Genomic DNA, 72,089 nt, shown 5'->3' on the forward strand with positions numbered 1-72,089 from the left:
TGCTTTACAAACAAAAAGATTTAAAGTTATTGTTGGTCATTTTGAATATAAAATGTCTATAAATATAAGTAATATGAATTGGAACGACGACTAAAAAAAATCGAATATCAGGATTATATACTTCTTGTACAAATTTTTAGGGTTTGCAATGAAGAAGCTACTAATAACTTCGTTAATCTACCAGTAAAGCGCAAACTTGAAAGAGTATCTCAATATACTGGCGTAAGCATTTCAATGGTGAAAAAAATTCACAAAGAAGATGAAGAAAGAATGCGGACGGACCCCAACAAAATGCTTTCTAGTCCCGGCAAAAGACCGCGAATGACGAAGGTGGAACAAGACGACAACTTTCATTTTCAAATAGTTAAACACCTAATAAATCGAATTTATATGGGTTTAAAGTTGTGCCTACTAGCAGAAAGCTGTTGTAAAAATTGCCAGAAGAAGACAATTTTACAAAAATAACATTTTTAACTTCCCTAATCTTGTCGGTCATTTTTTTATTACCTATTTACAAATAAAATATTTTAGAAGACCTTAATTTCCAAATTAATATCTTACCTACAAATACCTATTTTAAAATTAAAACCAAACCATATTTTTTAATATTTAATACATTCAAATCTGTGTAATCGGTTTATAAAATTTCGCACGTCACTGGCCATTTCATGAATGGAATGAGGCGGGTCTAGTCTACAACCACGTTCCCCGCACCGATACCGCTTAGCTACAGATTGGTTGGGCAGACTTTACAGGTTTCCTTAGGTGCCTGAGGATTTCCTTGATCACGACATCATTAGGCAAATCGAAAGGATATATTAAGCGTTGTTTAATAAACCACGCTTTATCATCAGAATTGCGACGTTTCCACATATATCAAAACGTTAGCAACTTTGATTTTTAAATAGAATACCCTGTTGTTAAATAACACTTATATATATTTTTGACATTTATTTTTTGTGCGAGACCACTGTAGTCCGAACGAACATTTAGTGTATACCGCCAGGCGACGCAGCCGCAAAAAAGAAGATTACTAGTAGATTGTGTAGCGAGAGCAGTGTTCTTAATTTCTTTCTATTTTTCTCTTGTCTACTAGTTACAATAAATTCAGTCTATTATAAAAAAGCCGAAATTACTTTTGCTATTAATCCTAACATAAGTTAATATACACCTGAATCTCACTTTTTTTTAAGAAAAATTTTAAATCATGGCCTGTAGCCGTTTTCAAGAAAAAATAATTTGTGACTTTTTTAGATAGTGCAAAATACTTAAAACTTTATAGCGCAAAAGAAAATGTAGCACTTGACTCCAGCTGTGGCGATCAATGTGAAAACCCTGAAAACCCCTCACCAGGTGAGCTTAGAAGAGTGTTTAATAACACTTATATATATTTTTGACATTTATTTTTTGTGTGAGACCACTGTAGTCCGAACGAACATTTCGTGTATACCGCCAGGCGACGCTGCCGAAGAAAAGCAGATTACTAGTAGACTGTGTAACGAAAGCAGAAATTTCTGATTTTTTTGTATTTTTCTCTTGTCTACAAGTTAAAATAAATTCAGTCTATTATAAAAAAGCCGAAATTACTTTTACTATTAATCCTAACATAAGTTAATATACATAAAGTGGTCCTTCAAGCAGCCGGATATGCAAAATAATTGAAGTCAAGTCCATAAGAAGTACTTTGTGTGCCGCCATTAAACCTGCGCCGTTCCTCGGTTCCGTTCGTCAGTCGATGAGATGGATGGTTGCTAGCACCGGTATGAAGGTTGAATGTGGCGCATTCCGCCGCGCCACCGAAGATGGCCGATTGATTCTGATTGTCTACTTTTTGACGTACATCAAATATGACAATAGTGACATTTTAACTGTCGTATTTGACGATTGTCTTTTTTAAGTTTTCTTTGGGTGGAAAACAAGCCAAGCCTCATGATTTTCTTCCAATTTAAAGTTTTTAAGTAATTTTATAGCTTTTTGTAGTTTTTTTGAGTTCTGGGTTGATACATTATTTTACAAACGTGCCAACATCGAATCATCATGCAACTACATAGAGCAGGAGACAGGTAAATTTCAATTATGACATACCTAAGTGTTTTCTAATAATGTTTAGGTGGATCTTGGATGTATTATCATTTTTCAGGATATAATTATAGATTTAATCCTATTTTGGACATATCTATGTCACTGTTCTCAATTTAACTTTTTTTTACAATTCAGTTTTAATTCTTGAACCTTCACTGGGAAAATATGAAGTATTTCCTTTTCCTTGTCTTCATCTAGATTAAGGAATTCATACAAATATTCTTTATTCACTAGTTTATATATTAGGAATTGCCCAGACACTCACAGAAATCATAATTTTTTTTAATTGCCATTGAATCCATCCTTACAAAAATCTTGTCTGTCATGTAAGTCCGACTAAAAATGTTTGCTCCAAACACTTCTCTGGTTCTTAAGTAGAAATGATATTCACATGGAGTATAAATGCAATACCTATTTGTTTAATTTAACGAAAACAAATTGACATATACTTCTCAAAAACTGATTTCCCTAATCGACTTAATCCACCTTAAGTTATACACATTTATGGATGAATAGCCATGGTCATTTAGTCAATTTAGAGAAAAAGTTTTGGTTGGTTTATAAATATTTAAAGTATAAAATCAAAAGCCAACTTCAAAACCACAACAACAATCTTTAAGTGTTGGTCATTCTAAAAAACAGAAAAATATTTGACAATCTAAAATGCCTTTAAAAAAACAAAAATCCTGAATATCCTCATTTAATACTCATGATCCTACACCTACACAATCAGAATAATTTTGTTTTTTAACTTTTTAGCTAAGATTTTAGTATGTAATATCTTATTTTTTAAAATACCTAAATTACCTGAGACATTTTGATAGTAAATGCTATGCTTTTTACAGTCCTATTTTATTTTTACTGACCCATAATAAAATTCATATTATTAGCTTAAAGTAAAATTATGGACTTGAAAATTAAGGATTTGATATTAAATCCTTTATGGTATTATTTATAAGAACTAATATTTATAAGAAGAGTTTTATAGAACCTTAATTATTGTAATCATAACTAATGTGATAATCAATACTTACTAATAATGAAAACTTATGTATTTTGGATCATTGGGATGAAATACTTTTAGGAGATTTAATTTTAACCCGATAGAATATATAATATAGTATACACAATACACTGTCTTAATCTGTTTTCTTATGTTTCATGTTGCATACTTACTGGAGACAACCCCACTGACTTGTGACATCTTTACCCGATTGTGACTAATCAAAAGTCATATTTTGTTTTTATTTGCTTATACTAAAAAAATAAAATGGAAAAAAACATGCATATTAACTCGTACATATGTATTTGTGTTATATCTAGTCATTATTAATTAACTTATTTACAATGAAAAGCCAGATTTATTTCAAGAGATAGGTTCAGTTTCTGTCTTTATAAGAGCTTATATTTTGTTTTCCATAATTTCTGGATATATATTATTTTATTGCAATTGTATAGATGGTTAATAAATATATATATGTTTTATTTTTTATTTAGGTATGTTTGTTACATATTTCTTATCATGTTTTTTACTTATGAAAACGAAAAAAGGAAGGTAATTTCTTTCTGAAACTCCAGAAGTTAGGATTTTCAGTTAAAATATGCTTTATACCTGCAACAATTCTATTTTTTACATAAAATGTGTTATTAATACCATACTTACAGTTTGCAGTATTTCATTTAGAATATATTGTAACTTTTTTATGCCCTTTTTAAAACCCTTTGTTAAATTTATTTTAATTTATCTTAAAATAAAACATTTAAAAGACAATTTAGTTTTGTTTTTTTTAATTTAAAATGTAGTCCCATATCTATCGGGCCAATTTATAATTCTTGGTAAGTATCTATAGCTAAATATCTTAAATAAGCAATGTCTTGAGAACCAAATTTAAATTAAATAATATTTTAGTTGATGTGTTAATTCTTGATTAAAGTGATGAGGGATGTCTGAGATGCAATATTTTTATTTTTTCTCAACATTTAAAATTAACGATTTAAATTAAATGTGGGTATGTCTAAAATGAAAGTATATTGTTTTTTTTTTTTAATTAAAATAAAATTCTATTTAAATATATCTCATCACTCGTCAGTTAACGCATCAACTTGCAATGCAACCATAGAGTAATTAAAAGTATGAGAGGGTTCAATCCCATAGTGACAAGTAGGCATCATCTTTACCCTAAACTCGATTGCAGCGTACGGTTGCGGTCTAACCGAACTAAAATAATTGACATTTGTCACAGTCGGTAAAATAGTCTACTGTAATACCGATCCGTCATAGAAATCTGCCTTTCATTTCTATGACGGATCGGTATTACAGTAGACTATTTTACCGACTGTGACAAATGTCAATTATTTTAGTTCGGCTATTCAAAATTTTAGAATGGCGCGAAATTTAAAATTATTGACCCATTAAATCAATTTTTAACAGCGTAAAGGCTGTGAATCTCGATCACAAACTCTAAAAAATTATGAAATAGTGCAAGTGTATTAATTTAATTTTTGAAGAGGCTAAGAGTGATAATGTTTGTAATTTAAGTTTATTTTATACATTTTTTAATTGAATACGTTAATGTTTTGACATTAAATTCATCAAATTTACTTTTAAGCTGTTAAGTTTCTAGGCCCTTCAAAAAAATAAATTGTTAATTGCACATTTTCACTGATTTTTAGAGAATATGAAAGAGATTTTACAGCCCAATACGCTATCAAAAAAAGATTTAATGGGTCAATTATGTAAGACAATATTTTAGAGATTAAGTATAATATATTTAGTCCTATTTTGAGAATTAAATGCTCGATACTAACAATGTTAATTTCACTGTTATCAACAAATTAACAAGGGTAGGGGTAGAATTTAAGTCAATTGTAAAGTAAGTTATAAATAAATATAATTTATTGTCTTAAAAGGGATCCTGATACAATTTGTTTTTGTGCTGCTTTAGCACAACACTGTCCATGGTATGTATTTTGCTTTTTACATTTTGAGGATATGATACAAAAATTACAATTTATCAAATTTATAAATTAACTATTTTTAGACATAAGAACTATAATTCTCAAAAATATGCCCTAAAAATTTTACGTTTACTACCTACTTTTTTGTACAGAGGGTACCCGAAAATGTTAGGGGCGTGGTAATATATAAAAACTAACCCTGTAATTAAAATATTCTTTATGGAGAGTATGATATTAAAAATTAGTTGACACTGATGTATACCCTTAATTCTAGATGTCATCGGTCCTTTTTCTTAAATATTCAATGAGCATCCCTGGATCTTACTCCCATCTTATCGAGGTGAGGTACCTCCTTGAGTAGTGACCTGGTGGAATGGAAGTTGTTTCACTTATTGTGCTTTTGTACTTGTACTGTGTATTTGTACTTCCTAGCAGCAAAGCACTGATGATACCTTTCGTCAGACCTAGTAAAAAAAGTTTAAAAAAACTATGTTAAAAAAACTACTATATACAATATATATAAAATGTTTTGAATTGATCAGGGAGTTTTAAAAGAATTTTGTATTCATATTGTTATCTAAAAAAGTTTTGATTAAAAAAAAATATATTTGAATATGATGAAGTATATATTATGTAATTGCCAGACTAAATATTATTTTAATTTATAGCTAAAAGATAGAGCAGTTAATAAAGCATCAAAAAGAGTAAAAACCCTATGGTTGTTTATATAAAAGTATGGACCCGGTCGAGTATTTTCTTTTGAAAGTTGTTTTATGGTAGAGAGATTATTAGATGCCTGGTCACATACTGTACATAAAACTGTAAGTCCAGTTTCCTCAATTTTGGCAATCAACTGTTTTATTAAAACTTTCAATTCTATTGCAAGTAAGTCCCTAGTAAAAAAATATGCAATTGGTTGCTTCCAAGTTTTGTGGAGGCCATTGACCATAAAAACTAAAGCATGATTTGCAAACTGATTTCTTCTACCCATGGGCCCTAGGTCTACATAGCCATCAACCATATCATATAACCGATTGTACATTAATTGTTCGGACAGTGAAATTTCATCAAAAATTAATAAGCAATACCTGTCAATTGCTTTCATTTTATTCACTCTTAATTTTAATTTACCAAAAAGCTTATCATTAATGCCCGCTTCAAAGGGTGCACTTTTTAAAAGTTTTTGTAGGGTGGATTTACGTGGTAAAGCTAGACTGCTTTTTAAAAACCTGTATGATTTTGGACCTCTTTTGTAGAGTGCTAGGGCATATACCTTATCTTTGGTTGTCCATGTTGGTCTTTTTGTTTTTAAATTTGTAAAGCAATTTTGAAAAAAAGAGGCTACTGAACAATCCATATTTTGCTCTAATTCTTTAAAAACTTGGGTTTTTGACAACTGATATGCTGCTTTCAATTTTTGTTTGCTCGAAAACGGTTTGCTTTTTAATTTGCAGATTCTGTTGCTTTGGGTTTTGTTTAGATAATAATTTTTTTTTTCTAGGAGTAAGATTTTTAACCCTTGTTTCAGAAATTTGACTCAATATACTAAATTTTGATAATAATTCTGTGGTCAGAGGGTAAAACTGCTAAGTCAGTTTTTTGAGAAAATGGGATTATGTCATGGTTATATACCAATTTTTTTTTTTTTCAAAGGGTTAAAGTTCCTAAGTCGTTTATTTACAAACACATGATTTATTTAACTTGAACATAACATATTAACTCCTATTGGTTTTGAGTAAAATGTCATAAAAATACTTAAGAACAAAAATACACAGGAAAAATATGCGTGTAAATACTCCTAAGTATTCTTATAATGCATTTCGCACTAAAAAGTACGTTTTATGTGGGGAAATAACAACCTATTTTGACTTAAGCAGTTTTACTCCAGATAAACACATGGATATTTGAGCCTTTGTCGATTTAAGCAGTTATAGCCATTTATAAAGTGCACCGCGTGTAAGTGCGTATGCAGAATTAAGCTGTTTTGAGAGATAAAAAAACGCGATTTTAGTTGAGCAGAGTGAAACGTTGTGTTTCAAGCAATTTGTTTATTGGCTGTTTATACGTATTGTTAGCTTTTTTTGTGTTAATTATGTGTACGAGAGGCAAGAAAATAGTTGCCATGACTTTAAACGTCGAGAAGAGAGACAAGGATCACGGAAAAGGTAAGGAATAATATTAAGATAATAATTACCGTAAAATTTTTAGGTTAAGTTTGCATAGTTTTATTTTTTTATTGAAACATTTTTACTGTAGTTGGCGCAATTTAAATTAAAGATTCGTGAAAATATTTTTATTTTAAATGCGGATTAGGTCGTGTTCTAATATTTAAACAAAAACAATGTTTCTATTGTTTTTTCTATAACTGCGGTTTATCTGACTGAATTTACTTTACATGAAAATATCTTACACACATTAAAAAACAAGAAACTGCAATAAAATTGTATTATTTTAAATAGATATGACTATGCTTGAAGCTGCAGAGACCACAATACCTAAGGTAATAGCTGTTGAAAAGTTGTTTGACATTCCAAATGGATCAGGCAACGATTATATTGAATTTGAGTCTTTAAGAAGCGATGGTATGTCCAATTATTATTTTTAATGGTTAAAATAAGCAGATTATTCTAATTTTAGAACCAGTAACAGAAGAGACTGTTTTAGAAGAAATTACCCTTGATATGCCAATTATCATTACTGAAGTAAAAACTATGAACAAAAATAAATCTGATCTGACTTATGGGGTATCAGAATTTCAAGATTATTATGGTGAGAGTATTTTAGATTTTGTTAGTAAAATACTGACATGTATATAGCTGGCGTCGTTGGTTTTTTATTTTGTACCACCTGGAAAAGATCTATTTTACCAATAGTAATGGAGTCACGTGCTTCTTGGATTAATTGTATTGCAGGCTATTGCACAAGTGGCATAAAATAAAATACCCATGGCTTTTTGACCTTAACTTTGTTGCCTTTTTTTACCTACATCAATATAATTTTTTCCAGAAAACAGAATCTTTGTTGAACAGCCTGAAGCAGAAAGAGTCGCAACAGTAGACAACAATATACATATTGAAAGTCTGCCAATTACTATTATTGATGCAACAATGGTGACCAGTAACAAAACTGACCTTCCCTATGGGGCCACAGATTTTCAAAATACATATGGTAAGTGTATATTTTATATTCCCTTTTACTTACCTTAGAATTTTTAAGCGTGCATTAAAATTGTTTGTAGAAAGTTGTGAATTGGTTATACAGCCCGAGACCGAACCAATATCATCAAGAGAACAGAACGATCCGCAACTTCATTTAAATCTACTCCACCGTAATTCTCGTAAGAAACTTTTCTTTTAACAGAGTTTTACAACAATTTAAATTTTTTTTTAGAAATGACTCCAGTCTGTCGATTTCTTGATCATTCTGACGCTGAAGAAGACCCTTTTATCGGTGATGATCAACTCAATGATCCTGATTTTATACCTCCAATAGAAACGGATTCAGATCGCGATTCAGAAGAGCATATCATACCTCCGAAAAAAACTAAAATAAATAATCAGAACTCCGCAGGCGATAATCATCCGCAGCCTTTTGCTGTATTAAGTAAACGATGCCGAAAGATTAGAAAAGAGAGAAAGGATAAAAGAAACTCAGGTCAGTCGTACGTAACTGAAACTGGGAAAATGATATCTGAGAAAAGATTCCGGATTGTCGGCGAAAGTGTAAGAATCGGTTTGATTACAATTTAAGAAAAGGATTGTTTGACTCATTTTGGTCAATGAATAGTAGAAACAGAAGATCTGATTATCTCAGCGGCTTGATAACATCTGGCCCTAAAGCAACTCAGAGATTGCGACATCAGAACGGACCTCTAAGAAATCGTACTCTAAGTAACGTGTATAATTTAAAAGTCAACGGCGATTTGCAACCCATTTGCAAAACTTGTTTTCAAAAGACATTTGATGTCACCGACGGATTTATAAAGTATATGTTAGCTTCAAGATCAGTACATTTACTGATCTTGAAGCTAACATTATATCTTGAAGCTAACATTATATCTGCTATTCCTGCATCATTATGCAGGAATAGCAGAAATGGACCGAAGGGGTATTAATCCGCCAATTTCAAAAACAACAGATGAACGAAGAAGTCTAGTCATTGATCATATAAATTCTTTTAAATCAATATCTGGCAGCAAATTTAAATGTTCGTTTGATGTATTCTTTATACAAAGAGCAAACTACTACTCCTGTATCGTATGATATCTACAGACAGATTTTTAACGATATGAATTTGTCTTTTAAGTTGCCACACAATGATACGTGCAATACATGTGACACTTATTGTTTAAAACTAAAAATAGCTACCAGTAATGAAGATCGGGAGGTCATTCAAACTGAATGGAATAAACATAAGGATATAGCTGATAAGCATTATCTAGCTAAATCCCAAGACAAAGGGGAAGCGAAAATAAACAAATCCACAAAGATGATATCGTTTGATCTTCAGCAAGTTCTAGCAACTCCCCACATTCAAACAAGTATTATGTTCTACAAACGTCAGTTATCCGTTTATAATTTGACAATTTACGAAGGGACAGAAAGTATTGCACACAATTTTTTGTGAGACGAAACCATAGCTGGCCGAGGGGCAAATCAGATAGGTTCCTGTTTATATAAATATTTTATGGCTTTGCCTGAACATATTTCCCATGTTGTCATGTATTCAGATACATGTACAGGGCAAAACCGAAATTCGCACATAGCTGCTATGTGTTTCTCAGTTCTGCAGCAGCACCCCTTTCTTAAAGTAATTGACCATAAATTTATGCTAAGTGGACACTCCCATATGGAATGTGACACCGCACATGCTATGATTGAAAAGAAAAAAAAAGGACGGATATGAGAATTCACCATCCACGTGATTGGGCTCAGCTAATCCGTTCTGTCGGGAAGAAGGGAACATTTTTAGTCACTGAGATGCTGCAAGCAGATTTTTATGATTTTAAGGCCCTTTACAATCAAAAGCTTCAAGTTAAAACCCGAAATTCTGAAAACGAAAAGTTTATATGGCACGATGTTCAGTGGTTGAGATTGACAAAAGATCAGATTGGCGTAATGCAATATAAAACCTCTGTTGACATAGATGAACCTTTTAAAAGTATTTCTTATCTACGAAGGCGGCAAAATAACCCGGATTTAGTACCTCAACCCCAATACACAGCATTTTTACCAATATCTGAAGAGAAAAAGAAAAATTTGTTAAGTGTCTTACATTTGATAGATCCTGTATTTCATGATTATTACAAAAACCCACCCACCTCTTCAGCACAAAAAAATGGGTCTGATGGTTCTGAAGAAGATGAGTAGTGTATTGGTCAATTTTCATATATTTCATCTTAATATTGCGTCGCAGAATATATTATTAGGAGGTTTTAGGATGTTAGGAGAACTCTTTACGATATTTTGATATGTTTAAAAAAAAAAAACTTTAAATAAAGTTTAAAAGTTGATATAAGTCTTTTAATTTAGTTTATGAGCAAAAGTGCTTAAGTTTAAAAAATACTCCGGACATTAGCGCTTAAGTCAGTCAAAAACCACTTTTAACATAACTTTTACAGAATTTTTATTATTAAGTATGTAGAGAGTAATATTTTAAGTTATCTGAGAAAATTATGTGCTTATTCTTACACAAATGAAAAAAAAAAATGATGATAAAAATGTTGCCAAATTCAAAATTGCAAATATCTCAGTTAAGTGAATTAAGACTTAAGCTCTTTTACCCTATGAGCACAGAATTAATATTGGGACCTCCTAATAATGTCACTTTCAGGAAATTTAAAGAAAATGTTATTTTTGTATGAATCTTCAATAGGACAATAGTATGTATTAGAACAAGTGGGTGCCTTGCATTTAAAAATTAATTTTCCTTGTGATGACATTATTAGGGCAGTTTTAAAATGGTAAACAACAATTTTAGGTGACCTACAACATGGTGAAAACTATTTGATAAAAAAATTGCACTTACCCCATCCTAGGGATCTGAAACCACACAATAAAACAACAAAAAAGCTTCTGCCTATATGATGAAATTACACTTTAATGACTTTAAGCTACATTTTTAATAATTTTTTGTTGAGAAAAAAACAAAAGAACACACCCAATGGACGCCCAAATAAAAAGGATTACATTATTTTAAAGCAAAAAAAAGAAGTTGATGATGGTATATCTCAAAATTGAAACGTCGAAATTAAAATTTTAATACAGGGATGCATTGCCCTTAAAAAGTTGCCCTAATAAAGTTTTTACAGATTTTACAAATATTTCGAAATAAAAAAAATACAGCATACTTTTTTGAAAATGCAACTTTTTGTTTTTTTTTAAATAACTCAAAAAAGAAAAAAGATAAAATTGTTCTTAAAGCGGCATTGGATTGGCAATTTAATACCCTCCAATTTTCCTTATTTAACCAATTTTCTATCTCTTAAAGTTTCAAAAATACCCACATCGAGACCCACATATGTACATATATACCTACATTTGGGACACACTGTATATGCATACTTTTTACTAAAATATGGAAACAATTCCCACCAAAATCTGCCGGAGAAGTTTCTGAAGTTTCCAAATGCTCTATTAATTCATTCTTTGATAGTCTGGTCAGCAGTAATTTTTTTTAAAAATGTTGAGGTGTCAAAATACTTTGGCTAATACTGTAAAAGTAGTTTTTCTGTAACACCTTGTATCATTAACTAATTTTTTTTTGAGAGAGCCTCTGATGAATAAATGACATTTCTTTCTTTATTAAAGGTGAACCGGAGATATTAAGGATGGATTATTTAAATGTGCCTTCAAAGAAAAAATGTTCTGTGCCCAGTTGTCCTGGTTCACGTGTTATGCACCGATTTCCTCAGGACCCAGCTCGGTTACAAGTTTGGCTCAGTCGTATTAATAATCCAGAACTTACAATATTAAATCCTGATACTTTGTACAGTAATCGAAGAGTCTGTAGTTTGCACTTTGAACAAAATTGTTATGTTCCGAACTGTGGGAGGAAACTGTTAAAGCAAGAAGCTTGGCCTTCTTTACAGTTAAATGCAGTTGATGTAAGTAACTCTGCAGAAGCCGGTATGTTTTTTTTAATATATAAATTTCACCATGATTTAAAATAAGAATTATTGTCAATTTATGTCTTTATTTAAATGTAATGTTCCGTTCATCTATAATTCGTTTTGGTCACCTACCAAAAACTGGCTTTCAACCTGTCAAATAATGTAAATATAGCAGCTAGAATGTAATTCTATGTACATATAAGATGCATCAAATAAATTTAACGTTAATTAATTTTATGTGTTTTTTTACAACGATTTAGGTGAATTGATATCATTGGAACAAGTAAACACCCCTAAAACGCAGCATATGATTGAAAACTATGAACCATCAAAAGAGTCACGTGAATCCCAACCAAAATCTATTGCTACAGCTTCTGGAGCTGTTTATAAAACTCCTTTGAGTAAGTATAAAATCACCTTACACAGTGCATGTGTAACAGCCTAATAGAATATTATTCGATAATAATTAAATTAGAGTATCTTTGGGAAATCGTTTGGACACGTCAAATATTATTTTAGATTGCGAACTTTTTCCAATATTTTTTTTTATACAGGGTGTATCACATAGATGCCATTAACTGTTTTTAAGATACACCAGGGTCGAAAAAATCACAATTTTTATGACTTTCAGAGACTCTAGTTCTATTTCTCTTAAAGATAGGAAAATTGGAGTTTATTTTCCTATCATAGCTCTTTATTATCGATCTTTTGACGTGCAGGATTTGACCTATCAAAATTTTTTACAGATTTTTTTGACATGCATCCCAAAAGATAGGGTATTAAAAAGCTAAGCGGACAGTAAACTCCTCTTTTTTCCATCTTTAATAAATATACAGGGTGTTTCACAACTTATCTACGAAATTTTAACCACATATGCACTTTTAAAAAGCTACATGATAGAGTTTTTAAAATTTTTGTCCGACGGTTCGTCTTTTGCCAACCATCATCAACTTTAATTTTTTAATAATGTTATTTTATTTCAGGATCAAGAATTTTACAAGAAGTTAATGTTACTCGGCAAGTCATGTTAACACCAAAAGCAAGACATTTGTATAAAAGGGTGATTAAAACGTCAAATAAAATGATACAGTTGAGGAGTAGAATGAAAAGTTTCCAGGAGAGGTTAAATGAAGCCAAAAGAGTCGCCTCTCAATTTGACGGTCTATTGGAAAAGGTTAATAAACCTACCTATAATTTCATAATGTCACAAATAAGAACCCAGAAACAAAAACCAAAAGCCCGAAGATCTACTTTGGATGAAAAGATTTTATGCCTCAGTATCTTAAAGGCAAGTGGAAAGGGCTATAGGCTCCTGGCAAAGGTGTTTACTTTACCTTCAAAGATAACTTTAACGAATCTGTTGAGTAAAATTCGTTTATCAGCAGGTATAAATAGCCACCTAATAAAATCTTTAAAAGAAAAAGTAAAGAAGCTCAAAGAAGTCGATCGGACGGCAATTATAATATTTGATGAAATGTCTATTAATATGGGGTTGACTTATAACCAAAAGGATGATTGCATATATGGCTTCCATGACTTAGGAGACAATAACAGAAAAGCATTACTGTCTAACTATGCCAATGTTGTCATGGTCAAAGGAGTATACAAACATTGGAAACAACCATTATGTTTTACTTTTAGTAATGGGCCAATACCTACATTTGAATTGAAAAGTATCATCAAAAAGGTAGGTAATATATATCTTTGTATTTATTGTATTATCTATATATTTTTATTTTTTAGGTAATTGGAACATGTCAAGAAGCAGGTCTTGATGTTGTGGCAACAGTCTGCGAGGGGTCAGCCAATCAAGCTGCGATCAAAAATCTTATTGATGAGTCTAAGGTAGATTTTTTGAGGAGAAATGAAGAATATCGACATTTTGGCTTTTTTGTTAATGGGAAGGAAATAGTTCCACTTTTTGACCCACCACATTTAATGAAAGGCATAAGGAACAATCTATTAACTAAAGATCTACACTTCATTAAGGATGGCGTTAAAAGAGTGGCTAAGTGGGAGCATTTAGAACAGTTTTATATGTTGGATGCAGAAGATGAAGATCAAATTTGCAGTAATTTGACTGATAGCCATATAATTAGGTACCTATTTATTATTCTATAACTTTACGAAGCTGTATATAAAGTTTAAAACATCTACATTTGGTGGAATTTTACTTAGAATATATTTTATGTCATTTTCAGGGACAAAATCAACAAAATGAAGGTGAAATGTTGTACCCAAGTTTTTAGCAATCGTGTTGGAAGTCTAATGAAACGGATCCTAAAGTGGAGTAAGTTTTAATTCTATATAAATTTTACACCCTTTAACGTAGAAAAAAAACAAAATGTTATATGATTTTTTTTTCAATTTTGTTTCAGAAAAACCGGAAATCAAACTTGACGAAAAAGCGATTGACACTGCGGAAATTCTTCTTTTCTTTGACAAGCTGTTCGATAGCATGAACTCCAGCCAAAGAATTTCGCCTCCTGGAAAACCGCTAAAGGCTGCAGTAAAGCTATATTCCGAACATATCCAGTTTTGGAGAAACAGCATAACAGTCTTAGGTACAATGAGATATTTTTGCCCAAAAAAAAATGGTTTTGTTTCAGTCCCTACTATAAAAAACTTTATTTTTACTGTCAAGGGCCTTATTTATTTATTTCCGATATTATTGGATAATAAGAAAAACAGATTTATTATGACGAGGCCGTTTCAACAAGATGCCTTAGAAAATTTTTTTGGAAACATAAGAAGTCATGGTGTACGAGAGATATCACCAACTTCTCATCATTTTATCTCCTCATTTAAAGGTTTGCTAATTAATAATTTCATGTCGAACCATTCCCTAGGAGCAAATTGCCAGGAAGATCATAATGAGGGAGCTTTGGACAATCTTAAAAGTTTTTTAATAGGTGATGTAAGTTCTGACATTGCTGCTGTGGACAATGACAGTGTCCCAATCACACATTGGGAAGATATACCATTTAATAAAAAATCAAAAATTGCTGTCAATGTCAGAACTTATATAACTGGTTTCATTGCTAAAAAAGTCCTCAAGCAAATTAAATGTGAGAATTGTAAGACTAAACTTCAATTTAGAGAACATAATGCGGATGTGGAGTTTATTGAAGCAAGACAATACAAAAATTGCAAATTAACTCTTCCTGGTACTTTTTTTAATTTTGTTATCAGTGAGGCAATCTCGAGGCTTTTCTTCCTCATCCCGAGATTGTGCACAAAATCGCAAATCCTAAAAACTCTGGATGATATAATAAAAATTAAAATGGAATCGTTTAGAATGTTAAATTGTCCTAATCATCCCAATACAGGTAATATTTTAAGAAAAATAACTATCAAATGTTGTATATTTTGGTGGTGTAAAAAGGTAAACAAAATTATTAATGGCAAAGATGAAAAATTTATTTATCTTATTAAAAAAAAATCTGCTGCTAATATTGATCCTATTAAAGTTCATGCTTATCATATGTATGAGAAACTTAAAAAGAAAAAAACGCTAAATTTTAAAAATTTCTAATTTAAATAACATGTTTCTTTAAGGTTCTATGACAAATCATTTTCTTATTTTATTTATTAGGAGTTTTTTTATAATATAAATAGTTTTTCAATTATTTGTGAAAAACTTGTTTTTTTTTTTTTTGGAAAAAAATAACTTTTTCGATCACATAGGTATCTCAAAAAATTATTCTTCTATTAAATAACAAAAAATTATTCAAAGTATTATTTCTATTACTTCTATTGATTCCTGTTTTTTTTTTCTTTTTATTTAGTACCAACCCCTAATATAGTTAGGGTTGTATACATTATCCCTATCGAAAAAGCATATACATTGCCATAGGGTAGATTTTACTTCTTAAGGTATTCCATACTTACTGTAAAAATTTCAGCAAAATCCATCTTGAAAGAATTCGGACCCAAAAACGTTCATACACAGGACATAATTATTATTATAATTAACAAAATAAGGTTGACAAATTAAAAAAAGTTCCTTTATAGTTGATACCATACCGGTCTCTTTATTCAACGTAAATTTAATTAAAAAAGTTAGTATAATTATATTATATTGTATTATTTTATATTTGTGAATAAATTATTTCAAAAAAAGATTTACAGTTTATACCTACAGTTTTAGTCCAAATTCCTATAATACTTACAAATAAATTAATCATTGGGATTTTGGGATCAACAAAAATTCAAACTAATTTGGATCTAATAAAATATGAAAAATACTCACTACTTAAAAAATGATTAATTAGTTATTTAGTCAAAAATTATTTTCATTATTTTCTAATGTAAAAAAAACAGGTGAAACTATTTTATTATCTCCATTCTGGTTCAAATTCTTACAATCACCAATCTCCTAATAAACAATATAGCCACAGAAAACAAATAAAAATATAAATCTTTAGTTTATTCTATTTAGTGTTCTCTGCAATATAGCGAATAAACAAATAACTTTGTTCGTGGTGCAATCCCAGACTACACGGACCTTTTTCCTGAACCTCAATTGGCTGTTAATACGCTATTATTAATTTAAAACAGCCAATAGACATTCAGGAATACAATCCCAAGTCCGGGATTGCATTGCGAACAAAACTTATATTTTTCTATCGATCGAAGCGATTGTTGCGTTGCCAAAAGCGCCGCGGTTCGGCCGGGAACTAAGAACTTACAATCGGACGTTAACATTGCAGTTCTCTTTCTAAGTCCGTAGGTTTATATTTTATGGATGGATGCCCCCATCTTTGTCAACAACGTCAATAAAGCTGTCAACAGAATTTCTGTCTGTTCATTAGGCAACACACATTTCTCTATATTTGTGTTCAGTGGTTGCTAGAGGCAACGGAGACTAAAAATACGCCTATATCCCACTGGCCTACTGTTGCTAGTGGGATAACAGTGTAAATCGAGTGAGAGAATTCCTTATAATAATTTTCCATTTGCTATTCCCTTGTTTAAAATTTTTCTTAAAGGTAGAGCGGAATTGCTTGTCTTTAGAGCAAAATCTTTATGAAAAACATACAGATAAATAGACCGACAAATAGAAAAGCGTAAAACAAATACGACTCGTGGTTTTCTTGCGATCGAAAGCGATGGAAAAAAGAATTTAAATACTCCGGTCTGTCAAGTTTGCAAAGGTTCTCATTATATTCAAAGTTGTTCTGAAATCTATTGATGATAGGTCTAAAAAAGCTATGGCATTAAAACTTTGCGTAAACTGTTTGCGTTTTGGATACTATTCAAAGGTGTGCCGTAATTCTGTATGCAGAAAATGTCATAGGAAACACCATACGTTACTGCATGCAGAAAATGCAACTAATAGCAATAATTCCCCCTCGAATTACCCTAACTTGCAAAATATTACCCCATCTGACAATGTTGAGACTGTACCGATAGACACAGCACTTAATTCTTCCGTGGGTACTAACACAAACGTTTTTTCTGCGGGTCTTATAAATCATAGTGTCTTGTACAGTGGACAGCTTTTGTTAGCGTTTTTGATGTCAATAAAAAACAGTACACTATAGAATAATACTTGATCTGGGGCTCAATCTAGTTTTATTTCTAAGTCACTCTGTGATAAGTTGTATTTGCCTATTGAACAAACTTGCATAAAGGTTAAAAGATTAAATCAAATGATTTGTATGGTTGACTTTAAGTGTAAAATTATGATAAAATTGCTACATTACAATTTCTCAGAAAATATTACTTGTTTTGTATTGCCTGAAATTACTGAAAATTTAGCAAACGTTAAGATAGATGTTAGTACTTTAGATATACCGATAAAATTAAAACTTGCTGATCCTACCTTTTACTCTCCAGGAAAAATAGACATGGTTAGTGGAGCTAACTTATTTTGGCATCTCATTTGTAACGGGCAACTTGAACTTGGGAACAATAAACCAGTTACGCAAAAAACTAGGTTAGAATGGATTGTTTCTGGGCCGGTTGAAAATTCTAAATAAAAATCAGTCTTCTTTACTAGAAATTTTGAAATTGATATTCAGTTGCAATTATCTCGATTTTAGAAAGTTGAAGTGTGTAATATTACTAAAGCATTATCCCAGGAAGAAGTCACCAGGTAAAAAGCACTTTTCTGAAAATGTTAAATGATTACCAAATGGTAGGTATGTAGTTGCTCTTCCTCTAAAAGATTCGGCAAATAAGTAGGACGAGTCTTATACTCAGGCTTCAAAAAGATAGTAAGTTTAAAGAGTTTAACTGTAACTTAGTACTAGGATGGTTAAAAACTGAACTAGGAAGATTGCAGTCTTGTAAGTAATAGTGTTTCTCAAATTCAGCAGCTTACATCGACATTCAGTTGGAACGTACCTACTAACTGTAATCCTGCGGACATTTTATTGCGTGGTTCGGTCCTAATAAATGCGATATATCTAAATGGCCTATAGGCTCTAGCATCCTTGTGAAAGGATGTTTTCATACATATGAAAAAATTATTGTACTATTCTTTTTCATCTTTTCATCAGACTATTGACTTTATTTAAAGATTTTCATCATTAAAAGAGACTTAAAAGAGTGGTTGCTTATATATTGAGATGGAAAAATAACGCAAAAAAGTTAAAAAATGAGCGTGAGACTGGTATACTTACATTAGCTGAGCTTAATTATGCGTTACAGGTTCTTGTTACAATACGCGTAGCATATTGTAAGAATGCACCAAGAAAAATTGGTGAGGGTTCCGATTTTCGACACATAAACGCTAATAACTTTTGTTCTGTGGTGAATTTTTTTTTCTGGTTTTCACTGTTTTATGCAAGAAGGTTGAGGCTACGTGACTGTGAAATTTTTTTTTGCCCACCCTGGCAAAAAACCGCTTTTTCCGCAAAACGCTGTTATTAACGCCAAACCCCGTCAATGCACCGGTAGGAGCCCTTATGGTGCAATAATTGATCCATCACTCAATGTAAAAGCATACGGACGACGTCACATTGAGTCGCACATGGCCAGATGACGCAACGGCGGGGTTTTCGGTGTCATGCGGCGAATTCTACGTTGGGGCGGATCCGACTTTTTCAATTGGAGAATTAGCAGGTTAAAATGGACGGAAATGATCAGGAACTGGTAGTGACGCTTTCAGGATACTTCCGAATATACAGGAATTTTCCGAATATAAGCTTATAAGCTTCCGAATGTCTTTTATCAAATGGTTTTTATTGCGGCGGGAAAATTCGCCGCGTATCTGACGTCTCATCTTATTTAAATTTTTTAGGGGCCAATTTGCGTTCCGAGTTGGAGTAGGAAAGCGGTTTGCGAGAAGGATAGTGTGTCTGGCAATAATAATTATTATAAACGCGTCGTGTTCGTCTCGTGACGCCATGAGTTATTTAATTCATTAATTATTAATATTATGGGGACAATTTTTAACGGTTTTCTGATAAATTACTAGGATAATTAAACTAAATATAAATATTAATAAATATATATTTTGTAATATACAGAAGGTATTGATATTACGGAACATTTATGAGGATAATAATAGTATAGAATTATATAGGGGGTTTTCAGGTTGAGGGCATATATATAAGGAAAATATTATTTATAAAAATAGCAACAGTAATAATAGTTTTATTTTAGTTAGGGTCTTTTAGTGGAAGTTGCTAAATTTGTAATAAATGTATATTAATAGTTTACCAATTTAGAAAAAAAAGCATTGATGCGGTGTCAAAAAAAGGTGTATTTTTTATATTTTTTACTATATTACTGATATCACGGCTTTTATAGCTTCTATTCAATACGTTGATAAATTCTTTTATTCTTTTTTTTCCTTTAAATTGTTTTAAATTTTTTGTAATTGCCTTCAAAATAAAAACACAAAAAAAATCAAAAAACAAACCCATTTGTCCTATTGTAAACCCACTGTACTCTGACCTTTGAACTAGTTTTACATAAAGGAAATTTTAATAACGGTACTGCTAGGCCTTAATTGCGCCATAATAAAGCAACCTCTATAATATTATCTCTGTCTATGAGAAGCTTATCCAATATAACAAATTTAATATCCTCATCATTACCTCCTGCCAAAATAGCAAGTTCTAATGCGTCCTCCATTAGAAAATTTAAGTAAGTTTAAATAAATCGAATAGTAAAGTAGGAACACTAAAAAACAACTAACAAAATAAACAGCTGCAAATAAATAGTAGTTTGAGTTTGAGGCTAAGTATAACCTCAAACCTAACGAGCCAGTACACACGTTTAGGTTTATCAGTAATAAAATACGGTATTTTCCTTAAATACTGCTAGCACTATTTGACCGATCCAATAATTCCCTTATTTCACTGTCTCGACCATATTCTTATCAATGTTCACTTGTAAATCTAAAATAACAAACAAATGATAAGACTAAACAATACAGTATTAATTATATTACTTACCCCACTTGACTAATCTTTTCATAAGATTTCCAACTTGGGCACTAAATACTTGAGTACAACGTTTAACTTTTATCTTATTGATTTTATTACGAACTACATGCTGATCCGTTAGATTATTTAAAGGCCTATGTTCATCCTCAATATCGGCATAATAGATTTCCTCTATATTTCCAAGATGCAGTAAATTGTTTTCCACTAATTTCAAAGTAAAAAAATCTTTTGTAAGAAGATTATTTCTCATACCTTTGAAAAGCCACACACAGTGGCTATAACAGTAAGTCCCATTCTGTGACTCTCTCGTGTAACTTTTTGTTGTAATATTTATTAAAAGTCAAAGTATGCTTTATTATCTAAAGAACCAAAAATTCTTATGGACAAAGCCTTCATAATAATAAACTAACAAATAATAAAATTAACTAAAATATTACACATAGTGTCTTCATAAATCACATTATTTAAAAATTTTAGATTTTAAGAACCATTAACACATTATCAATTCCTACTCTTTTTGATAATATTGGCAAAGTTCAAGTCTTTGGACAGGATATGAACTAAGAGCTAGATAATGGTTTGATCTTGTGTTCAATTTCCGTCTGCGTATTATTATCATTTTCTTAAGTTGTAGAGCCATAAGATTTTTTTCTCACCTTTGAACGTTGAAATTAATGATTTATTAATAATAATAATAATTATGGGCATTTTACCTTACGAGCACTTGGAGTAGCAATATTCTTCTCTATAGCAATAAGGTTAGCAAAGGTTCTGCTTAGCATTGAACCTTCTATCCACACTCTTTAATAATTCAAATATTGCTACTTATTAAAATTACTCTAAAAACTTATACTTAGACTACACATATGGTTAAAAATTATCTAAAAAATATTCCTTAACATAAGCTTTTACAACTAATAAATTATTTACCCTTTTTTTAACATGCTTATGGCATGTTAACCCTCTAACTGAAATTGGTACATGCTAAAATAATTTTTTACTAAGGTAATAAATAGAATTTTAAGTCAAGGCTGAAGTGGGTGTTGGCACATTTATTTGAAGAGAACTTCGAGTATTTCTAGCGGGCTTCGCTAATAAAGTTGAAGAGTAGTTCGTTAAAAGTAGAAAATTAAACCAGGCGTTCAACGGATTAATTATTTATTCACGACGTAAGTAGAATCAAAAATGCACTTAAAACTACTTCTTAAAATTACCAAACAAAAATCTCTAAAACCTCTATGCCCTCTTTCTCTGTTAACATAAACAAACCATTAAGATAAAAACATAAGGGACCGCACCAGCACTCGGTTCTTTTATGGCTAGACATATCAAGTTACAAGACTTTCTGTTGACTAAAGTTCTTTTTCTTATGAAGTGATAATAATAAAAGCGAACAACTTAAAATCTAAATTACAATTTCTTATGCCTCAAACATACAGTTTGCAGAATGAAAATTGATGCTAGAGTTAAACATTTTTTGAGATATAAAATGGGGATTACAAGATTCTCTCCTCCCTATATTGCACAAGAATCTCAATGTACGCTTCTGTAAAATAAACACTGCCTAAAACAAATATTTAGAGCAGCTTCCCCAAAAGCAAATTCCATATCGCAAATGGGCAAAATAAGCACGTTTTGTTACTTTTCTGTTAAGATTACCTCTAATTGGTCAAATTTCATTTTGTCATCTATTATCAATTCAAATATTATCATCTATTACCAAATCCAAAAATTTATTGTAGTTTGCTGTCAAAATAGGATCTGTGTTTAATACCTCATTATCAAGTTTAAATTTAAGAATATGAATCTTGGACAAATTAAAAGACAAGCAGTTACAATCACACCATTTTTTTAATGTTGGCTAGATCCTTGTTTACAGCAGCATTAAGGATATAAATATCTCTATTATGCCAAAGCAAAGTGTTATCATAGGCAAACAAGTGCACTGTCCATTGCTAATTAACGCCGGCAGATCATTAACATAAATAAGAAAGAGAAGTGATCCCAAAACAAAACCTTGTGACAATCCTGTCGGTACAAACAACTCATCCGATATGTCATCCCCAAAAATAACTTTTTGATTCCTATTTGACAGTTTGGACTTGAGCCATTGTAGTATTGACCCCCTGAAGCCATAGACTTCAAGCTTCTGCAGTAGAATATCATGTGACACAGTCAAAGGCTTTAGCCAAATCACAAAACACCACTGCGGCCGCTTCTACCTCATTTAACTTCAGGTAGGGCCTCTCCAACATATAAAGGATTGCATCATTGGTATTTTTTGATGGCTGAAACTGGTAACTATTAAGTACATTATTAACTTAAAAAATTCGATCCTTTTTTGCTTGAGAAGTTTTTCTACAATCTTTGTCAGAGAAGGCAATAGGTGGCCTGAAAGTGGCCTATAATTTGATGGAATATCCTTGGATTGTTTAAAAATAGGGACCACAACAGCCCATTTCAGAAGATCTGGAAAGTCACCCTGTAAAAATAAGTTATTTATACTTTTGGCTAATATTGACATCGCCGACATAACAAGATTTAAAAATATCTTAATGGAAATACCATCTTAGCCAGAAGAATTTTAATTTTTTATCTCATTCAATGTAATTACAACTTCAAGGGGGATATTGCTGCTTGAGTTGCTATAGAGCAATAAAAAGAATAAATCATATTCGAACTTTGAATTAATGTAGATGGAGTTTGCAGGTTTAGGACCAAGAAATGATTTAAATTAATATCCTTTTCATCTTAGTGAATTTACAATTTTCCATGTAGCTCTTTGTTTATTGAGTACTTTCTGCATCCTATCCTCAAAGTACTTAATTTTAGCTATTTTTATGTTTCTTCCATAAATATTACGATACTGACTGAAATAACTCATGAAGAAGGGATTATTAAGACAAAATTATCTTATTGAGTGCAAACATCTCATATTTCTCGCAGCTATCTTTAGACTTTAGTCATCAATGACTTATATTAATAAAGTTCGATATTCGTATTTTTTTTAAAACACAGTACATCAAAAAGTTTGAAACATCATTTAGCATATAATAAATAAACGGAACAATAAAATTCGGAACAATAGCTAAAGCTAATAGTTATCGTATTGTCTTAATGATCGTTATCTCCAAAACGTAAAAAGGATTATTTTGATTATCATTTCTTAACACTGTTTATGTTAAAAATGCAAAACGAATCATATAGGTTGTCCCTTATAGGACAGACTCTTAGTACTAAACTTAAATTTGTCTTTTTTTGCCAAAGTTTTTAACTCAATTTTTAAGTGTTTTTCCTGCCTACTGCAGATTCTATGTTTAGGATCCCTTGTCCAGGGTTACGGACGAGATGAAGAAGAATAAAGAAAAGCCACAGATAAGGAACAGCTTCTGGATAATTCAGTCTTTGTCAAAAGTTTATTGGTATCCTTTTTTCAACTTTCTTGCTAAGATACAATAATAATGTATATTTATTTAGCATGAAAGCTACAAAGAAAATAATAAAAATTTATAATGTAATTGCATACATAAACATTCAAAGGCATAATATGGTTTAAGTATGAAAACAAAAGAAAAATACATATAATAAAACAATATTCATTATAAAGTCATTAGAACAAACGTTTTAATTAATCTTTTAAATGATTACACTTTAACAAAACTTTTATTCATAATAGCGTTTAACATCTGCAGAGTATTGCATCAATTATGATGAAATCTATCTAATATAAGGCCTATTTTGTTTTTTTTTTTGTTTTTTTTTTAAGAGGTTTAGGAAATCTGCAAACAGACACCCTGGACGTTGGATAGGGGTGATTCCTGTCAAACGTCCAAGGTAGTGTGGGGTTGAGTTTGGCCATGCCCCGACCCACTAAAACCCATTCCTCTAGTCAAGTTTTCCGGGTTAAAGCACACTGATTACGTGATTTGTCAATATTTTAAGGGGTTTAGACACATTGTGTACATGCTTAGTCAAATTTTCAAGGAAAAGGTGCACTGACTAAGTGCTTTGTCAATATTTCAGGGGTATACAGTATCAATATTTATGAAAAATTTTACATAAAATTACAGTTGAGCATAATAGTCATATATGTAATGCTTAATAATAATTCTTTGAGGCTTATATGCTGTTCCTAATTATCTTATGCTAATAAAAATACCAATCCTACATTTTAAATTACTAATAATAAGAACAAACTGTATACAGTAAGTGGTGAATATTGTATAGGTTATTGGCGCAATTTTGGACCATTGGATATAAATTCACAGTGATTTTTAATTTGCTTATTATTTAAATTGCTATATTTGCCCTTTTAGAATTTTTAATTTAACCCCCTTATGCTGTTTTGATGTGAATTTAGCGAATAAATCCACTTGAAATGAAACCCGACTAAGAAGGAAGTTACTCGAACGAATAAACTCCCATAACTGCCAAACCGTTGAAACATAACCTCTTAAAAGAAAAAAAAAGAAGATTCAATATCAGGAGGATCTTTAGGCACCAAGCCCCTTTGTACAGAGCGATTACGGCATGCCCTCCCCCCCCAAGTACTAAATCTCTTGAGTTCTCTTTGGTCCACCAGGATATGATGAATATGCCGGTTCACCCTTAGGTTCGGTAAATTCATGAATCGTATAGTGAACAGCTGGGTGTTATGCCACAAAAGATTGATAATTATTTTTTCAAGTAAATGTGAATTTAGCGAATAAATCCACCAAGTACAAGCTTATATGTTTTTACCCCTTTGAAATAATATTTAAGTTTTTAAACCTGATCAAAAGTTTTTAACTGCTTAGTAAAGAGTGTATTTACCAAATAAATTTATTAAGTATTAGCTTGTACCTTTTTATCCCTTCAAAGTAATATTTAAATTTTCAAAACTACACAAAGTTTTTACCTCCTTTTAAGTGTGAATTTAACGAATAAATCCACTAAGAAATGTAGCACTTTACCCCTTAAATTTAATTTTATTTCAATAAACTCATAAAAGAAAGTAACCCTTGAAACTAACCCCCTATTTTGAACCTCCAAATTGCAAAATATAGAAATTTAAATTTTATGAAAATGCATAGCCAATCGTCAAAAGAAAACGTTCCTATTATAATGCCAAATGGTCCAAAAAATAAAAGAGCATGCTCTTAAATAAAAATATATAAAACTGTACATACCTCCAAGTAATACAAACTAAATAACAAGAGACACTAAATAAATATACAACTACGTTTACATTTCCCATCCGCCTCTGGTGACCGGAATTAACCAGGAGTGACCCACTTCTGGTCACCAGGAGAATGATTTCTCCGAGACCACAGAATATGGCCTGCTAAGCACTTTACCCTCTCCACAATTTTTGAGTAATTTTTAAGCAATTAGATACTTCGGATTTTTTTGTGCCGTTATTATGATACCTTGAAAAAAGAGTTATAAACTTTTATTGATGATAATTTAATCCTCTCGCGGTAATTTTGTTTATTAATTTTTTTAATATTTTGATTTTTCAAAATTTTTGGGCTTAAAATGTGGGCCATTTTCAAAGAATCGCCGCTTCTTTAATATATCATTTAGAGCAAAAAGGTATTCTGCCTTTTTTTTGGGCATTCTTACCGAGAACCTAATTCAAAAATAAAAACAGTAATTTTCCTCACAGGTTTAGAGAATAATAATATAAGAATAATAAAAAATCGGTTTTCTCTTCTAAATTTTCGAAGCTTCTAGATATCAAGCCGAGATGGGCACTAGCTTCAAAAATCCAACGGTTTTGTCTTAGTTTCGTCGTTCTGAATCTAACGAGATTATTTACAAAGCCGTAGAAAGCCGTCTCCATATATGTGCTCCAAAAATCCAAAGTTTGGAAGTTTATATCTCGGCTTCTATGAGCACTAGCTTCAAAAATTTAACGGTTTTGTCTTAGTTTCGTCGTTCTAAATCCAACGAGACAAAAACGAGGTCGAAAAATGACTTATAATGACTCAAATTTTCAAAGTGCTCTTATTCAGTTAGTTCTGCTCGAATCCCATTATAACCCGGTTATCCCTTTCGATTATCGACCAAAAAAAAATTTTTTTTTTGGGTTTTTTTAGTGGGAATTGCCAGTTTAGGGCTAACATTAACATTTTTAAATAATCTTTCTAATCTTCACACGGTACCATTTTTTAATCTTCTAAAAAAAATGGTACCGTGTGAAAACAACATTTTGCTTTTGTTTTTGCCTCATTTTTACATATATCTTGGCTTCTATAGCTTCGATTCAATTCGTTGATGGTTTCCTTTATTCGTTATTTTCATCCTGTCAATTCTTTTTATATTTTATTACTATCGACTTTCAAAAATAAAACAAAAAAAACCCGGTTGTCTTATCCCCATACATGAATTCTTATGGGACCTCATCTTTCTCTTTATATTGTGGCACTCGTATAAATCGTGAAAATTTTCCCATAAAGCTTTTTTACTAGTTTTTGAATGGTCTTTAACCAGAAAAAAGAAATTTTGAATTCGGAGCATATTTTGAAAAAATGGTCATTTTGACCCCGGATTTTGTTCGAAAATCGAAAAATGCAAAGGAATAGGTTTTCTGTTAATTTTAGAGTCAAATTGGTAATAACCTTTTTTAAAGGTACAGGATTGAAGAATAAAAAAATTGAAATTTTTCCATAGCGCTCTTGATAATTCGATATTTACGTTTAATAGTTTATTTTCTCTTAATATTCCCAAGAACTTTTATTTGATACAAAAAGTTGTCAGACTTATAGTTTATTTATAAAAAAATAAAAACCATTTTTTCGAAATTTTTCGTGGGTATATCCCTTTCGATTTTCGACCAAAAAAAAATTCTCATTTTTAAGAAAACAAAAATGGTACCGTGGGAAAAAACAGTTTTCTTTTTTCCACATTTTTCAATTCGTTGATGGTTTCTTTTATTACTAATTCTTTTCCTGTTAATTCTTTTTATATTTTATTACAATTGCTTCTCAAAATAAAAATGGAAAATAAAAAAAATCGACATAAAAACCCGGTTGTCTTATCCCAATACATAGACTCTTATGGGGCCCTCTTTTCCCTTTATCTTGTGGTACGTATAAATCGTGGAAAATTTACTTATTAAACTTTTCTACTAAGTCTTGAATGGCCTTTAAGGTAAAAAAAGAAATTTTGAATTTGGAGCATAATTTGAAAACATAAATGAAATTACTTTGAAAACAGCGATTATCTGCATACTATGGTGAATACGCCATAACGTTCACCAGTACGAGAGTGAATTAATTGATGAGTCTGTTTCAGCATATGCACCCTAGATGCCGCTAGAGATTAACATTTATATTTTTAGCATATTTTTTCTTGGATGGCCTTTTTAATAGAAAGGTTTACTTTACTTACACTCATGAGACCTAAATTTTTTTGCTCTTGGTTTAACCTGGCTTCTTAGGGCATAGCCTATTCCCTTCACCACAAATGTAGGAAATAGAGAAAATAATATTGTCATTAGCTAATAACGATCTTTACTCTCCTTAGTGTTTTAAGGCTCTAATGCTACATAACATACAATCATAATTCTTAATAAAGATATTACCTGTGTGTCTATGAAATGTGTTATGCTTTAATATATGTTGTCCTTATCTTAATAAAATTTTTTATATATGTACATATAACTTCTGCCTATTCTATGTGAACTATATAATTGTTGTTTAAATAATGTATAAAACTAATTAATTTAATAATGTTACAAAAATATTTATTACATGGCAAACCTGTATAAAATTGAACTTTGTTATGACTATTTTTTATATGAAATTTTAAAGCAAATTTTAGTGCAGAAGTTTAAATTTATACTTTTAATTTATAATTTTAACTTCTGCACTTTTTTCTTTTACATCCTCCAACTTTTTGCAGCAAAATGAATTTCAGGCTCTGCTGTTGGTGCAAAATTGAAATCATGTCTCTTACTGGAATTTGACACCGGCTTACCTTCTACCAAATCATTGACAGTTTTTGTGTTTGAAGTACTATGCTTCAAAAAAATGGACGAACTTGTACTGGGTATAGATGAGTTTGTACTCAGCAATTCTGTATTTACCTTGAAAAAAATCAAGATTGGAAATAAATAAATATAAGTTGGAAGTATAGACCTACATAGGTTTTTGACAATTTATTGAATTTCTCCTTGGTTAAACTTTTTCCACATGGAAAATAGTGAGACTATTCATTGTATTTTTATCAACAAAATTTAAAGATTAATCGACTTACCATGAGATGATTAATCATAATTTTCCGAGCTTGTCCTTGATATAATTATACACACTGTAGATGTTTAGAGAAAAGGGCGATTTTTTTATCTTTTTAAGAAAAGTACATGTAAATTATGTAACGATACTACGGAACTCTGTTTTTAAAAAAAACTTTATTCAAATTAGATATGTCCTATACAGTACAGAGTTAATTCTAGAAACTTCGGGAAACTTTTAGGTGTGAACTCAAGCTTAGGGGCATCAATGACCAAAGGGCTTCCATAACTCGTCTCTTGAAAAATTAGCATTTGTTTCCTGTAAAAGATTTTGCAAGCTCCTTCTTTAATTAGGTAAATACCTTTAAGTTCTTTTACGTCTATTTGCGACTGGCAGTGAATTTCTAGTTTTTCGGCTCTGGCAAATACTGCCAAAAATTGGTTTAATTCAGAAATAATTTCTATGTGGTTTTCCAAAACATGAAGTTTGAGGAAGCGGCAAGTACTGGTTTTTTGCTCAAACAAAATTTTACTTTCGCAAGTTGTGTTAATTATTTTTGACTGCAACGTGCTTGGGCAGTGATACGGTTTACCTCCGGTACATTTGTCACTAAGAGGCCTAATAAGTTCATCGTTTTCTGATTTCAGACAATATTTTATTTTTGGGATTATTGCAAAATATTCTGAATTAATTTTTGTTGGAGTTGGAAGTAAATAATATAAATTAAAATTGTCTTTTATATTCTATGGGAAGTGATAAAAAATACGATTCGAAGTTTATTATGTTCTCGAGTTTCACATCGAAAGGAAGTTGGCTCTTATAGTGTGTGGCAATTTTTTGCAATTCATAAAACAAATCTTTAGATTTAATTATGCTAGGGTGCATTACGCCCAGTTTGCAAAAGGTAATTGAATTTTCGATATCTTGCAAAATATTAAGTATGGAGTTATATAAGGCTATTAGTTAATTAAACAAGTCCTTGGCAAAAAGCATATCTTTGAAACTAGCATTTTCTTTAATTAATTGGTTAAGCTGCAATATTCTTGATTTTAAAAGATTTTCATTGTGCATAATACTCTGGACAGTATTATTAAAATTTTCGATAATTTGTTTATTAACGGAGTATTGCATTTTAATTTGATTTTCTAGATTTTGGTCATTTTTCTGAAGATTGAGTAAATTTTTTCACCGTCTCGAGCCTCTTAATTTCCAGTTATGCTTTTAACAATAGAACCCAAGCCATTAATTATACCTCTTCTTGTGCGGTTATGTTTTTATAAACAAATTTTATAATTGTATGTTTTCAATTTTTTCAAAAATGCAATATTGGGAAAAATTTACAATTTTGTAATAATTGTCTAAATCGAAATTATACGTGCCGTTCGAGAGAGATGACTTAAGTCTACTCTATTCTTCATTTAAATTAATAAATTCATTATAAAGGGGCTCTAGACTAAAATAGTGTACAAAAGTGTGATCTGTACGTTGTAGTTTTGCAGGTCCTAGATTTATAGGCAGGATGCCTAAGTTGCTGGTGATGTCCCTTATTTCTGTTCCTTGTCCAAGCGAAAGGAATCTGGAATATTTTGAAACTTGTAGGGTTTCTTTTTAGGCCTTTTTACATTGGAAAGATTAGTATTTTTTCAGCCGTATTACCGTGTGTTGTTTTTAATTTTGCAGTTTTTAAAGTGGGGTCGATTGTTTTAAGTTGTTCGTTTTTATATTTATTTAGAGTTTTGCTTTGTTTTTGTTTATTTTTGAGTACACGGTATCGGGTATTATCGGTAATTCTTCACGGTGTTTATTAGCTTTATTTATATCCACTTGTTTTTTCTTCTGAATATCATTATTAATTTTTTTGTATAAAATTTTAATTTTATCTCCGTGGTTAGAAATATAATTACTTAACAGTTGACTATCAATATTTATATCAAGTGGAAAAGTTGTGTCTAAATGCCCAGTAATAATTTCATAGGGTTTTAAGTTGGTTATCAGAAATGATTTGATCTGGTATACAATGGTGACTGGAATATTTTATTAAATTATTTGCTACTTCAATTCCTTGTGATGACCTTAATTTGTATGCTTGTGCATACTTAGAAAAAAAGTCCATGATGGTAAGGAATTTACATTTTTCCAAAGTGATGCTGTCTATATGTAAAATTTGAAATGGTTTTGTGGCTGTTGGGGTAATATTAAATTTAATTTAAGAGGTCGTCTGTCATATTTGGTAATTTGGAAGAGTTCACATTCATTTATATATGTTTTCTCCCAAATATCATGGATATTTGGGAGTTTTTATTAAAATATTTTTGTAAAACACTGCTAAATTTTTCATATAAGGGATCCTCAAAATATAAATAATATTTAATTTTTGGGGCAATATTTTCTTTAATAAATTTAACCATTTCTTGTTTATAGTTATTTTTTGAAAATTGTACATGGATTCTTTTCTTTGTTCGATACAAAAGATTGACCCTATTAGTATCTGCAGGAGAGAAATTGACTTCTGAGATAATTATTTGATTTTTTTCATAATTGCCCCGTACAATCTACGATTGGTATTCCTATCACTGGATTCTCGTGATTGGAGTGTACCTTTTTGTAAACGAACAAATTCCTCTAATTTGAGGCGCTATCTTATTAACTTTGAGTTTGGTTCCTTTAATAAAAATAGCCATTCGAGGGGCTTATGATCGGTGACGATTTTAAATTTATGCCCAAACAAATATGGCCTAAAATATTTGGTTGCCCAGATTATTGCCAAGAGTTCTTTTTCTATTGTTGAGTAGTTAATTTCTGATTCACTTAAGGTACGGCTAGCGTATGCTATTGGCAAGTCAGATCCAATTTTTCCTTGTGAAAGTACCGCTCCTAGAGCAAAGTTTGATGCATCGCAGGTTAAAATAAACGGTTCGGAAAAATTTGGATACTGTAAAAGGGGTTCGTTTGTTAAAAGGTTTTTACAAAGTTCAAAGCAGTTGATATAGTCTGGATCCGAAATGTTTACAATGGCGTCTTTTTTAGTCTTTTTGTTAGAGGTTTAGTTAGTTTCGCAAAATCTCTAATAAATTTACGGTAGTACCCTAGTAACCCAAGAAATCCTTTTATCTCTTTTTGATTTTTTGGTATTGGGAATTCTTTTATCGCTCGGATCTTGTCAGGATTGGGCTTTACACCATCGGGTGTGACTATATGGCCCAAATATGATAGTTCTTTTTGCAAAAATTCCGATTTGTCTAGTTGGACTTTTAAATTGGCTTCTCTAAGTCGATCGGATACTTTCTTTAGTCTGGTTATATGCTTCTGGATGCTGGTACTAAAAATGATAATATCATCAATACTGGCAGCGTCCTAATTTATCCAGCAGGTCGGTTATATTTGGTAGTGGATAGGAGTCGCCTATGCTTTTTGAATTAATATTTCTAAAATCGACGACAATTCTCCATTTTTGGCGTCCAGATGAGTCAGCTTTCTTGGGGACAACTCAAATTGGTAAAGACCAAGCCTAATTATATTTTGGTCCAGCATGTCCTTGATTTGACGTTGTGCCTCCTTTTTGTGTATTTCTGGGTACCTGTATGTTCTGGTGTGTACGGGAATATTATCTGTTGTCCTGATATGGTGCTTAATTTTATTGGTAAATGTTAGTTTATCGCCTTCTTGATAAAAAATATCTGAATAGTCCCTTAAAAGTTTAATTGCGTTACGTTCTTCAGAATTCATATGTTAATGCCGAATTCTCGAAAAATCGAATTTAATTTTTTTTAAATTAACGTTATTTAAATTTTCATTTTTAATAAAATTACTTGATATTTCATAATCACAAAAGTCTATGACCTCTATTGGGTTGGAAAAATTAACGGTTTTCTGCTGTTCTGACGAATTTAATATAGAGCAAATGGCGTGATTATTTTCAACCTTCACAATGCACTCGGGAATTTCAAGATTATCCGATTTCAAGTGAGGTATTATCGCGTTACCGTCTTTTATATTTTTTACTTTGAGTTTGATAACTTGCTCTGACCTTGGTTGCAGTACTATGAAATTTGTATTATGGGTCATCACATTATAATATGAGAGTTTTATTTCAGTTTCTGGAGTACAAAGAATATTTTTATTTAAATCGATCATAGCCTTTAATTTTTTTAAATTATCAATACCAAGTAAACAATCAAAGTAATTATGAAAATCTAAAATATAATATTTTAAATCAAGAGACTTTTTTGTTTTAATTATTTTAGAGCAAGGAATTAGAGTGCTAAAATTTTCAACTGATGTACCATGGGCAGTGGAAATTTGAAAGGGATCATGTTTTCTACAATTTTTAAAATATTTCATAGCGATATCAGGTTTGACGAAAGATCTTGTGCTACCTGTATCAATAAGGATTTTTAAATTACATTCAGGAAATATGATATATGGTAATTTGCTTTCGTTATAAGTAAAATTCATCAGTTGGAATTTTAGCAATCTTGTAATGGTGTCAGTGCTACCGAGGCTTGTGACCGAAAAAACTTGTCACTTTCACAGGGCTGTTCAATAATACAATCGGATTGATCGTTTTCGTAATCAATCTCGTAAAATATATTATCATTACTTTGTTCGTCAATGTTATGTAATTCCTCAACAATAATATTTGATTTAAGATTTTTAAAATAGTTATTGCTAAGGGGTGGCTTAAAAGTATTCCTCGATGAAATTGACATTGGTGTGGGTGCTGGGAAAGATCTATTTTGGTTTGGCCTAAAAACGTTTGTGGTGTTTTGTGTGTTTAAATTTGTTTGTGTTAGGTTTTGAGTGTTTTTAAAATTCTGACCAATATTACTTGGACTTTGTAAATTTTGAGTTTGAAAATGTTGCCTAAAATTACTGGCTTGATTTTGCTTCTGTAAATGTGTATAATTATTATGGCTATAGTTTGTTATCAGTAAATTAAAATTCCTTAGAATATTTGGATATTTAGGCCTATTATTATTAGATTTATTAAACGTTTTTAAACTTTTTTGTTCCGCTGACTGAATTTGAAAATCGTTAACCAACATATTTAAAGCTGTATTTAAATCCTGTGGATTTTTGGTTCTCATTAATGAATCAATTGGATCTTTTAACCCTCTTAATAAAACCCTTAAAGCTAAATTTCGGCAGTATTGAGACAGCACTGGAGATTCTATCACACTTGAATGTGTTGAAATAAATGATATTTGCAAATTTAATAAATTTTGTATTTTATTATAAAACTCGAATGGTGTCTCATTTTCTTGTTTTATTTCTGTCATTTCGATATTTAACGTATAAATATCACGCTTATCAGCATAAGCATTTAGTAATGCGTCTTTTAATTCTTGCCAATTTGTTATTAAACTAGATGAAATATTTATTGCGGCTTCACCTTTTATTTTAGAAATTAAACTTGACATTAAATATTCATTTTGAAAATCAGTTAAATCTAAAGTATTGTAAATTTTATTTACAAGTTTTTCTGAAATATTTAAAAATCTAGGAAGTAGTTTCGTTTCGCCATGAAACTCGGGAACCATGTCTAAGTATTCCTTTTTTAAAGAAGGAAAGGTTGGAGTCGAAGCTCCTGCACCTTCCTTAGGCATATTAAAATTGTTAAAGTTACTCTCTTGAATTCTTTTTTCCTTATTAAAGTTTTTGCGATGTGCCTTCGCTTTTACTTTTAAAGGAGATCTTGAACGATACTTAACATTGAAAGAACTTGGTGAGCCAGAATTAATATTCTCTGTATCTGAAGATGATGAACTTTCGTATGAGCTATCACTATCAGTATTAGACACTCTAAATGACATTAAATGTACTTACAGCAAAACCAGTATCTTGTCCATACGTAGACCTTCAATGTCCCTTTGAAGTCTCGTCTCTGGATCTGGCTGCTTCCGACGTTGATATTCCGTCAACGACGTAGTACTGTTCCGGATCTTCTCGTTAAGCTACTCAATTCACCCAACTGGTTAGAAGCGTGAAAACGACGTAAAGTCCAAAACCACACTCCCGAAAACAAAGGTTCACCTCCCAATAAATCGTTAAAACGAACCGTACTTTATGCTAAGAACGTGAGAGAGTCCTAAAAGCCCGACTGCGCCAATTATGTAAAGATAATACGGAACTCTGTTTTTAAAAAAAAAACTTTATTCAAATTAGATATGTCCTATACAGTACAGAGTTAATTCTAGATTAAATAATAAATTTACGTACAATAAAAGCTAAAGCTTATAAAATGCTGAAAATAGGAAAAGGCAAAATGATGATTCGGCAAGCTGGTTGGTATTGTACAGTTTCTTATAAGTTAAATAGGGTTATAATATATAACTTGTATTAATTTCAACAAAAATTTAAGAAATAAATTGAATAAATAAATTGATACTATTAATATCAATTATGAACATAGGTACGGAATAACTAACGCATGTAAACATTTTAACTCTCTTAAGTCTAATTTGATAAACCGTAAATCTATTACATTAAAAAACAATACATTTCCAATGATAGTATATAGAACGGTGTTGATTTTCTTTTGATTTTACTTTAAAATACTTTTTACGAAGCTTTCGTTTGACGTTTGATCTTGTAGTAGGTCTATTATAAAATTTGAAAAACGTTTCTGAAAATAAAAAGTCCAGCCCGCTGTCTTTTTTATTATTTCTATGTTCACCCCATTTCTTAAGGCAGCCGATGTGGATGCGTGACGCACAATTTGTCCGGAGAATATGGTAGTGTCTATTCCACTAAGATTAAGGATTTTTTTAATCCAGCGGCTGATAGTTTAAGTAGATAGTTTTCGAAAATTATTGATTTAGTAAGAATTGTGGATGCCACACATAAATTCGGTTTAGTTGGATATTAAGGAAAATTTAATATGGGCTGTGGTTTGTTCACCGCTGACGCTTTATTTTTTCTGAAATTCGAATTTCTATTTTTTCACTGGAAAGAATTATATCTTTAATTTTAATTTTTGATAGAGTTTGCATTCGACTAGCCGATGTAAGTGCCATCAAAACCACCATTTTATATGTTAATTTTTCCAGGGTTAAAGCCTCTAAAGGGTGCCACTCTTGGAGCCGTTTAAGTACAGGGTCTGGATTCCACGTTACTGAATATTTTGGTTTTGGTGGTCTTAAATTTGAAACCCCTTTAATGAACCTGTTAATTATAGTATTGTCTTGTGTGGTTGGTGCAAACAGAAAATAGTCGAAATTGCTTCTGGTGGTACCCCTCTTTTTAGAAAAGCTTTCCGGATAGTTTCCCGGCTACCAGGGAAAGACTTTTGTGTAACGGGTGGTCCTGTCACTTGTTCTTGTACAATTTTTTCTAGTACTCGTGTGATACACGAAAAAAGGGGAAAAGCATAAAAATAGTGGGTATCCCAAGGCACTGTAAACGCATCAATTGCGTAAGAATTTGGATCGGGATGCCAGGAAATAATTTTTTTGCATTTAGTATTTATACACGTTGCAAATAAGTCTATTTTTGGTGTCCCAAATATTTTTAGTATTTCTTTAAAAGCATATTTGTTTAATTTATACTCAGCATCAATCGATACCGAACGGGATGCCCCATCAGCATTAGTGTTTTCTTATGATGTCATATAACTAGCATAAACCGTAATGTTTTTACTTTCACACCAGCTCCAAAGTAAACGTGCGGCTTTGTTTATGTTTGAATAATTGAGGCTTCCCGTTCGGTTTATACATGATATGGCCGTTTGGTTATCGATAGTAAAATGTTAATGTTGTCTTTGTTTTTTGTAAGTGATTTGAGTCCATATTATGCGGCTTTTATTTCTAAATAATTAATGTGCATATTTTTTCCTGGTCATTCCAAAACCCATGAAAATATTTTCCTTTACAAAAAACACCCCAACCGATTTACGAGGCATCTGAAAAAATTTCCATAGCAAAAGGTTGGGATTTTATGCTTTGACCTTTTCCGATATTTTGTTGCCACCATGAGAGTTCACCATATAAGGATTTGGGAATAATCATCTTTTTGTTGTAATTTCTATGGTCGTTTTGAGGGGCTAAGAATTTAATTTTTTCAAGCGGCTTAATATGAAAAAACCCATATTTAGTGGTTGGAAAGGCCGCTACTAACTTGATTTAATTGGGCAAATTCTCGAATAGTACAAGTTTTTTTCTTTTTCAACCAATTAATTTTGTTTTTGATCTCGTTAATTTTTTCGTTAGGTAGTGACACTATCATGTTTATGGTGTCGTATAGAAAACCCAAAAAAGTTAAGCTATTTTGTGGTTGTAACATGCTTTTTTCAGTGTTTATGATAAAGCCCAATATTTTTAATAGGGTTATTGTATTGTTTGTTTATTTTTCACATTTCAGTTTTGTTTTTGACATCAACAAAATATCATCAAGGTAAAATACTAAAATAATATTCATTTTTCTTAAACTAATAGCGACTTTTTTAATTATTTTCATAAATATAAAGGGAGCTATATTTAATTCAAAAGGTAATGCGTTAAATTGATACAAAGAACCTTTAAACTTAAATCTTAAATATTTTCTGAAATTTCTTTTAATCGGCATTAAAAAATATGCATCTTTTAAATCAATTTTGGTTCAGTAATAGTTTTGGGATAAAAGTTTTAAAACTGTTCTGTGGTCCTCTAACTTAAAATGGGGGACAGTTATAAATTTATTGAGGCTTTTCAAATTAAAAATAAATCTGTGTTCACCGTTTGGTTTTTTTTCTCACGAAATATGAAGAGATAAACTGGCTTTTAAGGGCTTTACATTTTGAAACTGCACCTATGTTTAATAAATTTGTTATAGCTTTAGTATAGTTAAAAAGTTGGTCAGTTGAAATTTTTGGTTGTGGTGCAAATTTTTGTTTTGGTTTTCTAAAAAAGGGCAGTTTTAAACCTTCTATCTAACTTAAAACTACTTTATTTTTAGTCATTATTTTCCACGCATGTGAAAATTGCCTTAAACGTCCTGCATATTTATTTACCTTCGTTGATGGCTCTACTGTTTGTTGTAGAAGTTCGATGTCTTCGCTCGTTTCATTGTTCTGGATTGCCCTTTCCACACAGTGTTTTAAAAATATCTGATTGGTCTGTGATCGGAAGGGTTTATCCGATTACTGTTGCTATAGCAGCCAAACTGTGTGCTAACTGATGTTGTAATGTACTGATGAAATTATCATGTTTTGAAACTGCTTCAGGTAAACAAGGCTTTACTTCCATATTAACTTTTGGAGGAATTAACGCTTGGCAATTCTCTGGAATTTTGAATTTTTCTAATAATTCGCTACGTTGGCCTGGTTTGAGACCATTTTGTAAAATTGTAGTCCAATGCATTGCGATTTCCTCGTGAATTGGTGTGCCTAGTTGGGCACTGTCATCAGATTTGGCACCAAAAAAGTCAAAATTTTGCCCTGACCCTTCATTAGCAGTTTCATGATCATTATTTTCTAAGTTCTGAGGAGCATCCTCAGCCTGAAGTTGGTTTATATTCTGATTTCCCTCTCCTATATTATTTTCATCAGAAGATGACACTAAAATAAAATTATATTGTGTAAGTATACTGCGTATAAGTGATGATTGGCGGGTATTATATTCTTAAAACAACGCTTGTTGTTTCGTATTGGAAATCGCATGATTTCTCTAGAATAATGACGCTTGTCATTTTCTATGTATTCATTTAAACAAGAAAAAAAAAAATAGTATTTTTAAAACAACGCTAGTTGTCTCATTCAAAACAGTTCTGAAATCGCTCGATTTCTTGGAATTAACGACGCGTGCCGTTTACCTTTAAAAATAGGGCCTTTTGACCTCTAAAGGTTTAAATACTTACTGTTAGAGCCAGTAAATAGTTTTAGGAAACAATTTGTGTGACATTTCAAAGAAAAAGAGAAATTTCAGTTTAAGATGCAATGCACATGTTTTACCCAATCCTCTTCTGCAGCCCTCTAGTGCAGGTTTCTTGGAATATTCTACAGCAAAAACCTGAGAATCTCAAAAAACTAGATGAGGAGATTTACAATTCGATGCTGGTAGAAGACGCTACTGAAAAAGATTTGTTGACCGAGGCTGAAGGTAACGAAACCTACGAACACAAGTTCTGTGATTTGTGCATACGCTGTGAGGAGTTTTTGAAGCCACCTGCGTTGGCTGATGAGGTGAGATCGAACCACTCATGTAGCGGTAAGAACACAATTATAGAACAAGGTAAGCGAAAGTTTAAGTTACCGGTGTTAGAATTTAAAAAGTTTGATGGGACAATTAAAGACTGGCTTCCGTTTTGGTCCCAATTCAAGAAAATTCACGACGACCTTGATTTAGACTTGGGTGATAAGGTCGAATATTTAATCCAGGCAACGGTGCCGGGTAGCCGAGCAAGACAATTAGTATACAGTTTTTCCGCGACCGGTAGTAACTATTCGAATATTGTAGAATTGAATATTGTGTTTAAAGGCGCGATTTGGTAGAGATAATCTTCAAATTGAAGTTTACGTACGCGAGTTGTTAAATTATTGATTATTAGTTAATTGATTATTAGTAACGCTATGTCTAGTGAAAAAATTGAACTCTCGTTGCTTTACGACAAGATAGAGACTGAATTACGTGCGTTAGAAACACTCGGTATAACGGCGGATAAGTACGCGGCCATGTTATTTCCACTCATAAAATCTTGTTTTCCACCAGATCTTCTTCGCGTCTGGCAACGCGTGCCGTCTATGGATGTCAGTGGGAGCAATGGAGAATCGAGCCTTGAAAATCGCCTGCAAAGTCTAATGCTGTTTTTAAAAAATGAAGTTGACAATGAAAAACATATATCGTTGGTTGTAGAAGGTTTTGGTTTAGGTATAACTAAACCCCCTAGGGATGTTGCTAGAAATAAGTATCCGAATAGCTATAAAGTCGTACCTTCTAGCTCTATTCCCACTGCCATTGGTTTAGCAAATAACACAAGCGAATACCGATGCGTTTTCTGTAATAACAATTCTCATGACAGTGAAAAATGCTTCCGCGCACAAAAATTGTCTTACAAGCAAAACGCCAAACCTTAAGCGACCTAGGTGCGTGTTTTCGTTGTTTGAAAGTCGGACATATTTCACGAAAATGCCGCGCTAAAATAAGATGTATTATCTGTAGCAGGTCACATGTGGAAATCATGTGCCCAGGCATCTTAGAAAAGCGGCCTCAGAATAGCGAAACTTCTGATAACAGTCATATTCCGAGTGCGGGCGCGAATCAGACTTTAGCGAATAGTACCAACACACGGGTATTTTTGCAAACCCTATGCGTAAAATTAGATGGTCCAAGGGGTTCAAAGGCTGTGCGTGCCCAACCAATTGTTCCGATTTGATTTGAAAATTGGTAAACATTTTTGACATAATCAGGGTTGAGAAAATACGACAACTAAACACTATAGCTATTATTCCGATTTGATTTCAATGTAATTTTTAGAATTCATCATATCTTAAATGATTTTAAATTAAATGAAATGAAGTGAAATTTTTTAATTTGTTGTTTCAAAAAAAAATGAATATCCAACTCCATTACTGCATTACTTATGACTTAAAAGTAATTTAAATTTATTATTAACAGCTAATATAGGACAACTCAAATGATTCCTCTTGCATTTTAGACATAATCCGTATTAAGAAAATACGATAAATTAACGTTATAGCTACTGTTTCGATTTGACGTCAATTTAATTTTTAGAGTTTAATTGATATATCATAAATGTTTTTTCAAGCTTTTTAATGTAATGTGTTTAAAAAACATATGAATATCTAACTATTACTTTTACCTATTATTCGAATGTAATTTAAATTTAGTATTTATTATGATAAATGACCCAAATGATCATTTTTACGAATTGGACATAACCAGGGTTAAGAAAATAACTAAACACTATACCTGGTTGTTCTAGTAAAAAAAAACTTGAATTACAATAATAATACATTAAAATTGATACTTAGATTTTGTTTAAGCATAAGGTGGATTTAGACAATTTAGTGAGAGATTTAAAGTGGACTGTATTTTTGTGATTAAAAGTAAATGTGGAAAGGTCGAAAAACCAGCCTTTAAAGATCCTAACCTTAAGGTGTCTCTATCCGGCTTCAGCAGGCTAAGCTTTAATCACTAAGAGTGGTTGCGGGTTTGATAAGTAAATCACGATACGTGATGCGGTAAGATTAAGACAACAGTTGCGGAAATAAACGTATAGATCATGACACTGCAATCAATGCGCGATGCGTAAAAGTGCTAACAAGGAAGTAAAATCTTCTCTCTGGTCCCCTCTGTCTCCCGTTCACCACAAACCAAAGACATTCAGAAATTTAAAGGTTATCGTACACGCGCAGATTTGTTTTTGTTAAGACTTGAAGATGAATGATGTTTTTGTTAAGAAAATATGAATTAAATTGGTTATAATAAAAGGAGAAAATTAAATTAAGGTGAAATGGTAGTTTTAATTTGGAGAGAAAAACAAATAAATATTATAAAAAGAAAATTATTAAACTATTTGGACGTTCACAAACTAAATGTGAACGGACCATTTCCGCCCGACCAAAGCGCAATTTTATTCTACCGGCAAAGGACCAAGTTGACCGCGGGCCTTTTAAAAGTGCCAGTGGATGTTTTAACTTTAGCTACTCTTACAGCTCCATCACTACCCGGGTAAGTCTTCAAAATTCGCCCTAGCGACCATTGAAGTGGCGGGATTTGGTCTTGTTTTATGACAACAAGTGACCCAGGTTGTAAAGATGGGGAAGACTGATGCCATTTTGTGCGCTGGTGATGAGTATGTGGATACTCGTGAGACCATCGAGACCAAATGGTTTGTTGAAACCGGGTTAATAACTGCAAACGAGATAACCGATTAATAGGAATATTTTCCAAACTTGGTTCAGGGGGCGCTGTTAGAGGTTCCAACAGCAGAAAATGACCGGGAGTAAGAGCGGTCAAATCATTAGGGTCCAGATTCACAGGAGTTAACGGTCAAGAGTTCATTAAAGCTTCAACTTGGGTAAAGACAGTAGAAAGCTCTTCGTAGGTCAGGATATAATCTCCGATGACTCGAACTAAATGAGTTTTAATTGATTTAATATTAGCCTTCCACAAACCTCCAAAATGAGGTGAAGAGGGTGGATTGAAATGCCAACTAATCTGGTAATTAGCGGCTGCATCACGAGTAAATGAATCAAAAATTTTACGAGCTTTTACAAAATTAGGGCCGCAATTATTATAAATATGTGCACATCGGCCTCGCCGACTAGTAAAACGTTTAAACGCTGCGACAAAAGCTTCAGCAGCTAAGTCGGAGACTAGTTCTAAATGAACGGCTTTAACAGACATACAAATGAATAAACATAAATAAGCTTTAAGTGTTTTAGAGCCTCGAGTGCATGACATCGTGATAGTGAATGGACTAGCATAATCAATCCTTACATGAAGCAAGGGTTTAAGTTGTCTAATGCGGGGGAAGTGGTAAATTACCCATTTGGAGTAAAATAGATCTCCATATTAAGTATTTCTGCACAATAGAGCCACTATTTGGCTAACTACATATTTTAACTGCTATACATTATTAGAAATTTACCTTTACACTATACTATTACATATTTAGGTTGTAATAATTCAAAAGATTATCCTGACTTGGTCATTTAAATGCTATACTGTAAACTAATTTAATAAAAATTTTAAACTATTAAACCACTGAACTTATTTAAATATAATATACTGTATATTGAGTGATTATCATTATAATTTATCATTTATGTTTAATTTTTAATTAGCCATGTTCTTAATTTATTTTTAACTTTATTATATTCTAAAGTCTTAAGGTCTTCACACAACATATTATAAATCTTTGGTATTTTGAGGAGTCTTTGAACAACTGCCATAAACCTGAGGCGATGTTATAACAATGAACTGAGAATTTGCGTGGCTTGTTCTATGAACTCAAATACAATGATAGTCTGTAATGTTTTTTTTTTTAATATTTTTTTTTCAAAAATAGTACAGCCTAATGATAATGGTATATAGTTAGCTGTAGACCTTCTAATGCCTTTATATAACAATCATATAGCTTACATATGTGATCTTTTATGTACTACTTAAATTAACTTAATATATGAAGAATGTTGACTTCAAAAATGGCAATAATACAGTAATAAATAATTGGTGGGTATTGACTAAGACAACTTATTTTGTGGATTATATATTGAGTCTGCTGTACAAATGTTTTATGAAACTGTGGACATTGTCTTTAATCAATTTATTCTAAGAAAGCTCATTAAAAACTCCTAAATGGTTTTCTTCATATTTAAAATATGTAATATTGCAAAGAGAACTAGTCATAAAAAAGATCAGCAAACATAATTTGAGGCTGATTATTTCATATTTTTTAACTTAAAACCTAAATTAATAACAGAAATTCAGAAATGTTACTTTCACTCTAATTATATCAAAATCATTGGTAACAACCTTGACAAGTGACAATTGTTAGTAGATACATCTTTTAAATATTTATTATTCCAGCATCAACAGTCAAATAGCCAATTACAGATTCTAAAATTTCTATAACTAATAAATTCAAAATAATCAGAAGCACTAAGTAAACAATACAAAATCCTACATAGCTCTTAGAAAATTATCTAAATACCTACCAACATAGGAACTAACCTTATAAACTATTTAAATCCTGCATCTGAGAAGCATACAACCTATCATTTAAAATTCTATTAAAACTTTCTAAGCTTATCAAATCTATGTCCAAGTCACTAGCATGAATATTAAAAGAATTGCACATTTTATATATTGGTTCAATTTTAAAAAAATTGATCCTTGGAAAATCTAAATTGAAACTCTTTCTTTGTCTAGTGTTCCCAGCATTGACAAAAAATGGAAGCATTGAAAGTATTTCTGGAGAGTTAATTTTATTTGTTTAGATTTTATACATATACATAAGGCAAATTTTTTGGTGTCTATTTTCCAGGGAGAGCCTATTAAATTCCTGCAATAACAATAAATGGTTATAGCCCTGACTTGGATAATATCCATACTTTTTGAAAAACATGTATTTCAGAAATTTACGTTGTACACGTTCTATAGTTTTAGTCCACACCTCATATAATGTTATATGTGACCATATAATGCTACCATACTCCAATACTGGCAACACTAGACTGTCAAACAATTTTAGAGAACACTCAATACTAAAACCCTTGGTAGACCTGACGATAAATCCCATTGTTCAATGTGCTTTATTTACAAACTCAACAATGTTGTCTGTAAAAGTCAAATTACAGTCTACAATAAAACCCAAGTCTTTCTTATGCTTACGGTCTTATACTGGTGTACCATTAATGCTATACTCATATTTAAACGCATTTTTATTAAGAGTTAGAGACATAGAACAACACTTTTTTTCATTAAAACTAAAATCATTTAAGTTACACCAGTCTACAACATTTTCTAAATTTCGTTGCAAAATCTGACAGACCTTTTTGGTAAAAAACAATGTTGATTTTCCAATATACTATATTTTACTTCATCATATAGTCTATCAAATAATACAATTTCAAACACTTTAGATACAGAGTTTAGTATAGTAACTGGTCGATAATTTATTACTTTATTCCTGGCACCTTTTTTTAATATTGGAATGACTTTACTTATACGCCAGGCTTTAGGATAGGTTGAAGTTTGTAAATAGAGGTTAAAAATATGCAAAAAAGTCTTTACTAAGAAATCAACACAACCCTTATTAATATATCCAGGAACACCATCAGGTCCAACAGATCTGTTTCCTTTCAATTCCTTAACGGCATTCCTAATTTCTGTTTCTGTGAAAGCTCTATAAAAAAAAGTCTTTGCTAAAGTCTAGCGTACCTTATCCTGGCAGAGAGGTATGTCGGTTGAAAAAACAGAACAAAAATACTGGGCGAACAAGTTTGCAAGTTTTTAGCGCCATTTACTGAGTGGTTGTTATAAGTCATTTGGGCAGGTATATCGGCATCATTTTTTAAAGTAAGAATAAAAAACCAGAAAAATTTGGGATCTGTATACATGCTTCTTTCAGCGTTAGTTTTTAATTCTTAATTTAATTGTTTGCCTAATCTTTTTATATTAAGCTCACCAATATCCAACTTTAGTTTTTCAAACTTCCTTAAATAACATTCCTTATCTTTAATCATTTTAATTATTTTATTATTATACAACACAGGAAATACTTTTCCAACTTGTGTTGACATGGATACACATTCTGAAAATATGTTATTGAGAATTTTATAGAAATTGTTTACAGAATCATCAATATTTGGACAATTACAAATGCTATTCCAATTTGTATTTTGCAATAGCATGTACATCCTTTCAAAATTTGCTTTTTTAAAATTAAATTTTTTGTTCTTTATTTAATCACATTCCTCCAACTGTTTATTAATATTTACCTCGACTGATAATACGGGATGGAATTTATCCAGAGGCAACAATGGGTCATCATCAAGTCTAACCGAGGAACCCTGTAAATGGGGGCTTATTATGAGTAGGTCTAACATAACATTGAAAACATTGCGTACATCATTAACCTGTAAAAAATTTGTAAACTCTAAAAAATTGTTAAAATCAGATATTGGGACACTACGAACATTTAAAATGAGGTCACGAAGATTAAAATTACCTAAAATTAAACATGCACAGTCTAAAAGATTTGTTTCAATACAATTAAAAAAATTGTGATAAAATCTAAACTACACCCAGCACAAAGTACACAACCACAACATACAGAAATTTTCTTTGGTCAAGGCTAATTTTTACACATAAGGCTTCAAGATCTTTGTCAAATATATCACATTGCGTTGCTACAAATTTGTTATTTAAAGTTAAGAAAACACCCGCACCTTGTTTGTTACTGGTAAGTATTTCATCTATGTCCTTTCTAAATATTATTTTATTTACATTAAATTCTTGGTTATAGACAGAACTGTTTAGCCATGTCTCTGTTAATGCAATTATGTCACTTTCATTATTTAATAACTGCAATTTTAGAACTTCTAACTTTGTTTTAATACCTCTGCACTTTTGATAGTAGACGTAATTTTATCATACTTAGAATTTAATTAAACCAATAGCAGTATCTGAAATATTTTCAATTTATTTTCCCATCCTATCTGGTACATTTCAACCATTAAACCTATTGTTAGTAAATTCGAGTCCAAAGACATTGCAATAAATAATTGTAAATGTCTAATTCAGAAAATCGAAAATAGATCCGAAAAAAGAGAAAACAGAACTCTTAATATTTTACTAAGTGTGGAAAAATAAAATAAAATAAAATACATTACCTTTTTTAAAAATAATAGAGAATTACATACAAACATCAATTAATCAAACGCTCAAGCAACCCCCCATTAACAGCTAAACAATATCCTAATCGATCATAAAACTAATTTCTAACGTTACTAAATTGATATTGGAAAATTTTATTACATGCTAACGAAATAGCGTTTTGTAACTGGTTTAGATTCTCAAATTTCACACTTTTATAAATAACACTTTTTAAATGACCCCACAAAAAGAAGTCATTCGGTGAAAGATCAGGTGACCTGGCTGGCTAAAGTATCCGGTACCGTGGACCAATAACATTGCCGTTAAAAGCATTTTCCAAGCACTCTCTAACCATACGGGCATTATGGTCCGGGCAATCCATTTGGTACCAGATCATTTGATCTTCCTGAACAACTTCTTCCAAGGCGGGTCCAATTTGATTTTGAAATAAGTCCGAATAGGTTTCAGCTGTTAGGTTATAGTCTATAAAAAAGGGTCCAATGATATGGTGTCCGATAATTCCCATGAATACGTTTGTTTTTTGGGGATATTGTGTCCGAGTATGAACAAAGCGATGTTCATTTTCTTGGCTCCAATACCAGCAATTCTGAACATTTGGTTCATTGTTAAGGGTAAATGTACATTCATAGATAAAACAAATATTTCTTAAAAAAATTCCTATCATTATTTGCTCTTTCCATCATTTTAAAACAAAATGCCATTCTTCGCTCTTCATCTCCTTCTTGCAGCTCTTGATGTTTTTCGAATTTATACGAATAATATTTGTGTTTTTTTAAAGTGCGCAATACCGTTGTATGATGTTTATTTACCTCTTGCCCAAGAACCCTCGTACTATCCATCTTGTTTTCCTCCACACTCAGTAGAATATTAAGATCTCTGTTCTCTCTTTCTTCGGCTCTATTTTCGATATCCTGAGTTAAACATTTACAATTATTTATTACGGTACCTTTAGACTCGAACTTATTGACAATACGTTAAGTAGTTGAAATGGACGAAATGGGCTTGGTGGGGAAATAAACTGAAAACATTTCAGATACTGCTTTAAAACTGTTTCCCGCATAATGCCACTTAATTATGGCTATTTTTTCATCGATTCAATAATTCATACTTGTTTTCAAATATCGACTCTCACTGATTTATCGACACTTTTCCTCACGTCAGTGACAATATTCATTTTACTGGTGCCCGTTTGGTTTTACCTGAACCGAAAATTTACTAATTTTGCAATTATATTTAATTGAATAATTTAAGATTCGGTTATTAAAATTTGTTGAAACTTTGCACAAGGGTTTGCCAGATGGGTCTCTTCAAAAAGTTATCTTACATTTTTTCTATAAAATATACAGGGAAGCCAATAATTGACCCCCTTTAAATTTACATGGGTTTTCCTATATTCCGCTCGGCGACGCACCACCCGGTATGAGTAGTTACATTAATAGATTGATTATTACTTATTTTTAAATGAACTAATGTTTTATTCTTTTTATGGCTAAACGGGTCCTGGCTAATAATATTATATATGGACTTAGAGACGTTATTATTTCTTATCTTTTTACCAATACTATCACCCATATTCACGTATAACACACAATTTTCAGTATACCTATTTACAAAATCTAAGAAACTACATAACTTTTCATTATACCTAATTATTTGTTTATTTGCCCCTGATGCGGATAAAAATATAATATTTGTATGAAGACATCCCTTAATTCTACTATTAACATACTTCATTTTTGGATAATTCCCACTTAACAATTCATTAGTACCTATTATTACATCCATCCTATTATAAACCATCCTATTATCATAAAGTCCTTGGCTGTTAAGTCCTTAGTAAGTCTAGTAAGATTTTCCAGTACCTGCTCGTGCTTTGCACATGGCTTTACAATTGTCATAATATTAAATTTCCCAGCAATAGCTGTCCTGGTCAAAGATTTTTTCAAACCCAAGACTGTCCAAATCCCCCATCAGGAGAATTTTTCGCTGACTTACTTTTTCAGGAGTGGATCTTGGCGCCGTTTCACTACTAACAACAAGGGAAGATTTTCGACATGAATGTAGAAACAATTCATAGCCTGCCATATTTACAAATAAAACAACCCCTTATTAAACTTTTAATTGACACATGATATTCTCATTCTCTACTAAGACTATCAATTGCAAAAAACACTACCCAAACAAAGTATATCAACTTTCCTCTACCTTAGAAACTAGCGTAGGAGAGAAAGAAATTTTATTTAAAGCCGATATACCAGCTTTTCCCGAATTTAAAACAAATAAAGATATTTCACTTATCTTATACGACTTTCATAATTATTTCGATGGCATATTAGGATTAAATGACTTAAAGAACTTTGGCTTTAAATCTATATTTATTTAACGAAAGACTAGTCAGCAAAAATAATTCGTTAACCTTATTTTAGCGTGAGGAATTTAAAATTACTGTTAATGCATACGAAGTATTAAGTGCCAAGATTTCAGTAGCACATGATGACATGGATATAATTTTACCACAGACATTTTTAATTACACTGATAAGAATGTTCAAATAGAGTTAAATGAACCACTTAGAGGTCATATTTTACCTATTTTAAAAAATAAACCTTATAGCGTAAATAAATCAATACCCAATTTCGGTACAAATAATTTAATCCGACACGAACATCTTAACCCTGCAGAAAAAAGTAAACTTTTTAAAATATTAAAAGAATTTTTCACAAAGAAAGTGACAAATTAACTTTTACTTATAAAATAAAGCACGAGATTAAAACCACCGACAAAATCCCCATACATACAAAGTCTTATAGATACCCTTTTATACATAAACAAGAAGTACAAAGACAAATAAATAAAATGTTAGATTACGGTATTATTAGACCAAGCTCAAGCCCGTGGAGTAGTCCAATTTGGATTGTTAGTAAAAAATTAGGCTCCAACGGAAAACAAAAATAGAAGATAGTAAACGACTGTCGAAATATAAATTCCAAAACTATAGACGACCCTTACCCTTTACCCAATATTAACGATATCTTAGATAAACTAGGACGGTGTACTTTTCTCAACAATTGATCTATCATCTGGCTTTCATCAAATAGAAATGTCTCCTAACTCAATTGAAAAACCGCTTTTACAGTAAAAAACGGACACTACGAATATGTTCGAATGCCATTTGGTTTAAAAAACGCGCCGGCAACTTTCCAAAGAATAATGGATAATATTCTAAGAGATATACAAGGGAAGTTTTGCTTAGTTTATATGGATGATATAATCGTATTCTCTACAAGCCTTGAAGAACACATAAAACAAAACACCTAAAATACGTTTTTGAAAAACTTAGAGACGCAAAATTAAAAATTTTATTAGACAAATCTGAATTCCTTAGAATCGAAGTAGAATTTTTAGGACACGTAGTAACTAGACATGGCATAAAACCAAACCCCAAGAAAATTGACGCAATACAAAAATTTCCAATTCCAAAAACAGAAAAATAAATAAAATCTTTTGTAGGATTTCTAAGTTATTACCGCAGATTTATAAAAGGATTTGCTAAATTAACCAAACCATTCACAAAATGTCTAAAAAAGGAACCTACAATAAATTTGACCCGCAATACATTTAAGATTTTAATATATGTTATATGTAAAAACATACTATGTAAAGACCCAATACTTCAATATCCTAACTTTGAAAAACCATTCTTACTTACGACAGATGCTTCCAATGTTGCCATAGGAGCTGTACTCAGCCAAGGAACAATAGGCTTAGATCTACCCATTGCTTATGCATCTAGGATTAAACCCTGCAGAACCTAATTATTCAACAATAGAAAAGGAACTCCTTGCTATTGTTTGGGCAACTACTAATTACTTTCGACCATATCTTTTCGGAAGAAAATTTACTATCATCACTGACCACAAACCTTTACAATATTTATTTAATATGAAAGAACCAAATTCACGTCTCATAAGATGGAGACTTAAATTAGAAGAATTTGACTATGATGTAAAATATAAAAAGAGAACCCAAAATACTAACGCAGACGCATTATCCCGCATAGAAATAAATGTACTGAAAAATCAATCACTTTCAGAAAACCCTGGTATTTCAGATGATATAAATCAATAGGGATATAATAAACCACAAGACGTGACAATTGAAGAACTAGATCAATTAGAAAATATATTTGACCCAACCAAAAAGAAAATCCACATAATATCGGACATTCAAGTTAGACCCCCATTTAACCCTAAAAATATTCAAAATACTCAAAATATCCAAAACTAATAATCTGATGGAAATACAGTCCATTTAGCAAATGAAGATCCGATACTAAATATACCTACAACAGGGAACTGCTTAAACACAAATCAAATTATTATTACACAAAAATCCAATGAAAAATTTAACGTTTTAAAAACAATTCATTTTAATAATAAAAATAGATATCACTTAACATTAACAAATAATTATAAACAAGAAATTATTAAATTCTTTAAAGAATATGTAAATCCAAAAGTAGTACATTGTATCTACATTATAAAATCAGAAATTATTGATTTAAATTATAAAATAAGCATAATACTACCCAATACGTTCTTGACATAATTCTTATAAACTTATCATGACAAAATTATTCTTAAATGATATAATAGATAAATATATGCAATTAAAATTAATAAATAACCACCATGAGAAAACTTGTCATAGAGGAATAAATGAATGCTTGATGTCCCTAAAAACATTATATTACTGGCCAAATATGAAGAATGATTTGACAGAATATATTAATAATTTGAAAGCGAAATTTGTCAACAAGCTAAATACGATCGATATCCACCTAAAATTAAATTTGCTTTGACACCTACACCCTCTCAACCCTTAGAATCTATACACATAGACCCTTCAAATTTGTAACACAAAATTTCTTACTATAATAGATGTATTTTCTAGATATACTCAAGCATACCCATTAGAACCAAGTTGCACAGCAACCATTGTGCTAGATAATTTATGTACTTTTATTAGTAATCACGGTTTACGACAACAAATGACTTGTCATAATGGTACCGAATTCAAAACATCACTAATGCTTGATTTTTGTAAATTGCATAATATAAAAATACACTTTACAACCCCTGGTAATTCAAACAGTAATGTTAGTAAACCTGTTGAAAGAGTCAATTCAACCCTTATAGATTTATTTAGTGTTTTAAGACTAAAAGAACCCAATGCCTCTACCAAACAACTTATGTTTTACGCAGTAATAGGCCATAACCTTGCATATCATAGTGTCACAAAACAAAGACCATTTGACATCATCAATGGCCATGTAAAATCCTTAGACCCCTTCGATTTTACTGATGAAATAAATCTCAATAAATACATTTCTGATCGAAGAGAACGCCTAAAAATAATATATGACAATATATTTAAAACATGCCTAAATGCTAAAATAAAACAAAATTAAAAACAAAATGAAAAACGTGAAAACCCCGTTGACATTCCTTCTGGTAGTAAAATTTATGTACATAACAAACAAGCTCATAGATCGAACGATAAACCCAGAAAGAAAATAGAAACTGTAAAGAAAGACATCGGAACTAAAGTAATTTCAAATAAAAAGAAAGTCATACATAAATCACAAATTCAAAAACCTAAAAGACTTTCTTTTCCGCAGGAAAATGAACCCCTGATAGTGAAATATATCGCACTACTGATAACTACATCGACACAATAGATGACGGATCAGACTAGGAATGACTTATCAGTCACCCCTATAAATACGCCCTCACTTCCATTCCACCTTGGTAATGCACAAGTAATAGAGAATAAGCATACGTTTATCAATTTTATAGGCTTAGAACCCTTATTATTAGAATTTAGTTATTTAGAAAACGCTTATAATATTTTAGATCCTTTCTGCAATAATACCAATATAGTCAATTTGGTGTTAATGCATCATATAAATACTTTTGCTAATTTGCTTACGCACCCGAAATATTTAATTAATAAAATAAAAATTAAATTAAATAATATCAAACCGCATAGAACGAAACGTGGGCTATTAAACATTGTAGGAAAAACCTCAAAATGGTTATTTGATACTCTGGACTCAGACGATGGAGAGCGCTACGAAAAAGCTATACAAGAATTACGTAATAATCAAAATACTTATAAAAAGGAATTAAATTTACAAATGTCTTTAACTGAAGAATTGATCAATAATTACAACAATACTGTAAGCATATTAAATAAAAATCAAAAATCTTTACAGGCACATATTAAACAATTTGAAAACCAAATGAATAAAACAATAACTGATATTTCAATACTCCTAAAATTGCAAAATGCTATAAACCATATAGTTATTAGCTGTCAAAGTTTTATAACAATTTTAGACGCAATCTCATTTGCAAAACTAAATACTCTGCACAGCACAATACTGTCAGCTTCTCAATTCGAACTAATAGTTTCAAATTTATCTACCCTTTGTGGCACCGACAAAATATTAATGTTAGAAGACCTTAATTACTATTATCAATTAGCAGGACTACAAGTTAGCTTTTTAAAAAATAAAAATAATTTTTGCAATTCATTTTCCAATATTCATAAAAGAATCATTTGAATTATTTCACCTGTTCTCAGTTCCTATAAACCAATCCTTGTAGCTATTGTAGCTAAATCACCTTACCTTTTGATTGGCACTTATTCACAACAATACCAAGATGAAGCTTGTCCCAAGATTGAAAACCTCTACATATGCCGAGATGCCTTAAGTCCAGAACTAAATGATTATGTTACTACCCTCATCAAAAAAGCTGAAATGACGAAATACCAACTACTCAATGTAAACGTAACCAAACCAATTATACGCCCTATTACCAATCAACATATTTTGGTAATATCTATTTCTACCAAGATTAAAATCAAGAAGCTGTCCCAGAACAAAGAAATCCTTTTCGTGACAGAACCGAGCCTAATTTCTATACCTTATAATTTTGGCATTAGTCTACTTGGATCCAAATTAATGAACTTGGAAGACACTGTGGAAAGCAGGCCGTTCTATCTACCAAAAATTAATTTCGACAATATCGAATTTAAACTCCACTACAATGCCATTCAACTGGATTCCATCTATTTCAACCATGTCCAAAGGCTACAGGAACAAGCTAAGCTACTGAAGACTATTCCGGAAGATGACGACCCAGGCCACCCTGTTACTTGGAGTTTCTCCACTACCCTTGGCTTATTGCTAATTATTTTTACTATTGCCTTTGCAGTATACGAACTCATAATTAAAAAGAGAGAAGAAAAGGAAGAAGAAACCAACAACCCTACCAATGGTAAATCCGAAAACAGCCCTTCATCCCTGTTATTTTCGTCCTAGCCGGGAAGAGTTATATGTATAATTTTGACGACCTGTATATTTAAATATGCTTATTAATTAATCTATTTATCTTATGCTTTGTATTCAATTTATTATGCTTTGTAATCACTTTAAGCTTATATATTCTCATGTAACCTATTGTTTAGGAACTCTTTGCTCGTATGTCTTGTAAGTCGGTCATACCCTGTCATAATACAAGTTTTTTAAAACACCTTCGTGTTGGAAACTTATTTAACTGGTATTTATCTTAATTTTTTGCTTAAAACGCAATTTTCAAACAAAAACACTAATGTACAATAATTACAACATTACTACAAAATACACAGACTTTAACTTTTAAAATAAACTTTCCCTTTGTATACGAAAAATACACGATTATTAGCGGAGCTGTATTCAATACCTGTCAATGCAACTGCGACCGCGGTCCTCTTTTCTTTATTCTGTTCATTAATGACCTTGGCAAATTGCTTACTTGTAACTTCCTGATGTTTGTTGATGACCTCAAACTTTTTATCAATATAGCATCTTGCAATGAAGTGCTTTAACTTTAAGATAATTGTGACGTTGTTTTTTTGTGGTGCCAGGCAAATAAAATGCAGTTAAACTCCAACAAGTGTGAATTTTTAAGATTCAGTAGGCTCTTGAATAAAAAGCCAGTTGTGTATTCAATTAACAATGTAATTCTTGAGTAGGTCAGTGTAATTAAAGACCTGGGTGTGTATAGATTTCCAACTGCCATTTCATTTTCACTATGAAAATATTATTTTAAGAGCCAACCGAATGTTAGGCTATATCAAACGGTCATGCAAATATTTTAAAAATATATTTGCATTAAAACAATGGTATATTGCATATTTGAGGACTTTACTTGAATTTGATAACATTATTTGGTGTCCCGATTTTCAAATTCATATTATCAGAACTGACATAATTCAAAATAAATTTCTAAGATATACTAGCTATACACTCTCTAAGTCTAGGATAATATTAATCAGTGAACTTACTATGTCATACTCAAACCTAAGTCTATTGTCTGCTAGAGAGTATTATGATGTTTGTTTCGCTTACTAAGTGTTAAATAACTATATAGATAGCCCAGAGTATTGTATTGAGCCCACGGAAGGAGGACAAACATCGGCGAATTCCATAATTAAGAATCGATGTTGAAAATATCACTTTTATCGTAAGTAATCGTAAGTTATTTTATTTTATGATAAATCATTATCCTAATTGATTTATTGATAATATCTAATTTGAGTTTTATACATTTATATTTTGTTCCAAAACTAGAAGATTTATGTTTATCTAGCTTAGTAGAACTTTTTGATAGTTTAAAACTAAAAACTAAATCAAATATGGGACAGCCAAATGACCAATTAATTCGTTACCAAGAGGATGACGTTCCAAACTATGATGGAAATTCTAAAACCTTAAATAGATTTATCTCCTTATGCAAAAATTTTCTAATGAATCACCAAATTCGTGTAGAATCAAATATTCCAATTAATATTTTTCTTTTATTTACAATAGTAGAAAAATAGAAGAGCAGCTGACCTAGTGGCTCTGCAAAGAAAACTCGATTCTTGGCAAAAAATCAAGGATGTTCTTATAATTACTTCCTCAGATCGGAGATGAAAATATTACTTAGTTCAAGGTATAGTGAACATAAAAATTTAAAGAAATGTAAGCCCAAGCGTCTTTCGCACCAAAATTGCAAGATGCTACATCTTTTTACCTTAATTAACACAACAGCTGATACTTTATTACTCAATATGATGATTTGTGCTTAAAATCATTATAAATAATGTTAATTATCGCATGCGTTTAATAGTTAGACTAAAAAACTCACATTATTTAGAACAAGCACTTTCTTTGGTAAAAGAAGAAAAAAATAATGCTCCATTTGAAGTCACTAATAATCAACACAAAAATAATAATCCTTCAAACTCTTAAGATAATTTTTTTCTTTCGTTTTTTGGCCTTGCGCCTTGGCACATTTAGCCATTCGCATTGACTGTAAGTTAATTGTACCTAGGGTAAAAACTGACGAAACAATTAAAACTAAACAAAATGTCACGAAGCGCGTCCCTTTTCAAGATCCATAGAACAACTTAGAAATGTTTAGAACTTTGTTCATTGTTTTTGCCGAAAGATACCAATAATTTCAGAGAATATTGACAATCAAAGCAAGCAAATATACAAATGCTGAAAAAATTAAATGACAGGGATTTACAATAATATAACATAAATAACCTGAATTGGGGCCAAAATGAGGCCCTCAAACAAGTCGACCTACTTAAAAACTGAACACTATAGAAGAAAATATTAAGCTTAACATAAGTAGAACAACTTTAAACTACAAAATACGAATAAAATGGTACAAAAACTAGGAGAATAATTTACGTACTTACATTTTCACAATAGTATTCAAACAGTTATATAATAAACACACATTAGACTGTAATTAAATCTGTTATTTTACCTATAAGTTATAACGATTCTTTTAATTGTTTAGTTAACAATATGAATAATAATAACAATAATTGTCAAAGATTTAATAAGTAAAATAATAATTTTAGACAACTAAATTATATTCAATATCGCTAACAACCAAATAGATTTATATCTAATCAAATATATCAAAATAATAATGTTCGACCATTCGAAATTATTTAATTATATGATCCTAATGTTGACTATGATCAATATTTCTATGAAAATCAATCGCAAGAAAATTCTAATGAAAGTATAATAACTGATTAAATTGAACAGGAACTTAATATTGAAAATGAAAATTTTTCTTTTTTTTCCTGAATTCCAAAGAACTGGTTTTTAGTATTTTAGTATTTTTTAGTATTTTTGAACACCCATATTACCAATTTACCAATATTGTATACAGGGTGTTCATTTGAAAACTTCCCACCACGGATTTATCGAAAACCACTGTTTAAAAAAAAAAACGCCGAAATACGTCAAAAGGTTTGTCAAGAGGGACAACTTTCTAACCTAAAATTACTTCACCCGCTTTCACCCTCTGCCCCCCAGGGTCATCCCCTTAAAAATTTTAAATGGCAAGAGGTATCGAGTAATAGCTTGTTTAAAAGGTCTTTCGAAGTGTTTTATTTTGACGTTTGATTTTTTTAAATCGGTCGATTCGTTTTCGAGAAAATTAGAAAAATCTTTGTTTATCTTAATTTGTTCAGACAGAAAACAAAAACATGAAAATATCAGTTTTTATTTCAAGTGTTCAAAATTTTGCCCGTTAGGTTTTGCCAAATCTACAATTCGTTTATAATTTAAAACGGAAATTACCAATATAAACAGCAATTCCGAAGATTAGACGTGGAAAAAACTAAATAACAACCTGAATTTTTTTCCGCATTCTTTTCATCAACACAGATATCCTTGGGCGAACTGTATTTATTGTTATACCTGCTTAGTTATTTATAGTTGCTAAGGAAAATAAAGAATTTATTTTGCCGTCAGTTACATTTGTGACAGTCTTGGAATAGTGAAAATTTATTTGTTGATTTGAAGATTTTACTTCCAAAATGGTTTACACACTAGCCGAAAGAGTGGGAATTATTCTAATTTATGGTGGCCAAAATCAATGTGCTCGGCAAACTGCCGTCACGTTTAACGCCAGACATCCGGAGGAGATAACTTCGCATAGGTATGTTTTGGACCTTGTTACTAAGTTTACTGAAACTGGATCTGTTGCAAATAAAATGACTAAATGGATTTATTAATAAACATAACTGTAGATATTAGAGCAATGAAAATCCTCATGCATTTGTAGAAGGGTATACCCAGTACCCTTAAAAAATTAATGTATGGGCAGGCATTTTAGGAAATAAAGTGATTGGGCCATTATTTATTAACGGAAATTTAAATGGAGACATTTATTTGGATATGTTGGAAAATACCATCAATCCGCTTTTCACTGAATCCATTAAAAACCAAATCGATGATGATGGAAACCCTATAGTTGATGAGGCTGAAATATATTTCCAGCAAGACGGCGCTCCTCCTCACTATGTTCATCCCGTTCGGCAATGGATAGACGACGAGTTTCCAGATAAATGGATAGGACGAAGGGGGCCTATAGAATGGCCTGCTAGATCTCCTGATATAATGCCGTTAGACTTTTTTCTATGGGGTCATTTGAAATCTATTGTGTTTACTCCCCAACCTGAAAGTTTGGATGAACTTCGTCAACGCATCATCGACAGCTGCCATGATATCCAATAACATGTTTTTGATAATGTCCGTCAGGAATTTGAACATCGCCTATATCATTGTTTGGCCAAAAACGGGCAACATTTTGAACACTTATTGAAATAAAAACTGATATTTTCATGTTTTTGTTTTCTATCTGAACAAATTAAAATAAACAAAGATTTTTCTAATTTTCTCGAAAACGAATCGATTTAAAAAAATCAAGCGTCAAAATAAAAGACTTCGAAAGACCTTTTAAACAAGCTATTACTCGATACCCCTTGCCATTTAAAATTTTTAAGAGGATGACCCTGGGGGGCAATGGGTGAAAGGGGGTGAAGTAATTTTAGGCTAGAAAGTTGTCCCCCCTGACAAACCTTTTGACGTATTTCGGCGTTTTTTTTTTTTAACAGTGGTTTTCGATAAATCCGTGGTGGGAAGTTTTCAAATGAACACCCTGTATATAAGAATTAAATGCATTTTTTTGATAGCGGTAGTGATAAAAGCTTTATTAAACTCTCAATTGCAACATTATCATGTTTATCGAAATAATATTTTTAATGAATAATTTACAGTTTAAACGGCACATGGAAGTTCAATTCGTTATGAAGTTCTTCATATTCCAATTTTTCCGTGTTTTAATATTAATGAAAATCATGAGTTTTATTTATTTAATTTTTCAGTAACGAACCACAAGGTTCAAGGTTCAATGGTTCGATTTCTATTTAGATATAAATGCCATACTTAATTTAAAAAATTCAACCTTAGAAACACCCACTGTAACCTTACCTTTAAAATTTGATACAGCAAATAATTTAAAGAAACCAAAAAGCGTCCTTGCAGATACAACAAAATTTATTATATTACAACCTCCAATATCTGAAAAGGTTAAATTATCAGTTATAAAAATTTTAATGGAGCAGAATTGCCAGAAGTTTTTGTTACAATAGAAAATTATTATGTGACAACAATTATAACTAATTCGTAAGAATTGCCTATTAAAATCGAATTTTCAAAATACTTTGATATTCATTAAAGAAACAGAAAAGCTTAATGTTGAAAAAATGGAAACTTATTCAACATCTAATTTAGAAATTGATAATAAATTAAAAGGACTTAAGGGACCGAGTTGCGCTCATTTGCCTCTTTACCGACGTGACGTCTATAATCCGCTCTCGTGATTGGCACAAGGAAGTTCAATTCGTTATGAAGTTCTTAATATTCCAATTTTTCAGTGTTTTAATATTAATGAAAATCATGAGTTTTATTTATTTAATTTTTCAGTAACGAACCACAAGGTTCAAGGTTCAATGGTTCGATTTCTATTTAGATATAAATGCCATACTTAATTTTAAAAATTCAACCTTAGAAACACCCACTGTAACCTTACCTTTAAAATTTGATACAGCAAATAATTTAAAGAAACCAAAAAGCGTCCTTGCAGATACAACAAAATTTATTATATTACAACCTCCAATATCTGAAAAGGTTAAATTATCAGTTATAAAAATTTTAATGGAGCAGAATTGCCAGAAGTTTTTGTTACAATAGAAAATTATTATGTGACAACAATTATAACTAATTCGTAAGAATTGCCTATTAAAATCGAATTTTCAAAATACTTTGATATTTATTAAAGAAACAGAAAAGCTTAATGTTGAAAAAATGGAAACTTATTCAACATCTAATTTAGAAATTGATAATAAATTAAAAGGACTTAAGGGACCGAGTTGCGCTCATTTGCCTCTTTACCGACGTGACGTCTATAATCCGCTCTCGTGATTGGTTACTTTTCGCACCTTGGAAAAGTACAAGAAAAAAACCTCACATCAGCATGAGTTGAAAATTGGTCAAGGTGTTTATTATTCGATTCCGCTCAGACCGCCTATTTTATTTGGCGATCCGTTATAATTTACATCTTGTGGTGCGTTATTATTGGCTTCCCTCGTCAGCTGTTCAGGCTGGCTGCCATCTTGGTCGGGGCTTTCGCGTGGTTGTTTTGTTGGTTTTACCGATGGTAATTATTTACAGTTTGTTTGAAAATAAATCACAATCACAAAACAAAATAATTGGTCTGAGCGGAATATATGCGAGAATCGTGCCAAATTTCCGGCAAATCTGATGTAAGGTTTTTTAGTTATATACTTTTTTATGCTTTTCTTCCTTTACTGATTTTTTTCAAATAAAACGGTTTTTGAAAGTTAATTTCTCTTGCTTTGTTTATTTTGGATCATATCCAATTGCAATTTCTAAAGTTTTTTATTTACGAACTAAAATTTCGATGTTACTTTGTTCTTATTCTCCAATTGTGCAAACTCTAATTGTGAATTTTTATTTAAAATATGGATTAAAACTTGTTTATTTGGCAAATTTTGATATTTGTTATTTGTGAAAAACTGGTGCATGGATAAAAGTATCCGGATTAATAGCAGAAAAATACAGAATATGTGTGAACTTTAATCGTATCAATATTAATGGTGTCACTATCAATAAGTGACTTCAGCTTGTTAAGCCAAGAAAATGTTGACCCAGCAAGTTCAGATTATAGTTAAAGTTTAGTCTCCGAGAGTATTATTACCACAAATGTAAACGAAGCAAAAAATGATGCAGCAAAATCTACTTTTATGTATTATTGGAGGTGTGGAAGTGTGTGTTCCTAAATATTTTTTCTCTTGACTATTTTTATAATTAACTGCCTAAATTGTAGCAAAATACTTGAATGTATACCTACTATAATTGTAGTGTACTATAAATAAGTATAAAACTAGTGTATCAGTAAACGAATAATAAGGTATTTATTTCTTTACTATTAGTATTGTTAACTAGTATTATAAGCATAAGCTCCTTATTTTTCTGGGTAACTTGTTTATTTGTAATTAATTATGAAGTTTATATGATGGGAAATAATTTTGTATATTGGTAAATAGAGATTATTTGTTTATTACCCTTGTTAATATATAGGTTGTTTCAAAATTCGGTGCAAATATTTTGAGAGCGTATTGTTTGTGTCAAAATATGACTTTTTTTCTTATAAACATGTCTCCTAAAATGCTTCTCCTTAGAGCTACAGCCCGCGCAAATGGTTTGACGTAAACCGATTATTTGGAACACTAACTAGTTATACGTAAGATCTTACAATTATTTGACAACTTCAAAGTTGTTTTTTTTTTGGGTTTTTTAAGGATTTTTGTAATTTTCCGTCCCAAAAAAAAAATGTTGTAAACCCTCGTTACAATTAATTTGAGTCGACAAAAATTAAAGCAGTCACGACTCACTTCGTTTTTTCTAATTTGATAGTTTCATCGGGTTTAATAACGCTTCTCTTTCGTTTATCGGCGATTTTCTCAAAAACGGTTAATTGTGTCGAAAAAATGCAAGAAACTAGAATTTTGGATTTTTTCAATGCTGGTTAGATGGAAACATAAGGGGCCATCAGAAAGGTAGACCCTCCTAAATCCTCCCCTCAAATTGGTTTTACATAATTTTTAGGATGGAAAATGAAAAGACCCTTTAAAAAACGAGGACTTACAGGAGATAATTAAGGCTTAATTTTCAGGAGACTTGAGGCAAATGTAATTATGGTTACAATTAATCGATTTTCGTCAATTAACTGGCGCGGGCTGTAGCTCTGAGTGCTCCCCATTTTAGGACACATGCTCATAGGAAAAAAAGTCTTATTTTGACGCCAGTAAATAACATAAACATACATGTTTATGTTAACCAAAAATTAATCTTAATAATTTGACACATAAATTAGAACTTTTAAATATGCTACTTAATAAATTTTATAATGGAATATAAATGTTTTACCCTAGTGTGCCCGCATCAACATGTTTTGTTTGCTATTTAAATGAGACATCAGTTGTTTGATAATATTATTTTAATTGATCGTAAAGCAAAGCTATGAGGCCGACTGATAAATTAAAGGGCGTTAAATTCAAGTCTCTATGAAAGAATGATATTTTTATACTATTGTTCTTGTCAATATAGCCTTATAATATTTACTCACAGGTACTTTTTTTAGGTGTGTACATACATGTCGTGTCATCTCCTCGCACCTCACCCCTAAATTAGAATTCTCACATTTCATTCCATAGTTTTTGTAATTACATTATTTATGATTTGTTATTGTTATTTATTGTTGTTTCCTACTACTTTCTTGACGAATTAAACAAGTCAAGATTTAATAACCCGATACTACAAACGATAAATTAAAAATATATATATATATGTCGGAGAATCACTTTTATTTATTTTCAGACCACATTTTACCACTCGATAACACAAGAAAATATTAAAGTGAGGTTTTTCCAATAAAACAATGCCAAACTATCGGCCCGTAAAGATAAAAACCCCCGATCCGTAACCGGTTACCGATCTTGACCAATTCTCTCTAAACTCAATAATAAATAACCTTTTTTATGAATGATTATATATATGTTATATCCATTCCCGGTTACGTTTCACTCTTTCCATATTATTTTAATATCAGATCATATTACATATGAGTTCGCATCACTTTTGTGGTGACGCCGCTGTCGCCAGTCACTTAGGAATTAATATAAACAAGTACCCTAATTTAAATAAAATAATATGGAAAATATCCGGAACCCACGTATATAAAATAAATTTCTGAAAACAAACCATTTTGTTTTGTGAAATATAAAATATTTTATGAAAGAGGTTGTAAAAAATAAATTAAACAATTTTAAATCATTCAGCTACAATATTTTCAACAATATAATAAAAAAACTAAATAACTGCATTATAAAATAAAATAAACATAGGATATTACAATAATAAAATATACAGCAAATAAATGAAAGAAAATATATAGTTTTTTAATCATGAGATTGTCATAATACAAACTTTTTCAACCTCGCAAATACATATACCGGGTGACACAGGAAAAAGGGAATACCTAATAACTATTTGACTCTTCACGATAAACAAATGAAATCAGGTATATTAACAGAATTGTTGTAAGAGCATGTTTTGACATATTCAGTTGTTTTCCGTCACTTGGAAGTGCCACTAACTTTCTTATTTTTAATGAGACAGTTGGCATATTATTGTGTATTCCGATAGAAATACTTTGTAATACTCCCGGTTAAACAGGAAGTGGCGGAAAATAACCGAATATGTCAAAATATGCTCTTATAACAATTCTATCAATAATACCAAATTTAATTTGTTTATCTTGAAGAGAAAAATACTTGTCAAGTGTTTTTCCTGGTCACCCGGTATATGTATGTGTTTAACTAAGCTCTACTAAGTTACAATTGGTACTATACTAAGCTTAGATTTTGGTATGAAAATGATCTTTCAAACAAGGCAGTGCGATGTCTTGGAATAGCAATTTTTTTAACAAATCTCTACATTAAGAAAATTCCAATCTAAATTATCTTAGGTTTAGGCATTTTAAAATACATACAAAATACACATACCAAATGTGAGGAAATGTTAGAATAAAATCACAGATATAACCCATTGCTTAAAATTGGGAATAAGTGAATTTTATATTGATTTAATTCGATTTTGCTTAAAACAATTTTCTACAGAGTTTACATATTCTTCCAACTTCTAGATTTTGATGTCACAAACAAAAAGAAAATTTTTCCAGTGTTCGTAAGGCTATCAATAAAAATTAAAAAAAAAACACCCGAAACTGCAAGAAAACCCCCAGACATTTATCTTACCACTTTAACAACCTGTTGTCGTCAGGTCAGGTATGTTTTCATATTGAAGTCTTCTGTTAAAGTGTGAATAAACACAAATGTTTGTTATCGACAACATTTAAAACGACTATTGAAAACAATCCTTTTTCTGAAATATATGCACTTTCCTATCTTTTCTTTTTAAACAGCCCATTAGATACAGTGGGTTTAAGTTTAAAAAAAGCATTTTCTTTCTATACTAATTAAAAAATTTGAAATAACACAACCATATCTGAAGCAATATATTGCCTGGAAAATCAACGTGCGGCTACGGAGCATCGGTAAGCGGGACGCAGTTGTAAGTAAAACGTATCTAATTTCATTCATAAAATGGCCAACGGCGTGTGCAATGTTATAAAATCATGACCACAGAATACAAAACATACTAAAAATTACAAACTTAAAAGAACACTGAACGAAACCGACATCGCGGCCATTAAATACTTTAATATTAGTCAATACTCTAAGAAACAATCAAATACTATGGTATAGCCATTTTTCCGATTTGATTTTAATTTAATTTTTAGAGTTTATTTGATATATCCTAAATGCTTTTTAAAGATTTTTGATTTAATGTGTTTAAAAAAGAAATATGAATATCTAACTCTATTCTGTTATCTATAAGTCAAAAGTAATTTAAATTTATTATTACGGGTCTATATAGAAGCTTATATAGGACAACTCAAATGATTCCTCTTGCGTTTTAGACATAATCAGTGTTAAGAAAATACAATAACCTAACCTTATAGCTATTGTTTCGATTTGATCCTTTTTACGTTTTGGACGTAACCAGGTTAGATCAAAAATGATAACTAAACACCATTGTTCAGATTTGATTTCAATTTAATTTTTAAAATTTAATAGATACAAATTATATACTGATGCCACGAAACTTTTTTTGAAATGAAAGTTTTTTTTTAAACTTTATTCAAAGAGCAAACGACTAATCTGGTACAGAGTTAATTCAGAACTGACTTTTTAAAACAATTAATATAAGAAAGTTAAATCGGGTAAAATGCTGAAACGTTAAATATAAATAATGATGCGGTAATATAATATTGTAACGAAATTCGGGTACACACTTTTATTTTCAACATCAAAGACGCTAACCTAACTCGCCTTGACTGTCGTTTAATTATTTCCAAGGTAAAAACTGACTAAACAATTAAAACTAAATGAATTGTCACGAAGCGCGTCCTTTTTAAAACCCGATGGAACAGTTTCGAAATATTTAGAATTATCTTCATTTTTTTTACCCAAAGAGACCAATAATTTTAGGAGAATACTGACAGTCAAAGCAAGCAAGTATACAAATTCTAGAAAATTAGAACTACAGGGATTTACATTAATATAACCTAAATAACCTAAATTGGGGCCAAAATGGGGCTCTCGAACAAGATGAACTACTTAAAAATTAAACACTATAGATAAAAATAATCAACCAAACGTAAGTAGAACCCTAAAGAAACCCTACGAATCAACTTTAACTACAGAATACGATTAAAATTGTACAAAAACTAGGAGAATAATTAACGTTTTTACATTTTCATATAACTGCTCTCCTCTCAAGTTTAATCGTCCCGATCAAACATGGGATCACCTGAGTCATAATAGGGCGCTAGCCGGACGATGTTTACAATTTTCATCTTCGTTGTCGGATGTCGCTGGATACGGTATACCACGTCGTTGATTCTGGTGACCACATTGAATGGACCTTTCCAATCCTTCTGGAGCTTTGGTGACTTGCCCTTCATCCTCCGTGGATTGTATAACCAGACTTTATCCCCAGGATTAAAACCGGTAGAATTTGCCTTTATGTCATAACGTGATTTCATTCTGTTACTTTCTAGATGTTTGTTTATCCCGTGCTTGTTCGTGAACAATTTGTAAACGCTCTTGTAAATGGTCGACGTACTCCTCAAGGGTTTCAGGCTTATGGGGTCTTCCAGTAATAATGTCCAAAGGTAAACCAAGTTCATCACCGTAGACAACTTTTGCCGGGTTTTTTTCAGTTGACTTGTGAATAGAAGAACGATATGCCAATAGAAATGGTTGTATACAGGTATCCCAGTCGGTTTGCTTAGAGTTTACCACCATTCTCAAATAGGTTTCAAATGTGCGGTTAAATCTTTCAACCATTCCATCAGACTGAGGGTGTAGTGGGGTTGTACGGGTCTTATTGATTTCCCAGCAACTGGCATACTTGTTGGAATATTTGTGACTCAAAGTGCCTTCCTTGGTCTGAATGTATCTCTCTGGGTACACCAAATCGACAAATCCAGTTCTGGAGCAGCACTTCAGCTACTGTCGTTGTTTCTTGGTTTGGAATCGGATAAACCTCGGGCCACTTACTAAAGTAATCCATAGCAATAAGAGCATATTGGTTACCGGAGCTACTAGTAGGAAAGGGTCCTGCTACGTCTATGGCAATTCGTTTAAAGGGTGCACCAACAAGATACTGCATCATCTTTCCTCATGTCCGGGTTCTTGGGCCCTTGCTTGACGAACACTGCTCACATTGTCGGCACCAGCGTTCAACATCTTGATTACTGTTCAGCCAGTAAAACCGTTCTCTAACTTTTGCCAAGGTTTTACTAACTCCAAAATGTCCTCCGCCGACACCGCCATGAACAGCTTCAAGAACTTCCGGAATCCGTTTTTGAGGATGGACTGTCAGATATGTCTTTTCTTTTCTATCTACGCTCTTCCAGACTCTTTTTAACAATCCATCTTTTATAACCAATGAATTCCATTGAGACCAATAAGCTTTTAGTTCTGGAGATTTGTCAGAAATATCTTTCCATTCTGGTTTTGAAATTTCTCGAGATTTCAGTTCGTAAATAAGACCAAATACTGGGTCATCACACTGATCTTGGATTAAACTAGCTACATCCCACTCTTTAGAACTGTGAAGGCCAATACGATTATAAGTAAATATCTCTGGATGCTGTTTTGATTCCTTTTTAAAACAATGTTGACATGTTTCAATACAGGGTCTTCTCGATAAAACATCGGCATTTTGGTGATATTCGCCTTTCCTATGTTCTACTCTTGTAATCGTTGAAGCCACCTTGCTATTGCTATCACTTGCTCGCCATCTTCATATTTTTGTGATAGAACGGCCCCAATTCATTACATCATTACATTACATCACCCACATTACTTGCATCGGTATCCAAAATAAAAGTTTGTCTAGGAATCGGATATGTTAAAATTGGAGATGTGCATAGTGCTCTTTTTTACCGTTGAAATGCTTCTTCACAGTCTGTTGACCAACTAAATACCATTTTGTCCTCCGTGAGCTTATGTAGAGGCTTTGCAAGATTAGCGAAATTTCTTACAAATATACATTCATACATATTATATGGCCAATGTATCGAACTTCTATTTGAAATAAGCAACATTTTTTAGGACTTAGCTTCAGGTTGGCCTCTCGCAGTTTAACAAATACCTTTTGAATATTCTTTAAATAATCTTCAAATGTTTTTCCCAGTATGATGACGTCATCCAGATAAACTAAATATGATTCCCAAGTCATTCCACGTAAAACTGTGTCCATAAATCTCTCAAAGGTAGATGGAGCATTGCAGACTCCAAAGGGCATTACTGTAAACTGTTAAAGTCCTGTTCCAGTCGAGAATGCGGTCTTTTTCTTATCTTCTGGGTGCATCTTTACCTGCCAGTATCCACTCTTTAGATCGAGTGTTTCTTGGTAATGTCATTCAGTCGCCGATAGTTTACACAAAATCTAGTGGATCCATTCTTTTTCTTCACTAGCACAACTGGAGATGTCCAAGGACTCTGAGAAGGTTCTATCACTCCTTGTGTCCTCATTTCTTGAAGCATTGAGGAAACTTCTCCTTGTTTAGCTATCGGAATTCTTCGAGGTGCTTGTTTAATCGGAGCATTGTCTCCAGTGTTAATTCGATGCTGCACCAAATCAGTTCTTCCCAGGTCATTATCGTACAAGGAAAACTCATCTTGATTTTCTTCAAGAAGACGTCGCAATTACTACACTGGTCTATGGTTAAATTGGCAGAAGATTCTTCAAATAGGTTTTGTAAACATACAGGAAAAGGTCTGTTTGAATAACGACTTCTATCAGTATTTTTCATGACTGCCACTACTTTAGAGCATACGCCAATGTTCTCTCCTTGTTTCAGGTGTTGATAATATCCTTTTTAATTTACCATTCGAACCAAAACAGTAGATTTCTTCTGTGTAGATAACGTCTTGGCTGGAAAAATTCCTTGACCATATAGTTTGCAATTTTCCATAGGCTCAATCAAAACAGTTTCTCCCTCTTTTCCTCCAGTTGTAGCATTAGCTCTGAATTTCCTGGTATAGTAACATCCTTGAATAACTTAACGACTCTGGTATTTACTTTATCTTCATATAGGTGGTGCATAAAAATCTCTTCATTTCTCGTCCTCAATATCCGGTTATACACATCCATTTTAAACTGCTAAGCATTCATAACATCTAATCCTAATATGACATCATCCATGATTTCTGCCACTAGAACTGGCTGTTGGAATGTTGTTAAGCCAATGATGACTGTAGCTTCATGCAATCCAAGAATCGGGATCCTTTTTTCCATTTGCAGACTCCAGAATTAAATTGGGTGGTGCTGAAAGCCTACAGTGTGCTACGATGTTCAGCTTTACGATAGTATGACTTGATCCTGTATCCACTACCATCTCACATTCACGGTCGCATATTTTTCCCGGTACTACCAAGCTCTCTCCAGGATGTGGCAGCCGGTTTAGTCTTATACGTGGGGCTTGGTAGCATCCAGGCAGCTTGCTCTCCATAAAGCTGACTAGTTGTAGTTTTCCTGGTTCCTTGGATCTCTTAAAGGCTTGGGGTATTGACGTTTAAGGTGGTCCTCCTCACTGCAATTCCAGCATTGCAATGGTCTTTTAGGTTTCCTCGCTAATAATGATTCAATCTTCTTAACGCGGTCTTCGAGATCACTTTCCGAAGTTCTGATTTGTCTTATTCGTGTCTGCCTTCTAGTTGCTTGAAAAGCTGCCTCATACTCTAGTCCATGGGCCAAAGCTTCTGATATACTTTTATGGTGAGCCATCCTTAGAGCGTGGTTAGTATCTGGATCTCGAACTCCGTCAATAAAACAATTTATAGAAACTAGTACGTCGAAATTGAGCTGATCCTCAGATGAAACCATTCTTAATATTTCTGTAGCTTCTCCTCTAAGGCTTAGCTTAAGATTGATTGCCTTTTCTTCGTTATCCCAGCGATTTCTCCTAGCAGCGGCCTTAAATTGATTTAAATAGGTACTCCATGCTTCTTTGCCGTCGAATTTTGGTGGCTTTACTTTCATCATTATTTGCATTCCAGGATCGGGATGAAGAGGAGTCCGTTTTACTTTCATCTCTATTTCTTGGATCTTTTTTTGTACTTGCTCCAATTCTTCTTCTACTGTTGCTTCAAAGTTAGTCATTAATTATTTCTGATTCTTCTCCAGATCTTCTTTAAGTTGTAAAACTCGTTCCTCTTATTTTCTGTCTCGTTCCTCCTGCTCCTTTTTAAGATTATCTTTTAAATGAAGTAAGTCATCTTTCATGGTTCGAATCAGGTCTTCAGTTTCTTTCTTTAGGTCATCTTTCATAGTCCTTATCAGGTCTTCATTTTCTTTCTTCAGGTCAATTTATTTGTCTTTAGTAAATCTTCCTGTTTCTTGTCTCGCTCTTCTTGTTCTTCCCTCTGTTTGCGGCCTCGTTCTTCTAGTTCTTCCTTCTAATAATGGTCTCGTTCTTCTTGTTCTACTTTTTGCTCGTCAAACTTCCTTAATAGCAGCTCCATCAATTTCTCGGTTTCCATCTTGGCCTGACTTTTTGTTAAAGGCATCCACTAAAATGAGCTTCCAAATATCCTTTACTTCTCACATCAATTGTAACGATATTCGGGAACACACTTTTATTGTCAACGTCAAAAACACTAACCTAACTCGCCTTGACTGTCGTTTAATTGTTTCCAAGGTAAAAACTGACTAAACAATTAAAACTGAATGAATTGTCACGAAGCGCGTCCTTGTTAAAACCCGATGGAACAGTTTCGAAATATTTAGAATTATCTTCATTGTTTTTGCCACCTTCCTTTTCTTCATGAGGAAAAACAATACTGCCACAAGTAGGCCTATATACAGGGTGATTGTCCATAGGCTTGGGATGTAATATTTGTTTGAATATGAGGTTTATTCCAATGGGATTATTGGATTAAGCATTGGCGTATCCAGAAGCAAGTTTTCTAGTTGATTGTGAAACTTCGGGAGAGTTCGGGGCGTCGAGGACTAGAGGGCTACCGTACCTTTTTTCATGAAAAATTAGCATTTGTTTTCTGTAGAAAATTTTGAAAAATCCCTCCTTGATTAAAAAGACTCCTTTAAGATTTTTGACGGTCGTTTGAGTTTTGCATTTACGGTGTTTTTGCGGTTACTACTACGAGATTTTCAGGTTCGAGGAAAACTGCCAAAAATTGGTTTAATTCCGGAATCATTTCTATATGATTTTCTGGGATCTGAAGTTTGTGAAAACGACATGATTGTGTTGTTTGTTTAACTAAAATATTGATTTCACAATGGTTTTAATATTTGTTTAAGGTTTTGCTTTATTTTTGTTATTTTTTTACATAGACAGCCTGAAGTATTATTGAAAGGTCCTCACGGTTTTCATTAGCCTTATTTATGTCGGCCTATTTTTTCATTTGAATGTCGTTATTAATTTTTTTATACAGAATTTTTAAATTTTTTCGCGATGCGTTAAAATATAATTATTAATCAGTTGACTAGCAATGTTATATCTAGAGGAGAATTTGACCCTAAGTGGCCAGTTATGATTTCGTAAGGTTTTAAGTTGGTTACAGAATAGAGTATTGTTGTATATTTGTATATATATATATAAATGTATATATATATATATATATATATATATATATATATATATATCTACCAGCCAAAGCCTCTATGCCCCAGTGGTTGGTTTTCCCTTCATGGTGGTTTTGAATAATGTTTTGGATTTCATCTTGGCTGGTTATATCTATTAATTTTTTGGTGCATTTTATTATGGATATTTGTGAATTTTTATTAAAATATTTTTGAAGAACATTGCTAAATTTCTCAAATACAAGTAGTATTTAATTTTTGGTGCGATATTTTGTTTAATAAATGTTATCGTTTCCTGTTCATAGTTATTTTTTGAAAATTGCACATGAATTCTCTTTTTGTTTTTATATAAGAGGCTAATCCTGTTTGTTTTTGCTGGTGAAAAATTAACTTCTGAAATAATTATTTAATTTTTTCCATAATTTACAGGACAGTCAACAATTGGTATTCCTATAACGGGATTTTCATTATTTGAATGTATTGTGGCAGCGGCATCTTCTTCGTCTCAGCGGCATTCATCACAATTTCGAGGTCTCCTGGTTGGACTATTACAGATTGGTTTTCTATATTAGTTTCTTGTTCAAGTTCCTGGTTGAACTCATCCATATACTCATTAAGGGAAAAACTTGGCTGTTATTATATATATATATTGAGTTTATATATATATATATATATATATATATATATATATATATATACAAATATATATATATATATATATATATTGTATAGTATTGTTGTATGCAAAAATGGCATAGTTAATTTTAATATCTATAGGTTCATTTTTGTATTTTTTTTGATTATTTAATAGCCTTATATGTTCGATTAAGGTGGAATAGAACCGTTCAATGAGTCAATTTAACTCAGGATGTTGAGAACTGACAAAATGGTTCTTTACTTTATGGGTTGTAAGAAGTTCGGAAATAATTGAGTTTTTAAACTCTGACCCATTATCTGAAATTATTATGTGTGGTATGCAGTGGTAAGATATTTTATTAAATCATTTGCTATTTCTATCCCTTGAGAAGAATTTAGTTTGTAGGCTTGAGCATATTTAGGAAAAAAATCTATAATTGTTATGAATTTACCTTTTTCTAATGTAATGCAGTATTTCGAATGGTTTTGTAGCTATTGGGGTGACATTAAAATGTAATTTTAGAGGTTGTCTATCGTATTTTGTGATTTAACATATCTCGCATTCGTTAATATACGATTGTATCGTTTTTGCTGATTAAGTCAATAGTATACAGTTTTAATCTGTTTTTTTGTTTCTTCTATGCCCCAGTGGTTGGTTTTCCCTTCATGGTGGTTTTGAATAATGTTTTGGATTTCATCTTGGCTGGTTATATCTATTAATTTTTTGGTGCATTTTATCATGGATATTTGTGAATTTTTATTAAAATATTTTTGAAGAACATTGCTAAATTTCTCAAATACAAGTAGTATTTAATTTTTGATGCGATATTTTGTTTAATAAATGTTATCGTTTCCTGTTCATAGTTATTTTTTGAAAATTGCACATGAATTCTCTTTTTGTTTTTATATAAGAGGCTAATCCTGTTTGTTTTTGCTGGTGAAAAATTAACTTCTGAAATAATTATTTAATTTTTTCCATAATTTACAGGACAGTCAACAATTGGTATTCCTATAACGGGATTTTCATTATTTGAATGTATTGTGGCAGCGGCATCTTCTTCGTCTCAGCGGCATTCATCACAATTTCGAGGTCTCCTGGTTGGACTATTACAG

At 31.5% G+C, this 72,089-nt stretch overlaps 2 protein-coding genes across 3 annotated transcripts; both read left to right on the forward strand.

The window, feature by feature from the left end:
- Positions 1 to 1,511: 1,511 nt before the first annotated feature.
- Positions 1,512 to 39,140, forward strand: LOC126748472 (uncharacterized). Its single transcript, XM_050457725.1, has 9 exons — positions 1,512 to 2,063; positions 11,850 to 12,145; positions 12,412 to 12,552; positions 13,135 to 13,838; positions 13,895 to 14,250; positions 14,353 to 14,441; positions 14,530 to 15,664; positions 38,715 to 38,977; positions 39,124 to 39,140. Exons 3-9 carry the CDS (start codon positions 12,459 to 12,461, stop codon positions 39,138 to 39,140), a joined length of 2,658 nt encoding a protein of 885 aa, XP_050313682.1. The 5' UTR covers positions 1,512 to 2,063; positions 11,850 to 12,145; positions 12,412 to 12,458.
- LOC126748864 (uncharacterized) lies at positions 6,582 to 10,646 on the forward strand. 2 transcript variants are annotated; one of them, XM_050458375.1, is made up of 5 exons: positions 6,582 to 7,622; positions 7,678 to 7,809; positions 8,047 to 8,208; positions 8,279 to 8,377; positions 8,431 to 10,646. In XM_050458375.1, the coding sequence occupies exons 1-5, from the start codon at positions 7,502 to 7,504 to the stop codon at positions 8,787 to 8,789; spliced, it is 873 nt and encodes a 290-aa protein (XP_050314332.1). In that variant the 5' UTR covers positions 6,582 to 7,501; the 3' UTR covers positions 8,790 to 10,646. The 2 variants fall into 2 exon arrangements, with proteins under 2 accessions (XP_050314332.1, XP_050314333.1); XM_050458376.1 differs by having other exon boundaries at positions 8,279 to 8,368.
- Positions 39,141 to 72,089: the final 32,949 nt, after the last annotated feature.

The sequence above is a fragment of the Anthonomus grandis genome, chromosome 22 (genome assembly GCF_022605725.1).
Source record: "Anthonomus grandis grandis chromosome 22, icAntGran1.3, whole genome shotgun sequence".
Classification (NCBI taxonomy): Eukaryota; Metazoa; Arthropoda; class Insecta; order Coleoptera; family Curculionidae; genus Anthonomus; species Anthonomus grandis.

Coding starts and splice junctions, on each gene's coding strand:
- LOC126748472 (XM_050457725.1), top strand. CDS start 12,459: ATGATTGAAAACTATGAACCATCAAAAGAGTCACGTGAATCCCAACCA. Junction 14,251..14,352: donor ACTGATAGCCATATAATTAG/GTACCTATTTAT, acceptor TGTCATTTTCAG/GGACAAAATCAACAAAATGA. Junction 15,665..38,714: donor AAACTTAAAAAGAAAAAAAC/GCTAAATTTTAA, acceptor CCTCTTCTGCAG/CCCTCTAGTGCAGGTTTCTT.
- LOC126748864 (XM_050458375.1), top strand. CDS start 7,502: ATGACTATGCTTGAAGCTGCAGAGACCACAATACCTAAGGTAATAGCT. Junction 7,810..8,046: donor AGAATTTCAAGATTATTATG/GTGAGAGTATTT, acceptor AATTTTTTCCAG/AAAACAGAATCTTTGTTGAA. Junction 8,378..8,430: donor TCTACTCCACCGTAATTCTC/GTAAGAAACTTT, acceptor ATTTTTTTTTAG/AAATGACTCCAGTCTGTCGA.